Genomic DNA, 72,089 nt, shown 5'->3' on the forward strand with positions numbered 1-72,089 from the left:
TTAATGCTTCTCCTGTTTTGTATATATATGATTCATTGGTGATGGTTTCTGCAGTGTTGGATTCTGCCAAAGAAACTGCTGCCACATTAGTAATTGAATCAATGCAGTGCATCCAAATAATTTATGCTAATCTGTTACTTACAACTTACTTGATAAAACACAAAATGGAATCATGTACGTAATCCATATATTTAAATACACTTCTATATTCTGTATCAATGCAATCTGTGGTGGTAGTTAGTTTCTTCTGCATCTTGCAACCGAGACAGGGCGGCTAAATTAAGGAAAGATAAATATCATAGCTTGTGATGAAGGAAGCATGAACACTCATGTCATGTGTTTAAAATAACTCATGCTAATTTTTAAAACATGAATTCTCTCTTGGGATTTAACTTTTTATGTAATATTCTAGTGATTATACTTAGAAGAATGCTACCAACGCGTTCTCTTATACCTTCTTAGTTATTGATTAAAATTTATTAAAAACTATAAAAATACAAGAGAAAAACATTAAATTAGGAAAAGGAGTGTTCATGCTTCTTAGCTCGTGGCATGTAACACTCAGCTCTCCTGGTAATTTGAGATAGCACTAAAAATAAAATGATCTATAATATTTCATGTTCATAAAACAGATAAATAGGGACTGTTACTTCTTCATCTATGGAGGTACCAACAGTAAGTGGATTGAAGAATTCACAGCAGCTGTGGAAAAATTGAAAAAGAATGAAACTCTCAACCTAGAAGAAACCACAATTGAGTCCTATCCGTTAGGAAGGGACAGCCCCAAGATTGTTCCACGCTTCTGGATTACCGTAGACAATTTGCTAGCGAGCAGGAAACTGATGAGGAAGGGCGGTGAAGAAATGCAGGACTCTACAACAAAAGAGATACAGAGATTGTTGCTCCTTAAACAAGACAAAAATGGATGGGCAATTCTTAGTAAAGGGTCTCATGTGAAGCTTCTGGGTCATGGTGAGGCTATGCTTCGAACTGTCGCAGATTTTGAGGTTTGGAAAGAGAAATTGCACCAAGAAGTAAGCTTTGATGTAGCTTTCAAGGACTACTATGAGAAATGCAAGGTTAAAACTGTTCCAAACAAATGCGAACATAGGGAATTTGCTAATTATCCCACTGATATTCTAGCTCAGCTACCATGTCCAAATAAGTGTGGAAATATGGAAGTAGCTTCTGTTAAATACACGTGTTGCCATGGTCGTGAAACCAGTGACATTGTCTAAGACAAATGCTTGAAACAAGTGTCACATGCATTAGTCCTGTCTTGTATGAGACTTCAAATTTGGTTTCAATTTGTGAGTGTTTTTTTTTTTTTTTTTCCCTGTATAGGCATTTGTTTGCCGTTGATTGAGTAATAGATTAGTAAATATTGATTTTCATGCAACATGTCTGTACCTTGTATTATTGAGTGAACTGATTTGAATAAAATAGCTAGTTCTGCACTCCACTTGATTCAGCAGAATCATATACAATCATTCCCTGCACTGCAAGCTCTTGGTTCAGTTAAACATGATTGTAACTCAGTTCCTTTATACACTTAAATGGCTCATGCACTCATTCATTATAACAAAAATTTAAATATTGTTGAAACAATAATTCAAATTGAGCAATAATGTCCTGTCCTGTTTGATAAAAGTTTAGGGTGTTTCTGGTTTGATGTTTTGTTTTTACTTTTAGTTGATATTTTTTAAATTATAAAAATATTTCACCGGTTTATTTATTTATGTTTTAACATTTTGCGAAGGAAATGATAGAAACGGGATTTTGTTGTGAACACATATCTCAATTGCAATTTGAGTAACACAACAAATTAATCCCTAAAATTATAAAGATTTCATTTAGTATATGAAATTATGAAATGACTATCATTTTAATCCCTAACGTTATCAAATAAATAACAGTCATTTTAGTTTCAAAAATAACAAAAATTAGGAGTAAATGATCAACGGTAGTAGTTCAAGAAATAAAATGACATATTTGTAATTCAAGAACTAGTTATGGTAATTTCCCGACACTTACATTTCTTGCTGTAATTTGCTGAAAAATAAATACATCTCACAAACTGCATATTTGCCGCTTGATGGGGACGGAGGAGAAGAAAATGGGTAAAAGGAGAAAGTGATCCATAAAGCTTAACCAGACCCAAATATTGGACTGTGTATGTGAAGAAAAGAGAGAAATTAGAAAATGTTAAAGATGTGTTGATTTAGCAAAGTTAGTTGTGGTTTGACTCTGCATTGCTCTAGGACATTAGAAGACCTTTTCTTCTTCCATTTAGTTTCCATTTTTTGTTGTTGCAAATAATACAAACTTTCTTTTATTCTCTCTTAATATTGATGTTTTCGAGTATTTAACAAATTGGTCTAACTTGCTGAATTATTTTTCGACGGTGAATGTCACCACGAAAGAAGAAAGCAGCAATCACCAGAACACTTTCATAGGAAACAACAAAGTCTGTGGAGATGGAATCTATCATTGATTTCATTTTAAGGGAGTTGACGATTATGAGAGCTGTGATGGAGATGATGAGGCTTGATAATCAAAAAAGACTATGGAGGCACTACATAAAGAGATTGCAGAAAATTAGTCGAAATTATTTTCTTTACTCTTCAAAAACGCTAAAGAAACTGGAAAATAGCCGAAGAAGAAAGGTGAGAACTCGGAATCTTCCGATATTAAATAGAATAAGACGCCATAAAAGATAATTGCTAGTAGCAGTCGAGGTCTGAAGAAATTACGGGGTGAGGCACTAGACGAGTTCTGATAGTCGGTGAAGAAGGTCGAGTTGCCGATGAGGATCCTGTGAGATGGATAACCAGGGCTGAGATTTATTTCTATTTGCAAAAAACTAGCGATGCCATCTTATTTAACTTGGGAGCTAGGTGAGACATTAATCAAATTGGGCCACTATTTATTTTTGAGTTGTTACGAGGAGTCAACTTCTTCTATCATACTTAACTTATAAGAAAATTCATCAAACTTAATGTGTGAAATTTTAGAGTCTATTATTGTAATTGTATTTTCTTGTTACCCTTTTAACAATTTACATGTTTGTTTAATACTGTTGAAGAAGGAAATTCATCAAACTTAATGCGTGAAATTTTAGAGTCTATTATTGTAATTGTATTTTCTTGTTACCCTTTTAACAATTTACATGTTTGTTTAATACTGTTGAAGAAGGAAATTCATCAAACTTAATGTGTGAAATTTTAGAGCTTATTATTGTAATTGTATTTTCTTGTTACCCTTTTAACAATTTACATGTTTGTTTAATACTGTTGAAGAGTTTGAGTAAACGAAGTAGTTTATAAATTAAACGAAAGGTGATAAAAGCCAGAGATAAATATTTCTAGGTAAACAGATCATTGTATTAAAAAATGGTGAATTTACAAAGAAGACTTATGACATGAGTAACAGAAAAAACAAATACATCAAACAAAGGATCAGAATGACTACAAAAATAGTGAAGTATTATGCCAATTAAGTGACATCTTCCAGATAAACAGTGCTAGTCTCTCATGTAAATTGATCACCCATTAACAAAATTACCAAATAAAATTGCTCCAGTATGATATTTTGAACTCATCTCCTGTTCGATTCAACTTCAACCTCTCAAAATTGCCTTAGTTTAGTGTTCAAGTCCATCATATTACCCTAATTTGAAACACCTTTTTGCAACTAAAGTCTGCTTACCTTTCTTCTGAACTTCTTTTGTAGGTTTTTAGTCTAATGTAGAATTTATTTTACCTTAATTTTTGTCTGAACTACTTTTTTGAGTTTTTAACTCACTGGGTCGCTCTAACTTTTGCCTAGGTTGCCCTTTTGGGTTTTTAACCTAGTGAACTATGTTTTCTTTTCTTTTTTCTATTATTTTTTTAAGCATCATATTTTTTTGACAGTATCAGAATTGATAGGGTTTAGAAGATCTTCTCTATCCATGTTTGTGAAGATCAAAGCTCCTCTTGAGAAAGCTTTTTTCATCACGTAGGGTCCTTCATAATTTGGAAACCACTTGCCAGGATAATCTTTGTGCGTTGAAAATTTTTTTTTCAGCACCATGTCTTCCTCATTAAATTCTCGTGGACGAACCTTTTTGTTCTTCATCCTTCATTGGTATAGTTGCTCGTGACATAACGTATTCAACCGTTTTCTTTCAATGAGATTCAATTGATCCAAACGAGATTGAACCCATTCTGCCTCCTCCAATTTGGTCTCCACCATTACTCTTAAAGAGGGAATTTCAACCTCAATAGGAAGTACTACTTCCATTCTATATACCAAAGAGTATGAAGTTGCCTTTGTTGAGGTACGAACTGAAGTTTGATATCCATATAAGGCAAATGGCAGCATTTCATGTCAATCCTTGTATGTCACCACCATCTTTTGAATGATTTTCTTAGTATTTTTATTGGCTGCTTCAACCGCTCCATTCATCTTTGGGCGATAGGGGGAGGAGTTATGATGTCAAATCTTGAAATTGTCACACAATTCTTTTATCATTTTATTATTCAGATTAGTGCCATTATATGTTATCAACTTGCTTGGGAGGCCATACCAACAGATCAAATCCTTTTTAATGAATCTCACCACCACATTTCGGATCACACTAGCATGAGGCAACCTCAACCCATCTTGTGAAATAGTCAATAGCAACCAGAATGAAGCGATGACCATTAGAGGCTTTAGGTTTAATGGGTCCAATAACATCAATTCTCCACATTGAGAAAGGCCAGCGTAATGATAAGACATTTAGAGTTGTTGGGGGAACATTAATATTGTCAGCATATGTTTGGCATTAATGACATGTCTTCACATAACGAAAGCAATCGGCCTCTATTGTCAACTAATAATATTCAATCCTTAGAATCTTCTTTATCATGGCATGTTCATTGACATGAGTCCCAAATGAACCTTCATGAATCTCTTCTATAATCTTTTGTGCTTCTGAAGCATCCACAAATTTGATTAGATCCATATCATGATTCCTTTTGTAGAGCACATCTCCATTCAAAAAGAAACTCATTGCTAATCTCCTTAATGTCCTTTTGTCATTTTCAGTGGCACTATTACGGGTGGTGTCTTAAGTAACGTTTAATGTCATGATACCAAGGTTTACCATCAAATTCTTCTTTAATCATTTGACAATAGGTGGAATTATCAAATTGTTGCATCTTTATGAGTGGCATGTCTTCTTTTTGACTCACTACAAACATTGATGACAAAATGGCTAAAACATCAACCAACTGATTCTCCTCAAAAGGAATGTGTTGGAAAGTAATTTCATCAAAATATTTAACCAATTCTCTGATATAGGCTTGATAAGGGATCAATTTTGCATCTCGAGTCTCCCATTCACCTTTCAGCTGGTGGATGACCAAAGCTAAGTCACCATACACCTCAAGAATTTTGATCCTTGACTCTATAACTGCTTGAATTCCCATAGCATATGCTTCATATTAAGCTACATTATTCGTACAATCAAATGATAATCTAGCTGTTATCGAGATATATTACTTCTTTGGAGAAATCAATATAGCACCAATCCTGTGTTCAAGTGCATTAGAAGCACCATCAAACATTATGACCCATTCATCTTTCACTAAAGATTCTTTCTCATTAAACAACGCTACTATATTTTCATCAAGAAATTCATATTCTATTGACTAATAATCATTCACGGGTTGATGAGCTAAAAAATCTACAAGCGCTACCCTTGATTGCTTTCTAGGTAACATACACAATATCATATTCTGACAAGAGGACCTGTCACCGAGCAATCCTTCTAGTAAGGGCTAGTTTCTCCAAAATGTATTTAATTTGGTCCATTTTTTACACTAACTAAGTGTGTGACTCAACATATATTGCCTTAACCTATGACCTGTCCAAGCCAAGGCACAACAAGTTCACTCCAACAGAGAGTATCTAGTTTCATAATCAGTAAATTTCTTACTCAAGTAATAAATGGCGTGCTCTTTCTGACCAATTTATCATGCTGACCTAAAACACATCCTATGAATCCTTCTAACACTATCAAATACATAATGAGCAGTCTCCCTAACACTGACAGCACTGGTATTGGAGGATTTTCTAAATACCACTTTATCTTCTCAAAAGCTTCTTGATAATCATCATTCCATTCTATTGACTGATTTTTTCGTAACAACTTAAAAATTGGCTCATAAGTGGCAATTAATTGGCATATGAATCAAGCAATATAATTTAATCTCCTCAAAAATCTGCAAATATCTTTTTCAGTGCAAGGAGGCTTTACTGGGGACTGGTGTTAATTTTACATTGAACTTGTCAGTTACTCTGTTTTAGTATTCTATTTTTTATTTTTTTGCATTTTGTTCAGTTTCTACTGCAGAATTTGTGACTTCATGCTGCATTTTTCTTGCAATCAATTGGAATTTCTTTCTGTTTCTTGTTGCTTAACTTCTTTACTTCATTTTACTGCACTTAGACATTAGTTTTTTGCACAATTGTTATTTGCATTTTTTTGCATTTTTACTATTTCATTTAGCTTACTTCTTTTCATTTAGTTTCTAGTGCATGACCATATCAAATCCTGGAGACTTGTATCCACTTGATTCAGAGATTGATAGGACATTTCATAATAACATTAAATTACATAGACATAATTCTGAACATTTTGAGGAACCTTCATCTCTTTCATCTATCTACTCATCACCACATTCTTTAAATTCTGAATTGAACCAAATGGCTGACAATGAAAGAACATTAAAAGAACTGGCTGCACCTGACGTAACTTATCAAACTTTATGCATACAGTATTCTTACATTGATGCAACTTTTGTTCTTAAGACAAGACTAATACACTTGTTGCCTAGATTCCATGGTCTTGCAGGTGAAGATCCACACCAGCACCTCAAGGAATTCCACATAGTTTGTTCGACCATGAGGCCATAAGGTGTACCTAAAGAACATGTTAAATTGAAAGCCTTCCATTTTTCTCTCACGGATGCAGCCAAGGATTGGCTCTACTATCTCCCTCCCAGATTTATTACTAGCTAGGACAACTTGAAGAGGCTTTTCTTGGAGAAATTTTTTCCAGCATCAAGAGCTGCATCTATAAGGAAGGAAATTTGTGGGATAAGGCAGCTTGAAAGAGAGACCCTCTATGAATATTGGGAAAGATTCAAGAGGTTGTATGCCAGCTGCCCCCATCATCAAATTAGTGATCAATTGCTCATCCAATACTTTTATGAGGGACTGCACCCCATGGATAGGAGCATGATAGACATTGTAAGTGAAGGGGCATTAGTAGACAAGACTCCGATTGCAGCCCACAACTTGATTGAGAACATGGTTGTCAACTCACAACAATTTGCAACAAGGCAAAATTCTTGTGTTACCAGAAATGTGAGTGAAGTCCAAGTTGCTGAGTCTAGCAAAATAGAATACAAGCTTGATGAATTGGCATCCATGGTGAAGCAATTGACTTTCATGCAAAAGAGTGTTGTTGCATCTTCACATCCTCCACCACCCATTCCAGCCATGCTATGTGGCATTTGCTCAGCTACAGACCATTACACTAATAGTTGTCCTACACTGCAAGAGTCTGATACTCTAGAAGGTAATCCTCAGGTTTATGCTGCAAATATTTATACTAATAAATTTCCTTTTCCAAATTCGCAACAGCAGCCCAATTGGGATCTATCTTCTAATAGATATAACCCAGACTGGAGGAATCATTCAAATTTGAGATGGGGGAACAATTCTCAATAGCATAACCAGCAGCAAGGCACTCAATATCAAGCACATCATGCTGGCCCAAATAGATCCTATCAATCTCAACATCAACCACAACAAGCCCAGCACCATCACCAACCATCTTCTTCACAACCAAGTACATCCTAGAAAAATGAACCATCACTGGAGGAGCTCATGAAGCAATTGACCATGAACAACATTACTTTCCAGCAAAGAACCGAGGCTAGTATCAAGACTTTGGAGAACCAAATGGGACAGTTAGCCTCGTCTCTGAACCAGATGCAATCTCAAGGTTCAGGAAACCTCCCTGCACAAACTGTAGCAAATCCTAAAAATGTGAGTGCAATCACTTTGAGGTCTGGAAAAGTGATGTAAGAGCCCACAGTGTCCAGAGAGAAAGAAAATCCAAGTTGTGCTCCATCTAGAAGAGCTACGTCTTGAGGCCTATGAGAACTCCAGAATTTACAAGGAAAAAGACTAAACAATACCATGACAAGAAGATTTCAAGTAAAGAATTCTACGTTGGTCAAAAGGTCATCTTGTTCAATTCTCGCCTCAAACTTATGCCTAGAAAGCTCAAATCAAGGTGGCTTGGACCCTTCACTGTTACAAAAGTATTTTCCCATGGTGCAGTGGAAATCATAAGTGACTCCACTAGCATAAATTGTTCACAAGTCATTAATAAACCCTCGCCGTTTACATTACATCCAAATCCAAATATGATTTAAACTCCATAAAATTATGCATCTCAACGAGTAGCCAAAGGTAAAAATGCCATAAATACTTCGCTTACCAACAACATAGAAAGGGAACAAACATGAGAAAGTTTGTGCTAAAAGCTCCACATATGGCTAAAAAGACCAAGTTTACCACAACAAAAAAGGGCATGATCACATAAAAAGAGGCTTGTCCTAAACAGCCTCCATAGATAGAAGTTCTTAGCCTATAGATAACAAGATCATGCCTACTACATAAACTGTGTCCACAAGAAGCTACACATTGGAACTTGGCTTTATGTACATCATTGTCATCACTTAAGAGAGCCAAGGCAAGCTTAAAGGCCCTCAACAAAAGAACATTGTGTTGCGGACATTTTCCTGCAAGGAAGGCAACTGAGGGACAGGAACAGCACCAGCAGCACTCAATCCACCATGGCTTGAAGATGTTTCAGATTTGTCCTCAAATTTCATGAACTGCCCCAACTGAGTTGCGGCTAAGTGTGCATAGCATATTGGAGCAACTGCGAAGAGGAAGATAATTTGTAGCTAAGTTTCAATCATGAATACTCATTATGACATAACAATACCCATCTATCCAAATTAAACAAGTTTGAAAAATATTTTATTTTTATATTTTTTATTAATACATACACTTTTTCCCAATAAAAATTTAGATAGAGACTTTGATTTCAGAGAAGTTCTGTTTTCATTTTTTATTTTCTCTGATTACAGGACTGTCACCCTTCTTTCATTTTGTTTTCTGTTTCAAAAATTTGTATAAATAACAATGAAAATAACTTTCTTCTGTTCTCGTTTTCTATACAACTCTTTGACAATAGGAAATAAATGAAAACAAGGTAGCAGTTTAGCAATTAAATGTGAAAACAGAAAATTAACAAAAAAAAAAAAAACATTTTCTAAAACCAAACAGCCTTCGCCATTTTTAGTTGCTTAAAATTAAACAGACATTAACATTTTCCAGAGGAAAAAATGTACTGTAAGAATTTTACCAACAGAAATGGTAGTGTTGCTCCTCTGATACCTGTCATATCAAAGAATTATTTTATATTGATTAGATTGATCTAACCTGAAACCTTAAAACAAGTCTAACACAATTAAATAGGTCCAAAATTTCACTTACACATATGATAGTGAATGGACAAGCTCCTGCATCTCATCAGGAGTGAAACCAACCTCATCGAGCAGCACGTGGTAGTGTGTAGGCCGACTGGTACCCTGGGCACAATATTAAAAAGAGGAAGAAAAAAGAAAATGCTAATATAAGTTTACATAACCTTTCCCTCTCAAATAACTAGATCTACCTGCATTTGAGTTTGAGGTAATAGGTTAAAACAAATGCAATGAGGAATGTTAAAAAACAATCATTCATGTCTTTTAGGCCTTGTTTGGAAGTTCAGAAGGAGAGGGAAAGGATGGAAAGGGAAGGTTAACAAAAATCCCCCAATTTGAGGGAACTTAAAAACATGGGTTTAGTATGATTTTGTTAGAGATCGTCCCTTAAAGGTGTATAGGAGAAGGAAGGGATCAGTTGTAGGGGAGCAGAACCCAAGAGCCCAAGAGACAGTTGGATAGTTTTCAACTAAAAACCGTTACAACTTAGGACATTATAAATAGAAGAAATAAAGATAATCAGGGATCTTCTTTTTTGGTAAAAAATAACCTTGGGAGTAGACTGAGAACTACTCGAATAATTCTCAGAACATTAGTGCATGTATTCTGTTGTTCCAGAAATTCAATAATATTGCATTCTTTCTGTACCTAGTTCTATCAATTGGTATCCAGAGCAACATCCAGGTGCCGTGGGAATTGAATAATGGCGAATACAAGAATGGATAGTAGGATCGACGCCTTGGAGAAAACAATAATATCGCAAAGAGAAGGGGATTTACAAATGCAAGCTCAGAAATTTGAGACATTGGAGAAACGTTTAGAAGCACAAGATTTGCGATTTCAAAGATTGGAAAAAATGTTGAATACGCTATTGCAGCGTTCAGAACCTAAACAAGAAGAGGAAGGAATGTCGCGCTGTTCAAGATCGGAAGGTGAGCAAGGAAATAGCGTTGGCAGGACAAGTGCAAATTGGCGCACAATTGACGTTCCTCTATTTGTGGGTGAGGACGTGTACGGGTGGATCCAAAAAATAGAAAGGTATTTTCGAATTCGAGAAGTGGGTGCAGCAGATCGCATGAATGTAGTGGTTTTGGCACTAGAAAATGACGCTCTTAGTTGGTTCCATTGGTGGGAAGGGTGTAACCCTAACCCCGGATGGGATCAATTTCGTAACGCAGTAATGGAGCGATTTCAACCTACCACAGCTCCGAATCCGTTCGCAGCCTTATTGCGACTGAAACAAGAGGGATCGATTGCAGAATTTGTAAGTCAATTTGAGAGATATGCAGGAGCAATGACGGGTATGGATGAAAATTATTTGATGGAAGTTTTCTTGAATGGCTTGCGTGGGGATATCAGTGCAGAGGTGAAGTTATATGAGCCGCAATCGTTATCAGCAATCATCAAGAAAGCCATGTTGGTGGAAGAGAAGAACTCAGCATTGGGAAGAACAGGGTTCTTAAGGGGGAGTAAGACTGCAAATTCCTATCGAAGCTTGGAATCAGGAGGGTCATTTGCAACAGCTCAAGGGTCCAGGATTCAGGGCAGAGGCAATGAAGGGGCTGTGAGCAGTAGTGGTAGTAATAAAGGGGGAGAAGGACGAGTTAGAACAGGGGGATTCAAACGATTAACTGATGCTGAAATGCAAGAAAAGTTGAAGAAAGGGGAATGTTTCAAATGTGATGAAAAATTCGGGCCTAATCACATTTGTAAAAATAAACAATTTCAAATGATGATATTGGAGGAGGATCGAGGACTCCAAGAAGATGCTCCCAATGAGGATAACACTCTGGTTGATGAGCAAGATATTCAACTGTCCCTGCATAGCATAGTGGGGTTAACAACTAAGAGATCTCTGAAGATACGGGGCACAGTAAAAGAAAAACAGGTGGTAATTCTGATAGATTGTGGAGCTTCCCATAATTTTGTATCTACCCAATTAGTGCAGGAATTGAATTTAGTAGTCACTGAAACTTCTTCTTATTTCGTGGAAGTTGGAGATGGCCACAGAATTAAATGTCAAGGAGTATGTGAAGGATTGTTTCTCAAATTGGCGGATATGGAGATCAAACAGAAATTCTATGTGTTTGGCTTAGGAGGAGCGGATTTGGTGCTAGGGTTAGATTGGTTGGCCGGTTTAGGAGACATTAAAGCTAACTTTGAAGAACTTTCTATCAGGTTTAAGGTAGACGGTGAGGAAAAAATTTTGAAGGGAGATCCAACGTTATGCCTATCATCAGCATCTTCCAAGACTATGTTTCGATTATTGCAGCAAGAAGAAGAAGGGTTTTTGGTGGATTGTTTTTCACTGGAACAAACAATTCAGGATAGCAATGAGATTCCTATAGAAATGTTACAACTTTTACATCAATTTCCAACTATTTTTGAAACTCCAGTAGGTTTACCACCATCTAGAAGACAAGATCATGCTATTCATTTAAAGGAAGGATCTATGATTCCGAATATCAGACCTTATAAATATCCTCATTACCAAAAAACGGAGATTGAGAAGTTGGTAAATGAGATGTTGACAGCAGGGGTTATAAGGCCTAGTATTAGTCCTTATTCTAGTCCCATCATATTGGTACGGAAGAAGGATGGTAGTTGGAGATTTTGTGTGGATTATCGGGCCCTCAACAAGATAACTACTCCCAACAAATTTCCGATTCCTATTATTGAGGAATTATTAGATGAACTGGGTGGTGCTACTATTTTCACTAAGTTGGACTTAAAGTCGGGATATCATCAAATTCGAATGCGGGAAGAAGATATTGAAAAAACAGCTTTTAGGACTCATGAAGGCCATTATGAATTCCTTGTGATGCCATTCGGATTAACTAATGCTCCTTCCACATTTCAAGCTTTGATGAATGAGGTATTGAAGCCTTTTTTACGCAGATTTGTGTTGGTATTTTTTGATGATATTCTCATCTACAGCCCAAGTTTGGAATGCCATATCGATCACACTAGGCAAGTGTTACGCATACTACAGGAGCATTCTTTGAAGGTTAATAAGGAGAAGTGTTCTTTTGGCCAAACCAGCTTAGAGTATTTAGGACATGTGATTTCTGGACAGGGAGTGGCAGCAGATCCTAAGAAAATTGCCGCTATGCAGGAATGGCCAGTTCCTAAAGATGTGAAGGGGTTACGTGGATTTTTGGGGCTTACGGGTTATTATAGACGATTTGTGCAGGGATATGGTAGACGTGTTAAACCCTTAACCCAGCTGCTTCAAAAGGGTGGTTTTTCTTGGAATGCAGAAGCTCAGACTGCCTTCGACGACCTGAAACAAGCTCTTACTTCTTTACCTATATTGGCTGTTCCAGATTTTACCAAAACTTTTGTGGTGGAGACTGATGCCTCTAGTTGTGGTTTAGGAGCTGTCTTACTTCAAGAGGGTCATCCTCTTGCTTATTGGAGCAAGGCTTTATCTGCACGAAGCATACAAAAGTCAGTATATGAAAGAGAGTTAATGGCAGTAGTACAGGCTGTGCAGCGATGGAGACATTATTTGTTAGGAAGCCATTTCGTCATCCAATCGGATCAGCGGAGTTTAAAGTTTTTGACAGAGCAGCGACTTATGAGTGAAGAGCAATTTAAATGGGTTTCTAAGCTCATTGGTTATGATTTCGAAATCCAGTATAGGCCCGGCAAGGAAAACGCAGCAGCGGACGCCCTGTCTCGACAAACATATTTTGCTGCTGTGACTGTCTTACAATTTCAGGAGTTGGAGGATTGGGACGCAGAGATATTACAAGATGCAAAACTACAACAGCTTCGGCATGATTTGATAGTTGCTCCTAATTCGCACAAGGGGTATGAACTAAGAGGAGGAAGACTTTATTTTCAGGGCAGATTGGTGGTACCAAAAGGGTCAACAAAGATTCCACAACTTCTAGCTGATTTTCATGCGTCGGCAGTAAGTGGTCATTCGGGCTATTTTCGTACCTACAAAAGGTTGGCGGCAGTGGTTTATTGGGAAGGAATGCGCAAGGATATAAAGGATTTTGTGACAGCTTGTGATGTTTGTCAAAGGAATAAGTATGAGGCCTTATCTCCAGCAGGTTTACTTCAACCGTTACCTGTCCCTACACGGGTTTGGTCTGATATTTCAATGGATTTTATCGGCGGGTTACCAAAATCAAAAGGGAAAGACACTATTTTTGTGGTGGTTGATAGGCTTACTAAATTTTCTCATTTTTTTTCCCTTGGTCACCCTTATACAGCTCAGGATGTCGCTGTTGTCTTTATGACAGGAGTGGTGAAGCTGCATGGCTTTCCTAGCTCTATTGTGTCAGATAGGGACCAATTGTTCATGAGTAAGTTTTGGAAAGAGTTATTTAAAAGTGTTGGAACTCAGCTCCGATTTAGCACAGCTTACCATCCGCAATCGGATGGTCAAACGGAAGTGGTGAATAGGTGTATTGAAACTTACCTGAGATGTATGACAGGCCATAAACCAAAACAATGGCCAGATTTTCTCAGTTGGGCAGAATACTGGTTTAACACAAATTACAATGCTTCCACTAGAATGACACCTTTTAAAGCTTTATATGGCCAAGATCCTCCTATCTTGTGGAAGGGTACCACTGTTCCTTCGAGAGTGGAAGAGGTTAATCAAATGACTCAAGACAGAGATGAATTATTGAGTGAGTTACGAGCTAATTTGTTGAAAGCCCAAGATTATATGCGTTCTCAAGCCAATAAGCACAGACGGTTCCTTGAATTTCAGATTGGTGATTTTGTTTATCTGAAAATTCAACCATATAAGATGAAATCTTTGGCTACCAAGGTGAATCAGAAATTGAGCCCTCGTTATTATGGCCCTTTTAAGGTTTTGGATCGAATTGGTGTTGTGGCGTATAGATTGGAATTACCGGATGGGAGTAAGGTTCATCCTGTGTTTCACATTTCTCTCCTTAAAAAAGCGGTCACACCTCCAGCACAAGCCCATCCTCTTCCTACTATGCTTCAAGCGGATTATGAATTGATAACTCAACCTGAAGATGTTTTGGATGTTCGTTGCTTGAAGTCAGACTTGTGGGAAGTTTTAATCAAATGGCAGGGGCTTCCTGAATTTGAAAATAGCTAGGAAAGTTGGCAAAGCATTAAGGAGAATTTTTCTGTTACCCACCTTGAGGACAAGGTGCAAGTCCTAGGGGGGAGTATTGTTAGAGATCGTCCCTTGAAGGTGTATAGGAGAAGGAAGGGATCAGTTGTAGGGGAGCAGAACCCAAGAGCCCAAGAGACAGTTGGATAGTTTTCAACTAAAAACCGTTACAACTTAGGACATTATAAATAGAAGAAATAAAGATAATCAGGGATCTTCTTTTTTGGTAAAAAATAACCTTGGGAGTAGACTGAGAACTACTCGAATAATTCTCAGAACATTAGTGCATGTATTCTGTTGTTCCAGAAATTCAATAATATTGCATTCTTTCTGTACCTAGTTCTATCAGATTTATAGAAACACTTCTTATTTAAAAACTCTGAAACCTAGTTACCATCAAATAAGCTTTTCCCTTCCCTCCAAAAATTAACTCCCTAACAAAGCCTTAGATTCTATCTTAAAACCAATTGGCATCAGGTGAAGTAGTGCAACAGGAATATAAACTGCACCCCAGTAATTGAGACATGCAATGCGGGAATTTCCAAAATTCCCCGCCCACAAATGCTTGCCAGATTAAGCAATACACAAAAGAAACAAGAGAACAGAAATGGGCTATGGTCGATTCCATCTTAACCAAATTAAGTGAAATTGTCAATAGATATATAAACTGCACCCCCAACATTGAGGCAGGCAATGTGGAACTTTTCAACTGTCTCACACACCACCTAATTATATCAAAATCAAATGTAACAAGAATACAAAGGTCATTTTTGCAGGGGAACAACGATTAATAACTTCCAGTCCAGCATAAATAGAAAGTGAATCCAAGTAAGCTAGAAATCAACACACAACTCACATTCAGATAATAATGCAAACAAACCTTGGCAATGGAAGAATTTCTTTCCTAAAGGAAAAAAATAAAGGAGATGACCAAACTACCATGAGATTCAAGATACTTCCCTACAGTCACAAGATTTCCCTATTTTAAATAGAGATAAATATTCCCAACCATTATTCCATACTACATCTTTAAACAGATAAAAGTATTATCCCTCAGTATATCAGCAATAATAAACCAACTACCAATAATCTAAACCAAAAATGAAAAAAGATGCATAAATGAATGAATGTACATTTCAGACAGAGAGACTGAGGGAAATAAGCCCACAAGATAACCACACAAGCCACAATCATGCCACATCAAGACTAGAAGAATGTTATAAAAATACGGAAAAGTGGATACTCACTATCATTCCACCATGTGCGCATAGGTAGAAATCATAATTTCTGGGATGACAAATTTTATTGTCGACAACAGTTCCTGCAAAATAACGGGTTAATAAATAGGGAACACATTTTGTCCAATAAAAGATCTTAGTGGAAATTCCCAGAACACTTGCCAGGTGGGACATTTTCAGGAGAGCCAGATTGGAAGAATCTTGTGTGGTGGTTCTTCTGAGCAACAATTACCACAAATTTTGGGTTCCAATTTTCATCAAGAAATTTACATGCCTAAAAATTCATGAATATTAGTTCTTTGACTCAATTGATTAATATTTAAAGAACATATTTGATCATCTTCAGAACCTCAATGATTTGGTCAAGTTCAATATTCAAAACTTGATTGAACTGCGACTCACTAACACCATCCCTGTATTAGATACAACACAGAAAAAACGTTCAGTTTTATCAGAAAAGAGTAAGATTAAATCAATATATAGGCAAGCTTAGATAAAACACATATTTTATAGAAAAATAAGACAAGTTTAAACCTGATATACAAGATAATGTCATTTGAAGTAACCAAATACTTCTAGTCACGCTGAACAATTTCACATTAATTAAAAAAATCATAAACATCAAACATGATTTATAATAAAACTTAAAGCATTTTCAGCTGTAAGCCTGTAACAACGAAAATGCAAAAACAATAAATAATAGAAACCAAAAGCAATTTAAGTGTTTTCAAAGGAAACATACCTGAATATGATTATATTTTCTGGTTTTCTCCTCCCAGAAGTTACATAGAAATCAAGCAGAAGCTCCCTGCAGTTGATGAAACCCATTAGAATAGAAAGTCCTTATATACAGAGACCAAATTACAAAAAACTAAAACAAATGTCTGTACAACTAATACAACTACAAATAGACTGCTTAAAACATTTGTTTAATATAATTATTAAATTACAATCTATGAATTAAGTAACCTTATGATGCCTTCATCTTCCTTTTCAGAAACTTGCTTGAACAAATTATCTATCATTTCAACCTTAGCAGACTGGGTACGAACACATGCCCTATACTTTGATATCAGAGGCCAGTTTCTAGAGCTGACCACCTGCATGTGTATATTTAGGTATTAGGCATGCAGACTAACACTCAGAAAGCAATAAGACTTCATCCAGAAAAATAGACTCAGGACCAACATTCTCATTTGAGAAATTCTATTCATAGAAAGAACAGACAATTATCATTTACCGCAGCAATTGAAGGAATATCAGATTGCCCTGGTGAGCCATGTGACACATCCATGCCTAGAATGAGGGTGGGAGCTTTTGAAACAACAGGAAGAGAAGGAGAATGCTCAACACCTAACAATGAATTCAACCCACCAAGCTGCATGACAATAAATGAATTCAATGGAGGAAATGACATCCTTATGATAAATTAAACAAGTAAGAAAAATCAATTACAACAACCTAGCCTTATTCTAGTAAGTAGAGGGAAAGAGCATGAAGGTGTTCTTCTATTGTGATGACTACATAACAAAGATAAGATGTTTTACAGGTGGCACAGGCCTACATGGACAGTAGAATGCTGTACAATACAATATTACCTTGGCATTGATCTTCAACATAACATTGGTCAGGTACTGGTCATTGACCCTTATGGGACACATACACTGATTAATGATTCCAAAATCAGCAAGATTCTTCTTTTTCCATGGCCCTTGGATGTCAAAAAATAATTTTCATCTAGCAAACTTGAAAATTTCGAAGGCATAAAGACAAAAAATTATGTCAAAACCACTAACCATAAATATCACAGTTTTTCCGATCAGGAAGCAAACACAAAAAGAATTGAGGAGCCCCAGGAAGCCTAGACTGAATGGTCTCAAACATCTTCTCAACTCGGACCATAGGTGGGGCACGCCTAAACTGAGGATTCTCATCAAACACATCAAATGGTTGTTCTATTGACTGCAGATGTTGGAGAAGAAAAAATTTCAGTCAGTAGCCCTTTCAAACTTCACTAAATACGCAGTTATAGAACTTACAATTCCTTTCATATCTCCGATTCTAATCAGATCCCTCACAAGTCCTCGCACATCACAGCGTGCAGAAAAGTTAGCCACAGCCCATCTTTCTATCTTTGATGGCTCCACGAATTTCTGGAGAAGCATTTAAGTTATTGGAACCTATGTCAATATTGTTTTTAGGTGGACCATATTAAACTTTCACTGACAGAGGAACTGAATTATATACCTTGTTGTTAAAATTCCATCTCCCATTCCTCGGAGTGAAATCCTCACCATTGCCAAACTTCAACTATTTGAGAAGATTCAATGATCAATTTCAAACCATAAAATGCAATACTACTGATACTTACCATCTATTTGATTACAAGGGGAAAATGAGAAAGAAAATTTTGAAATTGAATTGAAGAGAAAATGAGAGAAAATTTTGAATTTTTGTTTCTAAAAGTGTAACTATTCTCATCTTTTCTCTTCAAACAAACAAAATAAAAAAAGCGTTGTTATTTATGTTTTCTTTCCTCTGACCCAAACAAACCATTGTGGTGATGTGCGCATATGCAAATTACCTTAACTTCACACAATTAAGCAAATTAGTGCATACTTGATTCATCTAATTTAAAAGATGAAGCAATAATCACTTATTTATGCTGACTTTGTAAGAAATCTTTTGAGAAATAAACAATTAATTATGAGGAAAAAAGCTATTCCCTTCCATGCAATAAACAATTAAAAGTCCCCATAAATTTATACTCTTATATATCAAATTAGACCCTAAATCCCTAATATTCAATGCATAAAACAAATCAAACTGTCATGTAATATAACAAACATCATCATGACTAAAAGAAGAGCAAATATATGACATGTTTATATTTCTACAAAGCTAAACAGCTTAAGGCCTGAGTAGCAAGGATGAAAGGAAGAGGTTCTGTACAAAGTGCAGCAGGAAAAGCTTGGTTTTGTGTATAGGAACTTCGCAAAAAAAAAAAAAAAAACCCATTAAAAGGACTAGAGAATAAGAACATACAACCTAACTCTTACTTTATATAGAGGCCCCTAATCAATATTTGAATAGATAGAGTATTAATTCAATGGAATAAACAGTTCAGAATTTGCTTAACGGTAAGCATAACAGCAAGGGATTTGCTTCAGGGCTGAGCATGCATAAACTTTTATGATTTTAAATTATGACCATCTACAACACCACATTATTAACAAAGAGATTAAGGACATATTTGGAAGAAATTATGAACAGCTTATAGACAACAAGTTATGACTCTCATAAGCTGTTTTCAGCTTAATTAAGAAGCTCCTTGGTATAACTTTCAAAAATAAGCTGTTTTCAGCTTATCCTAATAAATTTCATCATTGAATTTCAAACATAATTCATCATTTCAAAAAGAGCTTATTGAATAAGTGTGTAAATAACCAATTATCCAAGCGCATCCTAAAGCTAGACCTCACAATGGAGTCCTATTCATTTAAAGAAAACATGACTTTCTCAATGTAAAAGCATGTAAAACCATGTTTCAATCTAAGGTTACTAAAATAGGACATCTATCACTTATTTTCCAGAATGTCCAATGAGAAACAGAGAAATAATAATTTACTATGGCATTGCTAGCAAAAAAAAAGATGAAAACTACTTTATAAGTTAACTCTTAGCACCATAATACTAATAAGGGGAAAAAGTCATTTCTGACACAAGTGGAGTACCAAGTTTTAATTTATCAAACCTCAAGAAAGGTCAAGATCATTTGTTCTAAATGGAAATGTAAAACAATACAAAATATTATTAACAAGATTTGTGAGTTTGACGATAAATAAGTATATATATACCCTAGGTGCAGGCAAAACTCGACCCTCCACTTCAATAAAGCCAGTGCTTATAGAAATTCCACAATTTCGAAGCATAGGTTCAGAACCATAGTTGCTGCTTCTTAGTGCCTTCAGCAGAAATAAATAGTAAGATCCCTTATCCTTGACATATGAATTAAAATTATATCACCCAATTTAGCAAAACAACTTACATCAGACAAAACTTTCATCCTTTCTTGTGGCTTCTGCCTGGATTTCTCCACCAATGAAGCCCTTTGAAATGTGGACAGAGCTTTTGTATAACGTTGCAATGACACCAATTCACAAAGCTAAAAAAGCCACAAAAAAAGATTATATAACCAAACATGAAATATGTAGTGAAGATCAATCTGTACACATTATAGTTAAAAAATGAAGCAATGACAACCTTAAGAAAACCCTTCATTTACCTCAATGGGGAAATACGTTGGCCGTTTAGGCTTGCCAACATTGATGCATGGAAGGTCAGATGAGTATCGGAGATCTATCTTGCGAACATTAACAAAATAATCATAAACAGTGACTTCCTCACCACCATCTTCACCATCCCTGCCACCTTTACTCTTCAAAGTAAAACTGCAAAATACACGCATTCATCAGAAACCTCAACTCATCACACAATTAACAACTCTACAATTACAAAGCAGAACATACACATGGTTAAGAATTGGCCACTGTCAGCCCAATGGATTTAACAAAATCTAAAAAGAGAAAATAAGTACGTCTGCTCTCTGCATGGAAGTTCACTGAGTCCAGTAATTTTGAATTCTTGATTGGATGGTCTAGTTTTAATCCTCAGATTTTTTAGGGTCCTTTTGGCCTGTTTAAGAAAATGAAAAAAGAAAAAAAAAATCAGACTTCAGTATAACAAGATCAGTGAAGGAAAATGAGAAGATATTCAGAGAACTAGCTTACCTTAGCCCAGTCAAGTTGAAAAGGATCTCTCACATTTTGATTGGAAATCAAGAAGTCCACCACAGGCCCAGGTTGAATTATCATGGTAGTTGAGACATCTAAATAAATTTGGGATTGCCAGAATTAGAATTAGACAAAAAAGTATGACATGAGAAGATTGCATACAAGCAACAGATCATTTAACCTATGTTAAGAGACAGGCCACTCTGTGTGGTTCTAAAACTTGAATGGAATCCTCTGCAGCCTAGGACACCACCTCCAACATCAGCAAAATTCTTTGGATCATTGTGGAAGAAAGATTGGCGTACAAGTAGGCAGCCTCTGCAATAGACAATGTACAGTTAAAATATTGGGGCATTATAACATAGCATAATTGTATAGAGAGAAATATTAAAAAATTTATTCACAAACTAAGAAAAATAAAGCATTATTTACTTACTGCTTAGCAGCATGTTGCCTCAATATGATATCAAGCACTCTAATGGCTTCTTGAAAATTCTCCGTTTCCTGCCCCCGTAAGGCATTGGCAATGGCCTGCATTGGAATTTTTGCAGCAAAGCTCAACTCCACTTGGAAAGTCTTCGCACGGTAAGGACGCCGCATCCTCTTTTTGTCACCTTCATTGTCCTCATGACCATTAGGGCTGCAATTGTCATTATTCCTATATAAAAAAAGAAGTTATACTTCTGAAAACAATATTATGAAAGCCAATTATGAGGACCAAGACACCAACAATTTACTATTAATTTCTACCGGTTAGATGTGACATCTTCAAGAACAACTTCAAACTCAAGCTTGTTCCGAGGAAGTGAGCCAATGGTGAACAGACTTTTCTCCCCATCATATGCAAAGTCCTTGTCATTTAACTCAGAATGATATGTCTCTACAACCCTGTCCATTATCTTTCTTCCTACACCCTTGCCTTCTACAGGTCGTCCATCTTCATAAGAGAACGCCACCTGATTGTTAACCAAGCAAAGTAAAAGTCAAGCTTCAGTGAGTAACTTCAAACATAAATACAGTCACATAATAAGATAAATGAAGGACATACACTATAATGGAAGAAATGTCCATCATTGTTTGTGACATTAACTTTGAAGTGATTAGTTAGGAGTTGTATCTTCATTCCTTTTGATCCCAGACCACGTCTGGATGATGGAATGCGGGAAGCCTTTTTCTTAACAGGCTCAGCAGGGGCAGGGCACACCTCATCTGCTTTGAGGGGTACAACATCTGAGGGGACAACAGGAGGCGGTGGCGGCAATGGCCCCTCCTTTCCATTTCCATCTGGCTCAAATGAATCCATATTCTGTAGATAGAGAATTAGGGATACAAGGTGTAGTAGGAGAACAAATCATCCACACAAATAGTATGAATAATCTCAACATTTGAAGATGACAAAATTTTGAAGGCAATATATACTATATAGTCAACATACAGCTAAAAGTCAAATCACTACCACTGAAAATAACAAGGACTTAAAAATCCAATAACCAGAAAGTTAACAGTAATCATACAACTAACATAACAAGTGTCCACACAAAAACTAGGAATGAATTAAACTGAGTAAATGGTCAAATAATATTATAAAGTAAATCATAACATCATTAAGAGTGGCCTCAAAGGGCCAATATTCTGGGTAAACACGAATATCTTGGAAAGATATTAAATCAAAACAGGAAGGAGTTAAAATGGCTTCAGCATAATGTTGAGTGAATTACTAATTCCAAAAGAAAAAGGCTAACTTTGAAAATAAAAAATCACAAAATTTATTTGCAAAAATTGTGACTCAACTACACTAAAGGTTACTTAAATGCGCTGTGCGCATATGCAATGCATGTAAATCATAATCACCCCAGCAGTAAATGAAATACTCAAATGCTGTAACAGCTTTCTATATATTACAAAAATTAGAGAAAATACACATATTCAAGCTACCGAACCGTCAGTAAAAGCAGCATCCAGAAGTTTTAACCAAACCCAAAATAGGTGAAAAAGCCAAAACAAACCAACATTGTACAGAACAGTGTTTTCCATACATGAAAGAATTATAGAAAAGACAAAAACCTGAAATGCTGAATAACAACCTGAACAAGAAAAGACTAACCGAAAATTCTCTACAAAAAAACAAACTTTCCAGCAAAGAAGCTCCATTTCTGAAAAAAATTGTACCAAAAAGACAAAGCAGGAACCTTTCTACTTCATAATAAGCAGTAAAAAAAAGTAAGATCCATGTCAAGCACATGCACCACTTAAACAACCTCAAAAGCTCAAAAAGAAAAAAAAAGGTACCATTATAAAAATTTCATCTTCGAATTGAAAAAATGAAAATCATAAAGCACACCGAAGATTAAATCAAAGAAACTAATTTTCAGGGAACTAAAAAGGCCAAAAAATCATAAACTAGAACTTCAACTGCAATGCAGCATTACATCACCAGAAAAACCCACAAACTAAAAAAAATAAAAAACCAATTTTCATTACCACACACAAAATGATAAATTTTAAGTAATTGTGTCACCTTAAACTGAAATGGCCAAAGTAGAATTTGGCCAGAACAAACAGAACCCTAAATCCTCAAACAACAACAGAAAGTGAGTTTGTGGAGGTCCAAATTGTATTGTTTATGATCCTTGTTGTGGTTAAGCTGTGTCAAACACTCTCTTTTAAAACTCTGATGTCATTATCTCACACTAATAGTTTGTCAAATGCAGTAATTATCCCCTGCGTTTATGTTCGGTGTAGTGAATGCGGTATAGAGTGTGGACCGTTGATTTTGCACGCGGATTACATGGACGGTTAATATTGAATGAGGATGGTTGGGTGCAGTGGACTGGAAGGGCGAGTGAGTGGAGTAGAGCACGTCCCTGACAGTGCCTCGGTCTTGGCGCGTGTGCGGGCTGCTGTTTGCTTTGACAGTTTTAGCCGTAATAACTGCACAATTCCCACTCTAGTCCAACCGTCACAACATTCAATCACTCTGCAACAAGTGTCATTATTAAGCCCAAAAAGAGTGTCATAAATTAAAAAAATATTATTAAATAAAAATAATTTTAAATTCTCTTCTTATTTATTCTTTTACAAATTCTATCACAAAATAAATAAAATATTAATATATTTTTTTATTTTTATTATAATAAATCAACATTTTTTATTTAATATTTATTTTTTATTAATTTTAATAAATTATTTATTTATTTACAAAAATTAGTGCATGTAATATTGTATAAATCAATATTAATTTGAAATACATGCTTTATAAAAAAAACTATTTAATGAAAAGAAGTAATGCATTCACCTAAAGAGAAGAGTGAATGTTTACCATAAGGTAGAATGGTAATATTTGACATCACTAATCTTTATCTTTAAACTTGATATTATAAAAATTGTCATCTAAAAATTAATAGATATTATCAAAATAAAATTTTAATTTTAATTAAAAAATAATGTATGCAATAGAAAATAAAGTATAAAACAAATAATTAGAATATAGAATAAAATTAAGAAATTTAAAATCTGGTAAAATTTTATAAAACTTTTGTTATATTTTTATAAGTTAATATAATTTGTGTGAGAGAAATCAAAGATAAAAACTTTAAATTTCAGAAAATTTTAATAGGCTATTATAAGAAAGGATTTACTTAGTAAGAATGTTTCTTTAAATGCTTTTAACATAATTTAAAACACTAATTTATAATTTAAAAGGTACACTATAATAGTTATTATAAATATTATTATTAAATATTCATTTGAATTAATATATATTTTTTATCGTTAACAATTTTTTTCTTTTGTCTTATCATGAGCAATGAATCTTGACCAAAAGGTAAAATGGTAATATTGAAGAATTGCAATTAGTTTCAATTTAATAGAACTTTTTATTTTTTTTATAATTTATTCATTTTTTTCATTTTTTATTTTATTTTTATCTAATTACTTAACTTTATTTATTCATTTTCAGTTTGTGGAGATAAAAAAATATAGAAAGAAATAATCTTTTAATATTGTGACAGATAAAAAATAAAATTAAAAAAGTATAAGATTTTAGTGATCTCATTTTATAAAATGCTTTATATTTTTTATAAAATATTTTTTCTATTTTTTATTTATCTTTTATAAATAAATTGTAGGTGAAAACTTAAATTAATTTCAATTTATTTATTATGTACAAATTAACCTTATTACTTACATTTTTTAATTAACTTAAAAAGAGATCACGGAAAATAAAAAATAAAACAATAAACAAGAATAAATAAATAACTTACTCTTTTCAATTGGTTCAAAATGCATGATTAACTATGTTTAATTTGTACAAGTTTGTACAAAATGGATAAATCATAAAAATTTAACAAGAATAAATATCAATAATAAAGTTGAGTATAATGTTATTAAATAAAAATAAAAGTGTCATATGCGTAATTATTGTTAAATATCTAATGTACCAAAATGTAGTAAATAAATTCTTAATAAAATTTTATTATTTCAATTGCTTAAAATTTGTTTTAAGGATTAATATTGATAAAATTATTAAAAAATTATTTTTATTCTTATTTATTTGTCTTGAGGGAAAAAAATTACACAAAGTGAACAGTTTAATATTTTATAATTAACTGTTAAACTTATTAAGTTACCTTTTATGAATAATAAATATTAATAAACTAAAAATATTGTTCATCAAAAAAACATAATAAATACATAATTTTTTAAAATTCCTAATGTAATATAATATTTTTTTATACAAAAATAATATTTTTAATTTTTTATGCTAAATATTTTTAATTTTTTAGTCATTACTATAAAGCATCAGTAATAAAACCCTTTATTAATAGATTTTCTTTTGTAATTCAGTACAAATTTTCATAAAAGTTACTATTTTTAATTCTTTAGTTGCTATTTTGAAGTACCAATCAACAAAAACATTTATTAATAGATTTTTTTTATTATTGAAATACTCTTAATATAAATGTCTTATATAAAAGAAAGTCATTAATTGAAAAATAATGTTTATTATTGTTATGAACTTTTATATTAATTAAAATAAAAATATTTTTATTCTTTTTTAGACATATAAATAAAAATAGAAGTAATAATATTTAATATTATTAATATATTGAATTCTCTAATTTTGAATAAAATTTATTATATATAATTTTTATTACATTGTCTTAATTATAAATATTTTTTATTTGATACAATCATGTTCAAGCTGTTTATTTATTTTAAATTTTGATAAAATTTATTTTAAAATAGCCATCTTATTTTCTTTTTTTCTTATTTTAAATATTTATTTAAGAAATTTATAAATTTTTTTACTGTATTTATAAATCTTTAAGGAAAATACAAAATGAAGTGAAATTAATATAATTTTTTTTTTTGAAAAAATTAAAGTGACCTAGTATTCACACCTAGTGGATAAAATATGTAAATACTATTACTTATATAACAATAAGTAGTTATTAAGAAAAAAACATTTTTTCCTTTCCTTACTTCCTATCTGCAAACTATTAGAACTATGAAATTGATTTCTAACTCAGAGTATTTTATAAAATGTTGATGTATAAAAAATTATTAACACTTGAATGAATTTTATAATAAAAAAATAGTATTTTTATCCTTTATATTTTAGGCAAGTTTCAATTTTATTTTTCAACTTTTTAAATATTTTTTATCTTTTAAAAATATTTTAAATAAATCTTTTTGTATCTGAACATAAATTTATCAAAAATAACTTGAAAATTGGCAATTCTTGTTATTATTTTTTTCTTGCATATACTAAAGAATTTATTAAAATTCATGGAATAAACAACCTACATTGCTAAATGACTCTATAAGCACCCCAAGGCAAAATTTTAAACTATCTTAAACACAGTTAGAAAGTTGATGTTTTAGACTTTGATTTTAAATACCCGAGTTAAATCTATAATCAATTAATAGATGTTGCTAACTCTAAAGATACTTGTATATTAAAAGAATAGAATTAATAGTATTCTTATTACATATGTTGATGAACAAATATTAATATTAATTCTTATAAATAAATAAATAAATAATATTATTTAAACAAATCATATAAATAACAATATTATTAACAACAACTATGTCATATAAAACTATAAGAAAATAACTATATCTTACAAATGTAACAAAAATACAATATTACATGAAACAAAAATTAAAATGTATATTATCAAAACAAACTTATAAACATTAAATTTGTTGAAAGAAAAAGTAATTATTTAAAAGAATATATTCTTGAAAAAAAATATTAAAATGTATTATTAATATCTTTTGTATTTTATTTATATTTTAATTATTTGGGATATTACTTTCACTTTTTAGAATAAAAGCTACAGTTCATGTATTTTGTGTGTCCAATGCTTATCTTAGGTATATGCCAATTAATTTACCATTTTTATTAGCATCTTATAATTATATACACTTCCAGTTAAGAAATTTTAAAATCTGAATGAATCTTGCGCACTTGGCATGACCAATCCTTATATAATAAATCAATGTCATAAAGATTCTCATCAAAAGTGGTAAATATTATTAAAATATAATTTTAATTAAAAAATAACATAACAAAATACTTAGAAAAGTATTTAAATTTGACTTATTTTTATATTCTTTAAATAATAAAATTTTAACTATTAAAAAAACATTTTTTTAATATCTAAGAAATTATTCAGAATGCATGCTCGATTTTAAATTAGTCTAAAATATATTTATCACTTTAAGTAATTAAAATAATAAGTTAACGTTTAATGTCACTTTTATTTATTTATTATTATTTTTATCTTAAAAAATTATGTAAAATGTTTATATTATATTATATATATATATATATATATATATATATATATAAAAGACACATTATAAAAGTGAAATATGAATAAAATATATTTTTATATATTATTATTACTAAATAAAAGTTATCATTTTATGTCATTCGAATATGAACATGTAGATTTTCCTAAAAGAAATAAAGAAGCCAAAAAATACTAAAGTAATTGACAGATAAATATTTTTAGTAATGATATTTTTATTAAGAAAATCTAAAATTATGTATTATTTATGATTTTATTATGTTATTTATTCTACTTATTACCTTTTTCTCCTAAATTAGGATCCGATTCCTTTAAATTAAAGAATTTTTTATTTTATTTTATTTTTTAAAATTATTATTATTATTATTGTAGATCATTAATAAAACGTGATAATTTTTATATGAAAAAACCAATTATAAATTATTATTTTAATAATTTATAATTGGTATTATTAATTTATATATTTATTTATTTAATTACATATTTACTTATTTTAATTATTAAAAAAAGTGAAAATACATTTTTTTTTAAAAATGAGTTGCTTATTTATATAAAACCTGTATAATTTATTTTTTTTAATTTATGTTTCAAGCATGTGTCAATTATCATTATTTTATATATTAATTTATTACATTTTCACTTATTTAACGACGACTTATTATGTTCTAAATTTTTTTTATCATGATTATGATAATTGTGTCTCACTAAATAAGAATTAAAATGATATAAATAAATAAATAAATAATTTTTTTCAAATTTTTTTAAAATTGAGTAACAACTTAATATTAAAAGAAATTGCATATATAACATATAACATTTTAGAGTTGGATTTAACAGCCACGACATATTTTTTTTTTTTAATACAATTATATTAGTTTTATCTTATAAATTGTATGCACATTTCGTGTTATTTATTTAAAAGGTAAATAAATAACCAACTTAATTTTATATTAGTCTTTTAATTAATTTTATATTTATTTATTTGGATGATTATTTAAGTAAAATTTATATTAACCTACTTAATTTTACCCCTTTTTAAACTTTTATTCAGTTACGTGTCGATTAGTTTATCACTCTTATTGCTTGTATATGAAGTATTTAGTACATCAGCACAATAGTTTGTTTTTTTTTACTGTGTAAACGGTATACAAAAGTCCAGAAAATAATTAATGACAAAGACTTAATACTAAGTAGAAGACACTTTAGTGAATAATGATGATTGGTAAACAATATTTTAGATTTGTAAAATTAAATGAAAAACATTTAAAATATGTTTAATTTTCTTTTTAAAATAAATTTTCTGTTTTTAAAAATAAAATATACTATAAATTTATAGTATATTTTATTTTAAAAACAAAAAACTATTTTAAAAAAAAAGAAAGAAATCAAACATGCTCTCTTACACGTGGACTTTTTTATTCTCCTTCATTTTTTTTCTTTCTGATTGAAGCCTTCTTAAAGGCTTAACTATTAGTGTATCGATCATGCAATTGAGCCATGGAGGAAATGAATGAATCTTCTATTTGGTAGAAATAAGTCCGATCATGAAGAGGAAGCGGAAGAAAAGCCATGTAAATGGAGTCAAGAGAGAGTGGAAAAGGAGTTCGATAATATATTTATTTATAAATATTTTTTAACATTTAATAAGTTATTATCCTTCAACTTTAAAACACCATTTTTCAAAATTTAATTACTTGTTCACCTTACTTTACTGTATAATTATCATAATTATAATAAAAAGAGTTAAAAAAAAGTTATTACTTTCAAGTCCAACCTTAAAAAGTTACATATAAATGCAGTAGCGCTCCATGGGTAAGTGGTGGGCAATTTTATTTGTGTAGGAAAAAAATTAATTAAAAAAATTAAAATAGTATATTTTTTAAATAATTTTCTAAAAAAGATAAAATTAACAGTAAAAATTTTGTAAAACTCTTTTAAAAAAGGAACCATTGCATAGGGAGGTGACAAGTCTTTTTTAATAGACCAAAGAGGCATCATTTAAGAGGAGTGTATGCCACTAGTTGCAAGTGAGTGGTTTCATTGAATAGGTGTTACTATTAGAGAGGTAGCTGTCACGTTCCTTTTTTGTAATTTACCCATATATAAAATTTTTGTATGTTAGAAGGATCCAATACTTATTTTATAATAATCATCGAAATAAAAACTCATTATTTCAATAACAAAAAAGAACTTTAGGGCGTTATCACAAAATCCTAAACGTATACATATATAATGGTTCTGTAATGTTATTGACATAAGAGTTGCTCAATATATAGAGCTCAAAATATAAGTTATAAATAAAATTACATGTCTAAAAAAAAATCTTGTAATGGTATAGACTACGACTCTTCCAAAAAGGTATGTTAAACTTTAGATGTCTTTCGGCCACACTGTCCAACATGCAGAATAAATGCATCATCTGTCACATCTGCACACGTACCACTGTATGGTCATTGCAGCACACATACCAATACAAACAAAAATACAAGGGTAAGCTTATATAAACAACAATCATAATTATAAAGTATGAAAATATTAGAATTATTTATACAACTTTTGTAATTCACAACAAACAACACAACAATCTCAATCAATTGATGCAGCATGTTCAGCTCATTCTCAGCCCATCTAATGCAGATGCAACAATTCAGTTCTAGCTAGTTTCATAGCCTAAGTAATGCAGAGGAACTATTTTTTAGTCTTAGAACGATCTATCCCAATATCTAGATCCAGATACAACACAACTCAGTATATCTATTGTTACATGTCTAACCACTTAAACATGTAACTCAACTCTAGAATGATGAAATAAACATGATGCAATACAGCTTATTCTCAGCCTCAGCAATATAACCATATATATATATACACACACTCAGTTTCAGCAATACAACTTTATATATTTTCACAATAAAACTAAGCTAGATCATAGCATTTAATTAAATATTTCAGCATATATTAACATAAGAATCTTTTGAGTCTTCCAATATCAATAGGTTGATTGTTCCGCTCTTATATCTTTCAAAAGGAAAAAAGATCTCTGAGAGCCTTTCTTAGATCCGAAAGAGAGTACTCGAGTTCTCCCAATAACTAAAAAGTGTATCATGCGTGAATCTAATTGGGGTTCACGGTGGTGGAGGAACTCGATAGGAAAAAAGAGGGATTCCAGTTGTAAGATATTTAATGAAACCGTCGTTGGAATTGAGATCTCATTTAAAGAGAAAGATATCAAATATCTGGAGTTTCTTTTTGTTTATTATATGGATGACCCAATCCACAAGGACCATGATTGGGAATTGTTAGATCGTCTTTCTCCGAGGAAGAGGCGAAACATAATCAACTTGAATTCGAGACATAGCACATATATCACAGCATTTCGGCACATCATATTCTACCATAGCATTCCAAACATTCATCAAGCAATAGAGAAATCCACTCAGTCATACATACTCTGAGTTCTAACCTAAAGTTTGTTCATACAATAACTTATTCTCAGTTAAAACAAAATTATATATATCAATATCTTGACACCTATTGAATGAATAAGGTTAGCTCAGATAAGCTTCCCTTACCTGAAATGGGTTTTTTAGTTTTGAATCTTTGTGATACCTAATGAGAAAACAAGGTCCAAGGGTCTCAGATCTCCTTAATATCACAAAATAGAAGACTCTTGAGGAAGAAAATCAAGAAAAAGGAGTAGAATAGGAGAACTAAGTCCTAGAAACTCACCTAGATTTGTACTTAATGGATGTTTCCACTTGAATAGGGAAGGAGTTTGACTTCAAGAAGCTTTTCTCTAAAGGAAGAAGGTGAAAGAATAGAGAGAAAATGAAAGGGGAAGGTTGTCTATTGAGAAATGAATGTTTCTTTGCGCTGGAGTTCCTTAAATACACCCAAGATCCGTGCGCTCTCGCTTGATCTAGCCAACTCTCGCTTGAGCGAGCCCTGCTTTTACCTGGGCTAGCAAACTAGATAGAGGAACCTCTCAGATTTCTGCTATTCTTCCTTGAGCGAGAGATATCTTACCTGAGCGGACTACATCTCGCCTGAGCGAGCAGTTTTCTCGCTTGAGCAAGATTAGGTCCAGAGAACTACCCATTTTTCTTAGGACTCCTTGCTTGAGCGAGGTCACTCCTTGCCTGAGCAAAATTCCTTCTCGCTTAGGCAAGAGGACATTTGGGTAGGTCTTATTGTATCTCGCTTGAGTGACAACATCCCAAAATGTCCAATTCAGCATGACTCAGTCTTGCTTGAGCGAGAAACACCTTACTTGAGCGAGACACCTTGCACCCAGCACTCCTAAATAAGGCAATACATATTCTTGCTAAGCTCCTTAGGTTATTATATACATAATACACTTAATGACTGATCACAACCCGCCATGCTAATCATATTCAACAAAAATCATCACACTACATTACAAATATTTAGCTCTTTATTTAGCAATTATATGACTTTCATATTCATATTCCAGCACATGAAAATCCATATTGTTCAAGCACACATAACACAAAAATGTCATAGTTCAATGATTACAACCTCGTCCTTAAAGGAAAATAAGTCTACATATAACACAGGCTTGACAGTAGCCAAGTGTTAGTCTACATATAACACAAAGACGCCATTCATGGGTCGCTTGCGACTACCAAAATTTTGCCTAAAAAATTTATATATTTATTTATTTGAAAATTTGAATTTAACTTTTACAAAACCTAAAAAAGTAATAATTTTGCTTTAAGAAAAATAAAATCTAGTCTCAACTGGGGAAAGCTCATATTTGGCTTCAAAAACAAGAAAATGAAACATTGCAAACATTGTTGTAATATTGACCCAAAATAGTTAATCAACAAATTAGTCTAAGGCGTGTAGAATACTGTCCTTAATGATTATTTCGGTGTAGTTGAAAATCTTTTAGGATACAGTAGACTCTTCTTAGATAAAGACCAAGGCTAGCAAGAACTAGTAAGATATAATTTTGCAACCTAGAAAAATAAAGTAATAAAAAGCAAAAAGGTCATTTTTTTTTGTTTACTATTTTTCCAAAATATATAAAGGACTTTAACGACCATATAACTACCCATGTAAACCCTACGTGAAACTATTCACACACATGTAAATATGAGTAATAATAACAATTAAATTAGAATAATAAAATGAAAATAATAATTAATAAATTCTTTTGAAATGTAATTGTATTATTTTCAATAATCTCCTGCATGTTTCAAAAGAATGTAACGTAATAAAATAAATACATTTAAAATTGGGTTACACCATAAATCTAAATTCTAGTATGATGTCTTCTAGACGATGAACCAAACTTAGATAAATAAGACCTTAACTAATAATTGGTGAAATAAAACTGATAGACGATGTTGAGTTGCTATCAAAACAACTAAGTTTTGCTAAAGAATTTGCAGTATAGAGCTTAACCTAAGTCGATTCACAGAGACACATCTTCAGTTAAATTCAATTTTAGGTTTTTTTTATAAAAAGAATGAAAGTAAGGTTTTGGGGTTTGAAAACTGCGAATTAATTAAATTAAATTACAAAAAAATTAAAATTGAGTAAAAAAAAATTAAGAAATATCAATCCATATAATACGAATGCGTGTAACTCTGATTATCACAGTATCTAAATATTTTAATCTAAGTTTGAATGTTTACCTAATTCAATTATTAATTCAATTGAATAACCTAATTGAACTAGATCACATTTAACCTGAATCGAATTAATTATCAAATTAGAATATCAATCGAATCCTAATTTAAATTCTAACCACAAAAAATTTAATCACGATCGCAATATACAAATTTGATATTAGAGAAGAAAGGGAACAAGCTCAAAGCAATTTGGCTCAGCACTCAAATCGGAGGTACAATGTTTGGATTCTGTAGATTGAACAGAAGGTTTAGCCTTTCATTGATGCACTTAACCCACACGAGAATGAGAAGAGAACAAGAGAATTCAAGAGAAAGTAAAAACAAGGATTTTTATTTCGGCCAAATCTCAGAAACTCAAAGTGTCTAATCATAATCTCTCCTTTAGAACCTTATTAGTCTATTTATAGGTTTTGATTAGGGTAAATTAAGTGGCCAAAATTTGGGCCTCAATAATATATAAAAGTCCAAATACAATTATTAAATAACAACAGTCCAAATGCAATCCCGCAGTAATATTCAGAAAATCTGCCTCAACTTCAAAAAATAAAATAAAAATAAAAAACAACATCAAGTCCAGATCCATGTATTCATTTTAAAGTCTTGGATGTGTAGAATCCAATGCAACTAGAATCAGTCAAAAATGATATATGTAGACAAAGTTGTAATAGCCCGACAACTTATTCGAAATTGATGACTGCCCCTACAAACCTACACAAGACTTTTTAGCTTGCTTTGTCCTCACTTACACACTTCCTGGAACTTCCCAAAAGGTCACCCATTCCATAATTTCCTCAAGTTAAGCATGCTTAACTTTGGAATTCTTAAGTGATAAGCCTAAAAAGTAAATGCATTTTGTTGGTATAGGTAGTCCTAATCAATTCCTTTAAGCTATCCTCAACTATATACACAATCTCTAGATCCCTCTTATTTCGGTGTAAGTTTGATTCATTCATGTGTCCCTTACCACTAGAAGTTTGCCAGGAGCCGCTCCTTGTCTGTGCCACGTTGCACGGGTGATCACTCTCCGCCCTCGTCTAGTGCCTGGATGTCACAAAAGTTATGGCAAAAAGAGTAGTCAGAGGTTGGCGAAAAGAGTAGTCAGAGGTTAGAATTGTAACACCTTATATTTCTTTCCTCAATACATGATAAATTTTCATAAAAATTAATATGGTAAAGTAAATTTTCCTTCAAAACTTTCTAATAAGGAAAAGACATTGAAATGATATAAGGTTCATAGAGTAAAATTTCATTAATTCATAAGTACTTTAGGAAAACAAAGATTCTAAAGTTTTCATCAACAATAAAGAGGAATAGTAGTTTTACAACATTTTCAAAAGAACGCTATAGAACTGAAAATATTCATTACATAACTCAAAATAACTAAGTCCTATAGCAATTCTCATCCATCCATGCACTGTGAGCCTGGTACTATTCGTCCTGGTTTCCTGAAAAATGTTGTGTAAGGGTGAGTCTCTACCCTACCACTCATACATAACATATACATTCTTCACAAAACACATCTTATCACGATTAACGAAAACATCATGGCATTACATATCACAAGGTTATATAAAGTATATTCTCATCTCAACGCGCATTACATTACACAGATTCACAATTTCTTTTACTTTTATCCGCGCTTACCGCGCCCTGTGGCCACAGTTATCCGATGCCTCTATCTCGAGGTCTTACACATTCATGTAAATAGTCGCCGGATGGCCCAATGCAATACGGATACAACGCATGCAATAGACGGCCCCTTAGCAAAGGTAATGGTCAGGAGTCAAGTCGAGAAATGAGTGTGTGGCCATGTGGTGCATTCGAACTCAATATTCCGTGCACAATCCCGAATGTCACTCACCACCCTGCATTTCCCCAAGATATCCCATATCGTCTCCATCTTCCACTTCCCCAGTGTATCTCTGTAACTATTTACATCATATCTTTTTCCATCTCATACTCTTTTGAGCATATTCACATGTTCACATATGCCATTTATCATGTTTACACATATTTTCATTATATTTCCACATACTTTTCATCATATACATCAAACTATGGCACATTCACAATACACATCATTTTTACATAAAACACAATATATTCAAACATGAAACATCCATCTCTTCGTATATTTTATATCACAAAATCATATCAACCATCCTCAATATACCTTATCATGCCCTATTTGAACATAATATCCCAATTTCACTATGTACTCATCATAAAATCACATAAACAACTAATTATTCTCACTTTTCACCGATTATTTCTCATAAAACAGGGATTATTTCACATATAATTACATACATGACAAGATCTATGAGAATACAAGTAATAAACATAACGAAATGATAAAGTAGAGCCCCCCCTTACCTCAAAACAGAGCTTTTACAAGGATTTAACCGAAGGTTTAACTCTAGAATGGAGGTTTTCCTAAGAACATCATGAACATCTATAAGAAGAAGAAAAAGAGAAACAAACGGTAAATCTAACTTCAAACTTAGAAAAACTTACTTGTAATCCTTTAGATCGAACGTAGAATCACAGATCTGAAGAAAAATCTAAGTTTAGGAGGTTTAGTATGGGAGAAAATGGCGAGATATGACTTTAGAACCTTTGAGAACCTTGGATAGGAGTGAAGAAATTAAAATTTCGTCTGCAACCCCCTTCTTATAGAAAATTTTCGAAGTTACTGTTCACCGCCGGAATTTACTGTTCATTGCCGGAAACACTGTTCACCGCCTTACTGTTCATGCCGGAAACACTGTTCGCGGTAACTGTTCACGCCGGAAACATTGTGCACACGTACTGTACACGGATTGTACGCGTACTGTACGCGGATGTGACGTTAGCCATGACGTCATGCTGATGTCATTGATGACGTCATCGTCACTGTACAAAGGCAGTTTCACTGTTCATACGCGGTTTACTGTTCATAGGCAGTTACTGTTCATCGACACTGTTCATAGGCGATTTTACTGTTCACTTTTTTTTTTTTTTTTTTTTTTTATAATAAATTCTATCCAAATCTATTCCAATTATACTTTAACAAACCTCATTTTATTTAAATCAAAATATAGGATGTTACAAGAATAACCAAAAATATGAATGAAAGCATTTATTTGTAATAAGCTTAATTTATTCAAATAAGTAAAAAATGATAAAAACTCTAAAAATAAAGCATATCAAAAGTGTTTATTAATTAAAATAAAACTATAAATGTAAACCTAAAATATGTTACATCAAAAACTTATATGAACCAATATATTTTTTTGTGTAAATTAGAGTCCTACTTGATTACATTTACACCCAACATTTATCTTATTGTTAACACTATGTTGTGCTTTTCGGCTATGCTTGTGCCTAGATGTTCATGAGTGCTCTAAAGACTAAGCTATCATCTTATATGAGCAGCCACACTCCATACTCATATAGGTGATTCTATCATATCTATATTGCACTTTATACACAACTCATAAGTGATATAAAATTCATTAAAAGCTTCTGTTTATTCTCACATTAATATAGTCTAGTACTTCTCATATTTCTCACACCATAGGAAAGGATAAACAATGTACTAGCAAGACTAATGAGTGACTTGTTATTACCCATATGAACCTTTTCATGGGATCTCTACTCATAAGATTGGGTTACCATCAATGTTAGATATCAAATTGGCTTAAGTCTCATTCCCCTCGATGTGGTATTTATTAAATTATTTCCCAAAGGCTTGGTCAGAGGATCTGCCAAGTTAAATTTTCACTTCACATAGTCAATGGATATAGTTTCATCCTTTAACAATTGTTTTATTATCACGTGTTTCAACTTAATGTGTTTGTTCTTACCATAAAAGATTTTATTATTTGCAATAAATATTGCCACTTTCTTATCACAATGTACTAGACACAAAAAGAGTTAGTTTTATTCTCAATGGAATATTAAATTTCTTAACCACTCGGCCTTAGTGTCAGATTTCTCCAAAGTTATAAACTTTAATTATATGGTAGATTTTGCAATTATTTTTTATTTGGTTAACCTCCAAGTCACTACACCACCACCAAAGGTGAAGACAAAACCACTAGTGGATTTAATATTATCTAAATCTATGATCTAATTAGCATCATTGTATCCTTTTAATACAACTGGAAATCTACTATAAGTAAGAATATAGTCCATGATACCTCTCAAATATTTTAATAACCTAGTCAAAATTTGTATTTGTTTTCAAAGGATTGTCACTTCTCTTCCTGTGTTTGCATTGAGTAGTACTGTGAAATGTTTTGCCACAAACAAAACAATTTCCACCACCAATTTTAAAAGTGAGATTATTCATTTTTAGGGCATAAGGTTTATTGTAATGAGAGCTTTGTTTGAGTTTATTGTCGTACCTTTCGTATTGGCTTGTATCATGTTTGCCCTTGATGCTAATGCTTTTGCCCTTACAGTCTTGAGCTCCTTTCTGTTTACGTCCTCAATGATAATATGATAAGTTCAGCTACAGACAACTGTTTGTTGCTACTTATAATCCTTCCAAGATTTTGGTAATTTTTCAATTAGTAGTCCAGTGACAAAATTCTCAAGCAGCGTGATAATCTCAACTTTCATGTCTTACAATAGCTTGTGGTATTCATTGATATGAGTCTTGACGTCTTCTTCATTATTCATCTCGCACTTATAGAAGTGTCTGATAACAAACTTCTCCCTTCTGACATCCTCAGCAATAAATTTGAGAATCAGAGACTCCCAAATTTTGTTGGTTTCCTTATGAACTGTTATGACCCATTTCTAGAAAGGATCCATGACATACTAATCAATTTACTCCTGTATAAAATTTTCTATATTTTGAAAGGGAATAAGACTTAACAAAACATGGAAACTCGTACTTCAATAATAAAATAAGGCCCTATGATAAAATTTGAATATATATATATATATATATATATATATATATATATATTCATCCATTCACAATATTTACACCAGAGTTGCTCAAAGTGAAGCTCAAAACACAAATCATAATCAAAATTACATTTCCTGATAAGAGTAGCTAAATAGCCTAGGTCCACCACTAAGACCTAAATTAACATAAAAATAAAGCTACAATCTTTCCAAAAAGTAATGATAACTCCAAAATTCCTCAACTAGGCCTTACAACATGACAAGTAGACGCATTTCCTATAACATCTGCTTACGTATCACCGTACAGTCATTGCAACATACACACCAACACAAACAAATGTAAGGGTGAGCTTATATAATCAACTGTCATAATCATAGAGTATGAAAATATATAAGAAATATCTACACAACTTTCATAATTCTCAACAAGCAACACAACAATCTCAGCTAATTGATGCAATATGTTCAACCTATTCCCAGCCCATTTAATACAAATATAGCAATTCAATTCCAACTAGTTTCATAACTCAATTATTCCAGAGGAATTGTTTCCAGTCCAGAAGCGACCCATATCGGTATCTAGATCCAGACACAACACAGTTCAACATTTTGATCATTACATGTCTAATCACCTAAACATGTAACTCAGCTCTACAATAATGAAAATCAACATGATGCAACACAACTATATATCTCTGTTTAGACAGTTTCATCACTTCAAACTTTTATCATAACTATATTCAGCATAAAATATCAACATTTATCAACTAATTTTGGCACATATCTTACAACATTTCAAACATAAATAATTTCACAAAATAGTAGAGGATCACATCACACAAATTGGCTCATTACCTCTATTAACCACAGTCAATCCACTCAGCCATACTTACTTTGGGTTATACCTTACGATTTATTCGTTCACTAACTTATTCTCAGCTAAAATGAAATTATACATGTAGCTATCTCAACATCTAGTAGATGAATAAGGCCATCTAAAGTAAGCTCCCTTTACTTGGAATGGGTTTCCTTAGATCAAAATCTTTGCGAGTTCCAACTAGAGAAACAAAGCTAAAGGTTCTTAAATCTCCCTAGCATCATGAAATAAAGACTCTTAAGAAGACAAATCAAGGAAGAAAGGGTAGAATAGGGGAACTAAGTCCTAAGAACACACCTAGATCCGCACTAAATGGAGGTTCCCACTTGGATTAGGAAGAATTTCAACCTTGAGAAGGTTTTCTCTGAGGGATGATGGTGAGAGAATAGAGAGAAAGATTGTCTAGTGAGAAATGAAAGTTTTTCTACGTTGAGGTTCATTAAATACCCCTCCAGATCTGCTCGCTCTTGCTTGAACGAGCCTTGCTCTTGGCCAGGTAAGGATGAGCTCGCCTGGGCAAGAAAACCAGACAGTGAAACCACTTAAATTTATGCTATTCTTGCTCAGGCGAGAGGTATCTTGCCTGAGTGAGTTGCATCTCGCCGAAGCGAGAATGGGTGCAGAGAGCTTCCCATTTTTCCTATGCCTTCTCAACTGAGCAAGTTCATCTAGCTTGAGTGAGGTTGCTCCTTACCTGAGCGAGATTCCTTCTTGCCTGGGCGAGAGGACAGTTGGAGTGGTCTTATCTTATCTCTCTTGAGTGAGACTGGTCTCACTTGAGCGAGATCGCTCCAGAATGCTCAAATCAGCATAAACTAATCTTGCTTGAGCAAGGCACATCTCACTTGAGTAAGAAACCTTGCACTAAAGAAAGTTTTATAAATCCCCTGCTATATCCTTATATTTTCACACACGTAAACACTTAATGATTGAGCACAAATCCTTACTGCTAATTATATCAAACACAACAACCACTCAACATTACAATCGCATAACTCTTAATTAGTGACTATACAACTCACACATACATAAATCCAAGCCACTTCACACCATTATCAACATACAACGTCACATTCAAAATACAAGGGCATCATGGTTAAATGATTACAACATCATCTTTAAAGGAAAATATGCATATATACAACACAGGTCTGACAATTCTCCCCTCGAAAATAATATTTTGTCCTAAAAAATTTACTCATCAGAGAAAAGATGAAGGTATTGCTCTCTCATTTGATCCTTCAACTCCCACGTCGCATCACCAGTAACTGGATCTCAAACAACTTTCACTAGTCAGATTGTTTGCCTCTAAGCTCATTAACTATAGTGTCTTCAATGCGTGTGGTTAGAATTTCTATCGACAAATCATCTTATATCTATACAGCATTCTGCTTGATTACATGAGATGGATTTGGGATGTACTTCCTCAGCTGTGATATATGAAAGACATTATGCAGCCTTACTAACTGAGGTGGTAACGCTAACTCGTAGGCTACTGGTCCTCTACAGTGTAATATCTGGTATGGTCTTATATACTTTGATGTTAGCTTCTTCACTTTCAAGGCTCATTCAACACCTGTTGTTTGCGACACTCTTAATAAAACATGATCACCCACCTCAAACTCTAAAGGTCTCTGACCTTAATCAACATACAATTTCTGAGGACTCTGAGTCACCCTCAATCTTCTCTGAATAAGCTCAACTTGCTTTGTATTTCTTTGAAGCATCTCGATCCAATCTTTAAATGAACTCCATCTTGAAACCAACAGACAGGAGTCCGGCATCTCCTGCCATACAAGGCCTCAACAGGTGTCATGCCTATACTCGAATGGTAGCTATTATTGTAGGTAAATTCTACTAGAGGAAGCATATCCTCCCAATCACCCCTCAAATCAATAACATAAGCTCGCAGCAAGTCCTTTAAAGTTTGAATGATTTGCTCAGATTGACCATCAATTTAAGGGTGGTATGTTGAGCTCGGTGATGAATCCATAATTTTACTAGTATTTTAATGTAGTTTTAACTCAATTGATAAGGAAAATATGTTAGAAAAAGCATAAAAATGCATAAAAATAGTGTGATTGAAGTTTTTCTTCAAATACGTAGTTATTTTAGCATTTGTGAATTTTCTGTGTAGAAATTAAGAATTTTATCATGTTTTTGTAGGAAAAATCTGAGCAAAGTGCATGAAGATGGAAGAGCAATGGAATGATAGAGGAAAAGTAGCAATTCTGGACTCAAAGAACAAGATTAATAAGCTGGGCGTGATAACTATTGTTAGTGAAAGTGATTGTTTCAGAGCTTATATAAGAAGTAGAGTCTGGGTGTGGTCACTCTTACCAGCGAAAGTGAGTGTTCCAGAGAGTTTATCAGAAGAACACAATGTGCGTGACCACTCTCGCTGGCGAAAGTGAGCATTTTAGAGGACTTCAATCTCAGCAAACTTGTGAGTGACCACTCTCACTGGCGAAAGTGAGCATTCCAGGAAGCTTCACACATAGCGAGTGGCGCGTGGTTACTCTTGCTGGCGAAAGTGGATGTTCCAGAGAGAAGTGTATCAGGACAAATTGTGCATGGCCACTTATATTCATGAAAGTGAACATGCGCACTACTCGACCTCCTGCGCTGCTACCCTTATCAGCAGAGAGAGGATTGGGGATGAATGTCGAGCTCCAAGAAGAGGAATCGGATTAGAGATTGTTGAAGATGCTGCTTCTGCGTTCTTCCTCTTCTTCTCCTTCTTTCTCTTTCTTTGTTGTAATGCTTGCTTAATTCTTTGTAGTTAGGAGTTTATGGATCTTGAATTGATGTATTGATTCGATTCTTAGCTTTGAACTTTGAGTTCTTGGATTAATTGAGTGGTTAATTTTGTTGTTAACGTGATCTTTGAATAGAAATTCAATTGATTAAAATAAGAGGAACTTTTACCAATGGGAATTGGATTTGCTTCTTCGATCTGAATTAACTACCAGAATTAGGTGATTCTTAGGGATAAGTGAACTTAATTCTGCAATCCTATGATTCTAATTCTTAATGCAACTTGAAAGGGATTAGGGTGATTTAGTTGATCGTCAGGGTCAATGAGTTAAGGGATTAACCTTTGACTATTAATAAGTGAAACTGATTGTCAATTAACCAATTGCTTGAATGTTCAGAGACATAGTTGAATTGATATTGATATTCTGGTGAAATAAATTTCTAACTATCCTTCATTCATATCTCATCTCAACACAAAAATTCATACTCTGTTTTACTGCAAGTTTAATACTTTATATTGTCTAGTTTATTACTTTCACATGTTACAAACTTTCCAAACTTTTATGGCTCAACTAGTTATTGCTCTGTGAAGTGGTAATTGAATTCCTAATTCCCTGTGGAGACAATACTTGGATGTTAAATTTACTCATTACTTGCTACAATTCCTAGTGCACTTGCTATTGGTTAGAAATTGTACAACACTCAGCCTTAACTGGGTACCTATAGCTTCTTGGAAGCTTTGCCAAAATTGGGAAGTGAAATGAGGATCCCTATCAGAGATGATACTAGAAGGTATTCCATGCAGTTTGATGATCTCTCTGACATATAGTCCAGCAAGTTTCTCCATTGCATAAGTCATATTAATCAGCAAGAAGTGCATACACTTTGTTAGCCAATCAACTATGACCCAAACAACATCATAATTCCTAAGAGTCCTAGGCAAATGGGATACAAAGTCCATGGTTTCACTATCTTATTTCCACTTAGGAATCTCCATGATTTACAACTTTCACGGCAGACTACGATGTTCTGCCATTGTCTTCCAGCAAGTCAAACAGGCCTTGATAAATCTAGCTATCACACCTCTCATTCTTGGCTACCAAAACATTTACTTTAGATCCTGATACATTTTTGTCACCCTAGGATGAAGGTTAAAGCTGCCCTTATGACTTTCTTCCAGAATATTTCTCCACAACTCAACACCTTTTGGAATACAAACTTGATCTTGGTATCGAAGGATGCTGTCAGTACCTCTAGTGAAGCCCACGGCTCGATCTGTGCCCAAAAGGAACACGATCCGGCATAGTCTGGGATCCCATAACTATTTATCTATAATTTCTTGCAGAAATTCACTAGTTACCACAATCTTGTCACAACTGATCTTCCCAGGCACTAAAACCATGTGTAAGTTCAAGTCCTGAAATTGCTCTACTAAATGAGACTCACTAACTCTTAGGGAGAAAGCCTAAACTACACTCCTACTCAAAGCGTCAACTACCAAATTTGCCTTACTAGGATATTACTTGAGTTGAACTCATAATCTTTGAGAAATTTCATCTAGCGCCTTTGTCTCATATTTAACTCCTTTCATGCAATGTATATTTTATACTTTATAATTTGGTGTAAAATTCAAATTTCGTGTATAATGGGCTTTATTATAACTAATTACTGAAATCTTCTTCAATTTGAGTAATTTGTAATTAATATAAATGGTATGACAAAAATTTTAAATACTGTATTAAACATAATCAAAATTCATAAGTTAAAAGACTATACATGCATTCCATAGATCGAGTACAAGAATTTACAAATCATTTGTCAAAATATATGAAAACTTAAAATAATATTTATATCACATAAACTAATATAAGTCCCAGAGCAGTCTCAAATCATAAACCAATATTGGAGATCAATCCTATTCATTAACCCCGTTCCAGCTCTCTATCTCAGCCAGATCCTCGGAGCCTATATCATCATCTGAACCCAGATAACTATCGCCTAAATCAGCTCTAACCTCTGTCCCAGTAATGTACTCGAAGGTCCATCTGGTGGGTCTTCTGAGATGGTCATGGTCATGATAGGTAAAAAAGTAAGTGAGGGCTGCAAAAGTTCTAAGTGTACCTCTATACATAAAGTTTGGTGTATTCTACTCCTAGAAAAGTCAAAAAGGATACTACAAAAGAAATCCATCTCTATCATAACAAAAACCCTAGGTTCATCTTCTACAAGTACAACAAATTTAAAATAACATACTCTTTGGTATTCATTAAATACATAATTTAACTTAAGATGTACTGAACGACCTACTAATCTAATTCTTCTCTGGGGTTCTGTCATCCTAATTTCCTAACATTTTTAATAAGGACGAGCATCTATTCTATCCTTTATAAACATTTAACATAAAATCAAAATTCTAACATAAATATAACACATTCAATTTCAGGAATTCATATTCACATCACACATAACATTCAACAATTTACTATCCATTTTCCTTTCTCTTATTCCAACACGCACTCTTAGTGTGTAACATCCTTATTTTATTTAAAACAATAATAGTAGAATTTTAAAATTAAATGGAAAATGAGATAACTTTTTAGTTACCAGTCAAATATAACAGTAAAATTATCATATATTCCGTTCATTTTACTGAATTGTACAAAACTTTAAATAACGAATCAATAATGATTAAACAAAACCTGAAGAAGAAACATTAAAATACATGAACATACATTGTTCTCATAATATACATAATGTTAACGTTTACAAAATATTCATTAAAATACAATAAAATACATTAGGACTTCATTTCCAACATTTACAAAATACAAGACATAATGAGTCCTAATGAGCAGCCTATCCATCACGTGACAAAAAAGATACTAGTCATCCTCATGCTATCCCTCTATCATCGCAACATCTTCGAAATCAAGGTCGTCATCCGATCTGAGATATACGTCCCCAAGGTCTGCTGTAACCTGGGTACCAGTAATCCGCTCAAACGTCCAATGAGATGGTCTTCCAAGATAATCATGGTCACGGTACGTGAACAGATACGTTAAAGCTGCTGGGGTCCTCACGGTGCTAGGAAAGATATATTCACATAAGGTATGATGGATTCTACTTACAAGGAAATCAAAATGGATACTATATGCTAATTCCATTTTCATCATAATAATGTCACTAGGTACATCACTTTCATATACAATAATCCTAAAGAAATAAAGTCGCTGGTACTCATTAAATACATAATTTAACCTATTATTTACAGAACTATCTACTAATCTAATCCTCTTGAAGGGTGCTGTCATCCTGATTTCTTGAAATGGTTATGTAATGATGAGTCTCTTTTTTCATTACTAAGCATACAATCACAATAATTCAATAATACAGATAAAGCAATCATACAAGTATCATACAACAAGATTATTAATACCCTAATTTATTCTACTTAAGTTCATTACTACTAACACTTTCCTTTTCTCATTTCACTGCCCTTGGGATCCCTTGAGGTCTTCCTTAGCATAGATAGTCGCTGGATAGCCACAGCTACACAGATACAACGTGTGTCGACCCGGCTCCTTTTAGCAAAAGCATGGTCAAGAGTGTTAGTCAGGAAACGAGTGTGAGGCCTATAATGCTCCTACTCTCATTTGTTTTGCATAATTCAAGAGGAGCATCCACCACCATCATTTCCCCAAGACTTATCAGTCGTCTCCATCTTCCATACTCCCAGTGTACCTCTGAACTATCCATACTCATCCTTATCATATTTCATTCTCATTTCATTTCTCTTTCTATATTTCCCATCTCATCTCTATATTTCTCACTATCTATTTATTAACATATTATTCATGCTTTTATCTCTTTCTTTTACTCTAGTTCATTATTATATCACAAATGAAATAATCATTGTCAAGAGTTAGTTTCCTCAGACTCAGTCCACCATGTACATGCATATATAGTTAAAATAAAAATCATACACATCATCAAACTTTACAAAATATTAAAACATAACAAAAACATGTTTTTATCCAACATATACTTAAAATCATACATTTCATCACAACATCTTCATGAATATAAGCATACCACTTCCTTAGTAACAAAATAGAGCTCTCCTTACCTTGAAATGAAGGTTTAGTAAAGGGTTTTTGAGGGATCTTGCTCAAAAGGCTGAGTTCTTCCTAAATATCACAAGAGTTTCTATTTAAAGGAGGAAGAACAAGAAAATAACCAAGGAAATGGAGAACCAAGCATTAAAAACTTACCAAAGAACAAGGCAAGTGATCTTCCAAGCTTTGATCGGAGAAAAGTTGAGGTTTTTCAAGGATTTGCTGAGAAAATGAGGAGAGAAGTCAGAGAGAACATAGAAGGTCGTAACTTGGATTATAATCCAAGTTCTCAACTTGAAAACCTTTAAATGCCCCTCAACTCACGACATTCTCGTTACAGCGAGCCAATTCTCGCTACAATGAGTGGTTCTCGCTACAGTGAGATCTTTTCTTGCTACAGCGAAAAAACTAGACAAAATTGCACTTTGCTGTCTGTCATTCTAGCTATAGTGAGAGCTTCTCGCTACAGTGAGAGAGCATCAGAATGTCTAGTTCTGGACACTGATTTCTCGCTACAGCGAAAAATCTTGAAACTTAAACATATAAAACTCTCCTAATTTCAAGCAACATGCATTAACAACTCATACCAAATACAAAAATAATAAATAATAAAAATAGGGGAGTTACATAGTGCACTGTGATCACAGAAATTGATGCCTCTAGCACTTCTTGAGGTCTTACTCAACTAGGTAAATAGTCGTCAGTTAGCCCATGCACACGGATACAACATGTACAATAATCGGGCCCATTAGCAAAGGCATAGTCAGGAGTCTAGTCAAGAAATGAGTGTGAGGCCATGTGATGCATTCACTCTCATAAAGAGTGTGTACACATACGCAAATGTCATTCACCACCCTACGTTTCTCCCAGATTTTCATCGTCTCCAGACTCTATACCCCCAGTGTATCTCTATAACTAATCATACTAAATTCAATCCATATCCAACTTTAAAAGTCATTCTCAGATTCCTTCTTTTGTCATTCATAAGATCGTGCTTAGTAAAACACTTCTAGATTAATTCCATTTCAGTCCATTCCACTCATACACTTATTGATATAGTCATAACTGTTAACTCCTTTATGATCAATATCATTTTACCTAAACATATTTCACAAAATCTCATAATATTCCACACTGAACAATCATCATATAATACATATGAACATGTACCAACCACTTAAGCCAAACAACCAAATAGTCCAAACCATCAACCAAACATCGTTTCATCCATTATTCACAAAAAAGATATCTCAACCGCATATTCTCATACAATATTCACATAACAGTGCTCTATGAGTACAAACTAAATATTGTACTACAACGATAAAATAGAGCTTTCCTTACCTCGAAAACAAATTTATGGAGAGATGTTGAAAAGGATCAAAGTTTACGGATAAAGTTCTCCTAAGTATCAAGAGATATCCATAAGAACAAAAACATGAAAAACGATCCGAGAAAACAAAGTCTTATTTGAAGAAATTTACGTGAAGTCGTTTAGATTCAATGTCCAAACTCGACTTTGAAGAGAAATTGGAATTCCTGAGGCTTTTATTTGGGTGAAAGGAAGAGAGAGTTCAGAGAAAACATGAGAGAGAGAGACGTGAGTTCAAAAACAAATGAAATTTCCATGTTGGAAATCTCTTAAATACTCGTCAGCCCTACGCGTTCTCGCTTCAGTGATGATATCTCGCTTGAATGAGGTATGCAGACAGTGGTCTCGCACACTCTTTTCTAATATGCTCGCTTGAGCGAGCTCTATCTCACCTGAGCAAGATGACGTCCGGAGAGCTACCATCTTACTGGGTGAGGTGACAATTGGGCCGAATTTATCTCATCTCGCTTGAGCAAGAATCATCTCACTTGAGTGAGATAGCTCTGCAACTTTGTATTTCTGCATGCTCAATCTCGCCTCGGCGAGATTTACCTTGCCTGAGTGAGATCTCCTGCGCCAAAGTTCCTTTAAAATTCTCCATTTCTATTCTAAATGCATTCTAATACGACTTAACATTAATCAAAACATAATTTACCAAAAAATGAAAAGAGGATGTTACACTTTCAGATCTTCAAGGAAAAGACTATTGCAACTAACTCAAGATTATGTGTAGGATAGTTTTTCTCATGAGTTCATATCTAGTGTGACGCATACTCTACCACTCTCTTGTCTTGCATTAGTACACATCTCAAACCTTGATGCGAAGCATTAAAATACACCTCAAAAGTTTAGTTGGTATCAGGGAGAATCAATACCAAAGAGGATGTCAACCTCTGCTTCAACTCATTGAAGCTCTGTTCACAGTCTTCCATCCATATGAAGGGTTGATCTTGGCAAGTTAACCTCGTTAAAGCAAAAGTAATCTTTGCAAATCCTTCTATAAACCTCCAAAAATAGCCCCCCCAAGCTCATAAAATTAAGAACTTTTGTGATTGTCTTTGATCTTTCCCATTGTAACACTGACTCTACCTTCAAAGGGTCAACTGCAATCCATTCGGTTGAGATCACATAACCAAGGAACCTTCACTTTTTCAAGCCAAAATTTACACTTAGACAATTTTACATATAACTGTTTTTCCTTTAAATTCGTAGAATAATCCTCAAATGTTCAATATGCTCCTTTGTTGAATTGGAATAAATGAGTATGTCATCAATAAAGACTACCACAAATCAATCTAGAAATGGTCTAAAGATACGGTTCATGTAGTCCATGAAAACTGTTGGGGCGTTGGTGACTCCAAAAGGCATCTCCACATACTCATAATGGTCATACCAAGGGCAAAAGGCTGTCTTTGGAATGTCATCATTCTTAACCCGAATCTGATGATACCCAGACTTCAGATCAATCTTGGAGAACAAACACCTTAGCACCTCTTAACTGATCCATTAGATCATTAATTTGCGGCAATGGGTATTTATTCTTAATGGTCAACTTGTTTAGCCGACGATAATTAACACAAAGTCTAGAACTTTTGTCTTTCTTTTTCACTAGAAGAACTGGTGCACTTGAAAGTGATACACTTGGCCTAATCATCTGTTTTTGTACTAGATCTTCAACTTGATCATTAAGTTTCATCATCTCTCTCGGCGTCATCTAATAAGGTGCTACTGATACTGGCTCCGGGAACTAAGTATATACCACACCCTATCTCCCTAGGTGGAGGTATCCCAAGAACATCATCCAGAAATATCTCAGAGAATTCTCGCACCATTGGTATTGACTGAAGCTCTTGCTCCCACTCTACATTTGTAACAGCCAAAAGAATGAAGCATGAAGCTCCCTCACTAAGAGATGTTTCTAGCTGGCAGGTGGAAATTAATTCCGCAAAACCTTGCTACTCAGGAAAGATCAAGCATCATCATGTGCAATCAATCAAAACGTGATTGACAGTCAACCAATCTATGTCTAGGATTATGTCCAAGCCCGTCATGGGCATACTTATAAGATTCACCTTGTACCACCTTTCCTCAACTACTATAGGACACCCGACACAAATGGTCAAAGTCAACACCAAACTTAAGGTGGGTGTCGATACTACCAAGTCACACCTCAAATCACTCACAGACAATCCTAGGTTTTTCACACATGTATCCGCAATGAAGGAGTGCGTGGCTCCAAAATTAAAGAGTATGGAAAGAGAGGTACCTGCCACTACCTTTGTCCCATGAACAAGGTATGTAGCCTAAGTCGCCTCTGTCCTAGAGGTAGTGAAAACACGTGCCTTAGCTCTAGGTCTTTCTATTTATGGAGCTTTGATTGCTCTGGGTCGTACTACATCTAAGGCACTTGCCGAAGATGATGCTACTCCACTCCGTAAACTAGGACAATCCTTAACAAGGTGTCTCGACTGTTGACAAGAATAGCAAACTCTGTTATCAGCTTGAGGGCATTGGTTCAGATAGTGTGGTCCTCCACACTTGAAGCATCTCATTGTGGGAGGTGCTAAAGATCTAAAAATAGGTGCACATGCTCCTCTTGACTGGAGGGTGGAAGTGGCATTCCCCAGTGACCTAGAAATTCATGATGTTGCTCTCATAGGCTGGAAAGGTCGTGACTGCTGCTGGTGATATGATCTGTTATAAGGATTTTTCTTGGCACCCTTATTTCCTCCAAAACTATTACTTTGCTTGCTAGATTGAGCCTTTCATACTCCTCCAATATCCTCCTAATTAAGACTTTCTATAACAATGGCCTAGTCTACCAAATCAGCAAACTCGGTGATTCTAAATGGAATCAAGGTTCGCTTGATATCCGTTCTTAATCCATCAGAAAATCTTTGACATCTTCACTCCTCAGAAGTCAGGTGGGAATAAAACTAATAAAGCCTTTCAAATTGAATAGCGTATTCATATACAGATAAGTTCCCTTGCACCAAACTTAGAAACTCTCTCTCTTGTAGCATGGACATAGGGAGGAAAAAACATTCCTTGAAAATTCCTCTTAAATACCTCTAATGTAATGGCCTCTCTTCGAGTTTCCAACATAGATCAGGCTCCTTGCCACCACATCTCAGCATCACCCATCAACATATACCCAATATACATCACTTTTCGCTCTTCAGTACATCCTATAGTGAGAAATATTTTCTCAATCTCTCAGATTCAGAGCTCAGCTGCATCTGGTCCATCAACTCCAGTGAACTGAGAGGGGGTTACTCTTCTTAAACTCAGCTAACCCTTGGTATTTAGGTGGTGGTGCTACTATGGCTGTTGCCTGAGCTATAGCAGCTGCTTGACTTGCAATATGCAGTTGCTGAACCACCTCCAAACTCTGCCTCATGGCTGCCGCTATATACTTCATAGCGTGAGCCATATGGTTCACATAAGGTTGAAGAGGGTTCAATGCAGGTCTTCTTAAGGGTCTTACTGTTACGTTTCGGATACAACAGTATATGCTCACGTAAATTTACTAACTAGAAAGTATACTGATAGTTGTAGGAAGTAATAAAATTTGAAATTCAATATGAGTCCTAAGTATCGTCTACAAGGATCTTGTTCTCAATTACCACTTCACAATTTGACAATTAGTTGAGCCAAATAGTTAATTAGAATGATTTGCAACATGTAAAAGTAAAACATAACAACAATATGAAGCAATGAAAGTGCTATAAAATAGAGTTGCAAAATTTGTGTTGGGATAAGATATGAATGGATGATAGTTCAAAATTTATTTCACCAAAATATCAATATTAACTCAATTATGCCTCTAGACATTCAAGCATTTAATTGATTGACAATCAGTTTCACATACTATTAGTCAAAGTTTAATTGCTTAACTTATTGACTCTAACATGTAACTAAATCACCCTAATTCCTTAGGCAAAATTTAATTCAATGTTGCATTACGAATTAGAACCTTAAGATTGAAAAACTAAGATCACTTATCCCTAAGAAATCAATAATTTTGGTAATCAATTCAGATCTGAGAAACAAATCCAATTTCCATTGGTAAAGGCTCCTCTTTTATTAATCAACTGAACTTCCATTCAAATATTTACTTTAGTAACAGAATTAACTACTCAATCCAATCAAACACTCAAAGTTCAAAGTAAAAAAAACAAATCAATACATCCATTTCAGATCCATAAATCCCTAACAAAGAGGTTTAGAACAACATTACAATGAGAGAAGGGAAAGCAAGAGAAGAAGAGAACAAGGAGCAGAAGAACATATTCTAAGACCCAATCTTCACCCTGATTCCTCTAGAAATGAAGCTTGAAAGTTGCTCCCAATCCCTCTTTCTAGCTCTCCTTGGAAGTTAAAATAATTGGAAATGAGAAAATGACAAAAGATCCCAATTCTGAACTCTCAACTGCTATTTATAATTTTTTTCCGTTTCTTTCCACGTTAACACTTTTATCACTGAGAGTAGTAACGTAGAAGGCCTTCTACAAGCTTCTAAGGCTGAAGTAAGAACTTTAATCGTTCAAAGTTGACAGTTGAAAGTAGTTTCCCAAATTCTGTTATTGCGTGTAAATACTCTCAGTAGCAAGAGTTGCTACGTGCATGTGTTCTATGTGAATTTGCCTTGCGCGTGGCTACTTTCAATAGTCAAAGTGGCTACTGCACGTTGGTACTTTCGCTGCCCAAAGTTGTTATGTGCAAGTTTGTTATGTGTTTTGACTTGCGCATAGCTACTTTTAGCACCAAGAGTTGTTACGCGCAAGTTCTTTGTGTGAATTATTCTTTGTTGCTAGAGTGGTAACTTTCAACACTTAGAGTTGTTACGCAATTGATCTTCATGATCTTCTTCTTCAAAGTGTTAACTCTATGCACCCAAAGTTGCTACGCCCAACACATGTTACTTGATTCTTAATCTTTTAAGCTCAATTCCTCTACTTTCTTCACTTCAATCTTTAACTTAAAAGTCTCCAGCTCAAGCTTTTGCACAAAATTAAGTCTTTTTAAGCAGAATTATCCAGAATTGCAATAAAATCTAAAATTCTAAACTATTTACATAATTCTTGTAAAAAGCGCTACACGTAGCCACTTTTACCTACAATAATGATAACTCTAGAGAGGAATGACAGGACTGGGAGGCTGCGCGTAGCTACTATCACTTATGATAGTAGTTACTATGGACAATGCCCACCTCACTATTAATAGATTTTTGGAAATTAGGGTTGCAGAGCTTTTTACACTTTTTTTGCCATTTTTGGAACACTTGCATAGCTTAGGTCAGTCTTGGGTGACAGCCAAAGGTCCAACCTAGGGTTTGATTTCCATTTTCTTTTTAATTCTCTTTAATTTTTACATTAATGTTATTGATTTATCTTCACTTTCACTTTGTAATTGTAAGACCCATCCTCATAGAGGGCTAAACCCTTTGTAATCTTTAGTGATTTCATTTATATTCTTGAATTCCTGGGTCTTGAATGTTAATATAACTCCTTTTCTTCCATGAATTTCTTCTTCCTAATCTCTTGAATTGAATTAATGGTTAAATGAGGGGGACATTTCTTAATTAACCCTAATTCATTTTAATGAGATTCTAAATTTGAATTGCTTAATTCTGGGTTTATTTCTAAGGTTGCGTAATCTTGGGAAGAGATATTGGAGTCCATTGATTGCTTAATTCGTATAGAAATATAAGGTTAATTTTCGCTTATTAAATTAACCTAATTTTGGGAGGAGAGGAAAAGTATTAAATCTTGAGAGGAATAAGGATAAAGTCTATATGAATGAACTAGGGGTTACCACTTTTTATTGATTGAACTTTACAATTTTGTTTCTTACTCTTTATATTGAATATGGAATTATACAAACCCTACCATTTAATTGCTTTCAAAGTTACTGTTTGTGACATGTTTGATGCATATTCCCAACCAAAGTCATCAGAGACAACCTAGGCTTACATCCTAGACTACATAAATTTTTTCTGCATATTTTGATGAGGATTGGCGACAAATCTTTATGCAACCTGAGCGATCATCAAATTGGTGTCGTTGCCGGGGACTTTGGTATTAATTTTTGCATTGAATCGATTAAACACTCTGTTTTAGTGTTCTATTTTTGAATTTTCTACTTTGTGAATACATTAGCATTGATAGAGCTTCCTAATAGATAGGTACATATTCCTGCTATTTTTTTGCAACTTTTGGGTATTACTTTTTGCGTTTTTAGTTTCACTATTCTGCATCCTTTCTACAAAATCTTTTAAATATATGCTGCATTTTTCTCTATAATTGTTTTGTAGTTTCTTTCTATTTCTTGTTGCTTGACACTGTTGTTTTATTTTACTGCACTTAGACATCATTTTTCTGCATAATTGTTATCTGCATATTCTGCATTTTTGTTACTTCATTTAGCTTATTTCTTTTCACTTCTCATAGTTAATTCCTAATGCATGACCAGATTAAATCCTGGAGACTTGTATCCATTTGATCCAAAAATTGATAGGACTTTCTATAGTAACATTAGGATACATAGGCATAATTCTGAAAATTTAGAGGAAACATTATTCTCCTTTATCCATCTATTCTTCACCACATTCTTTATATTCTGAAACTGAAAAAATGGCTGATAATGAAAGGACATTAAAGAAACTAGCTGCACCTGATGTGACTTATCAAAATTTGTGCATACAGTATCCTGATATAGATGCTCTTTTTGTTCTTAAAACCAGACTGATACACCTATTGCCTAGGTTTTGTGGTCTACAGGTGAAGATATGACTATGAGGTCACAAGGTGTACCTGAAGAGCATGTCAAGTTGAAAGCCTTCTCATTCTCTCTGATGGATACAGCCAAGGATTGGCTTTATTATCTTCCACCAGGATCCATAACCAGTTGGGACAATTTGAAGAGACCATTCCTAGACAAATTCTTTCCAGCTTCAAAAGATGCATCTATAAGGAAAGAAATTTATGGGATAAGACAACTTGAGAAAGATACACTCTACGAATATTGGGAAAGATTTAAGAGATTGTGTGCTAGCTGCCCCCACCACCAAATCAGTGATCAATTGCTTATCCAATACTTCTATGAAGGATTGCATCCCATGGATAGAAGCATAATAGACGTTGCAAGTGGAGGAGCATTGGTGGACAAGACATCGGTTGCAGCCCGCAATTTGATTGAAAATATGACTGCTAACTGCTAACAATTTACTACAAGACAGAATTCTTGTATGACCAGAAGTGTAAGTGAAATCCAAACTGCTGAACCTAATAAGCTGGAACACAAGATTGATGAGTTAGCATCCATGGTAAAGCAATTGGCTTCCATGTAGAAGAGTGCCACTGCACCTCCTTCACCATTCATTCTACCTATGCTATGTGGAATTTGTTCAGCTACAGACCATTATACCGATAGTTGCCCCACATTGCAAGAGTCTGACACCTTAGAAGGTAATCCCCAAGTCTATGCGGCAAATATTCATACTAATAAGTTTCCTTTTCAACACTCGCAGCAACAACCCAATTGGGATCTATCTTCAAATAAGTATAATTCAGGTTTGGGAAACCATCCAATGCAAATCATATACAATAATTCCAGTTCCACCCCAAACAATATACATGCTCATCTTCGCATTTACGCATTTGTACAGGTCTATATCATCACACACACATATATATATATCAAATACACAAACACATGAAAATCCACATAAATATTTATATCAATAATCAAACAATATTACAAAAATTGAGGCGTATTGTGATGCTTCACATCAGGGATTAAGGTGTGTGTTAATGCAAAATAAGAGGGTGGTAGGTTATGCGGCTCGCTAATTATAAACTTATGAACGAAATTACCCACCCAACCCATGACCTTGAGTTAGTTGTTGTAGTCTTTACTCTGAAGGTGTGGCGGCACTATCTTTATGGAGCTCAATTTGATGTGTATAGTAATCATAAGAGCCTGAAGTATTTGTTTGATCAGTGAGGGTTAAATATGAGGCAGGGCGTTGGATGGAATTCCTTAAGGATTATGATTTTCAGCTCTAATACCATCCAGGAAAAGCTAATGTGGTGGTTGATGCATTAAGTAGGAATGTGGTTCAAGCATTCTCCTTAAGAGTTAGTGAAACTCTTTTGGTAGAACAATTCTGAGACCTGAACTTACATGTGAACTTATCATCTAAAAAGATTAGTTGTGGCCGAATTGTGGTAACTAATAGTTTCTTGCAGGAAATTAAAGACAAACAGCTATGGGATCCTATGTTATGTCAGATTATATTTCTCTGAGGGACAAATAAGACAAAGGGTTTTAGTAGAGGTGCTGATAGTATTCTTACATGCCAAGGTCGAGTTTGTGTCCCTAGAGATGCTGAATTAAAGAGAGCAATTCTAGAAGGACACAAGGGTAGTCTTAACATTCATCCTGGTGTTACTAAGATGCATCAAGATTTAAAGCAGATGTTTTGGTGGCCAGACATGAAGCAAGAGATAGCTGACTTTGTTAAAGCTTGTTTGACTTGTCAAAAGGCAAAGGCAGAGCACTGGAGTCTTCCAAGAGAGTTGCAGACTATGGAAATTCTGGAATGGGAGTGGGACCATGTGACTATGGATTTTGTGTCCCATCTACCTAGAACAATTAAGAATCATGATGCTGTGTGGGTCATAGTTGATAGGCTACCAAAAGTGCGCATTTCTTGCTGATCAACATAACCTATAGCTTGGAAAAGTTAGCAGAATTGTACATTAGAGAGATTGTCAGGTTGCATGGAATACCTTCTAGTATTATCTCTAATAGGGATCCTTGATTCACTTCTCAATTTTGGCAGAGTTTCTAGGAAGCTATGGGCACACAGTTGAGGTTTAGTTCTGCATATCATCCATAGACAGATGGTCAATCTAAGCATACTATTCAGACCTTAGAAGACTTGTTGTGGACTTGTATTGTGGAGTAGAGGGGTAATTGGGAGGATATACTTCCTTTGGTAGAATTCGCTTATAATAATAGCTACCATTCAAGTATAGACATGACACCATTTGAGGCTCTATATGGCAGAAGGTGTAGAAGCCCTATCTGTTGGTTCCAAGATGGAGTATATTTGATGGTTGGGCTTGAAATGCTACAGGAGAAAGTTGAAATTATCAGAGAAAAGCTAAGAGCTACTTAGAGTTGACAGAAATCTTATGCTGATCGACGTAGAAGACCCTTAGAATTTGAGGTTAGTGATCATGTATTCCTGAGAGTGTCACGCACTCAGGTGTGGGGCGAGCATTAAAGGCAAAGAAGTTAACGCCTAAGTTCATTGGACCATATCAAATATTACATCGCAGAGGATCCATAGCCTATGAATTAGCGTTACCACCTCAGTTATCAAGATTGCATAATGTTTTTCATGTGTTGCAGCTGGGGAAATATGTTCCTAATCTGTCTCATGTAGTCAAGCCTGATGTTGTGAAGATATGAGATGATTTGTCAGTGGAGATCCCAGGTGCAAGTATCAAAGACACTAAAGTTAAGGAGGTTATAGGCAAGTCTATTCGATTAGTAAAGGTTGTTTGGGACCCAGTCACTAGTGATGCCACATGGGAATTAGAGGAAAGAATGAGAGTTGTACCCTTATCTTTTCTCTGAGGGATGAAATTTTTTAGGATGGAAATTTATTTTTAGGGAGAATTGTCAGGTCTATAATTTATTATTGAGTAATCTATAATATTTTGTACTTGTTAAATGTTAATAAAAGGATTATTTGGTATTGAAATAGATTTAGATGAAGTTTGAAACTAATTTTAAAAAAAAAGTAAACAGTGTTGGTGAACAGTTCAAAATGCATGAATAGTGGTAGTGTGACTAGTAATTCTGGCATGAACAGTAAGGCAGTGTAAACAATGACTCCGGTGTGAACAATGCCAAAAAAAATTTCTAAAAATAGGGGGTTTTGCATAAAATTTTCACTTCTTCACACTTTTCAAAGGTTCCAAGGTCATATACCACCATTTTCTCTCATACTAAACTCTTATAAAATTAGATTTCTCTCCAGATCTGTGATTCTACATCCGTTCTAAAGTAAGTTTCTCTAAGTTTGAAGTTAGTTTCATTGTTCGTTTCTCCTTTCCTTATCTTTCTCATAGAAGTTTATGGTGTTCTTAGGAAAGACTTCGTTCTAAAGTCAAATCTTAGGTGAATCTTGCATTAAAATTAGTAATATTCGGTAGATCTGGTGTGAATCACCATTTTAAGGTAAGGGGAGCTTACTTTAGCTTATGAACTATATTTTGAACAGTTTGATATGCTATTGAAAGGTTTGAGTTGGTTTTGTTGGATCTCTTTGATAAAATCTGAGATATAAAGGATTTGATAAATGCTTTCTATACTTGGTCCTACATTGTAATTCATGAATGATAATTGAGACTTTTGAACTATTCATTGAGAGAATTTACTATTATTAAGTTCATTTTATTCATATTTCGAGAAAAAGGATCAAGAAGTGAAAGCTTACAAGATGTTAGGAATTGAAGAAAGAAAGGAAGCAGAGATATACACGGGCAGGTACACGCTCGTGTATATGAGCGTGTATCTCATTGGATGCATAAATCAAGCATACATTCAAGCCAGAGATATACACGGGGCAAGTACATGCCCGTGTAAACGTGTATATCACTGGTCGCGTCAATTGAAAGGCATCACCTAAACCAGAGATGTACACGGTCAAAGTACATGACCGTGTATATGAGCGTATACTTCCTAGAAGAGTTGTGAAGGCCAATTAATAGAGACCAGAGATGTACACGGTCAAAGTACATGACCGTGTACATGGGCGTGTACTTTTCAGAAAAGCTTTGAAGGGCGATTGTTGGAAATCAGAGATGTACACGGCCAAAGTACAGGGCGATGTACTTGAGTGTGTACTTTTGATGTGCGTCAGAATTCAAATTATGTGAGAAGATAAACCCTTGGACGACTGATATAAAAGGGAACTTGACACAGAAACCTGAGGGAGGCAGTTCTGGGGAAAGATGAAGTCGGTGACAGCTGGAGAATGGAATCAAGTTCTTTAATTCATCTCTTTTGTAATTTTAGTTTCAAGATGTTTAGGTTCTAATTTTCCTTTGAGTATCTAGACATAATGAATCTTATGTGACCAAACCTTCTGGAATTCTTCTTAATGCTATTTCATGTTTTCTTCTTTTGGGTTTAATTGAGTAGTATCAATTGTTTTCCATCTTGCTTTCTTGTTTGAATTTGAGTAAAATTCCTACATGAAATTAACATTGCTCAATTAAAAGGACTTGAAAGTATTTCTAGAGATAGAAAGACGTAAGTTTTCTGTATTAGGAATAACCCTAATTATGAAATTCATAATGAACTTAATGCAACCTAGGGGTATTAATTAAGGAAGAGATTCTGATTGATAAACCGAGGGTTATGAATCATTATCCTTGAGAGAGGTATTGGTTTAATTCAGAATTTCCTACAACGATAAGGGTTTAGAACTAAGTAGTTGAAGAAGAAGTTCAGTTATTTGGACACTTAGGAGGATTTACAGTCTAGATACTCGCCTATTTCCCTTGAATTCCTTTAGTCATACTTTTCTATATTTTATTATCATAAGAAATTTGTTCCTTTTAATTTATTATTCTTCTATTTTTAGCAATTTTATCAACAAAATTTAACTCTCAAATTCATTAACAATTGCGCAGTTAAGAAAGTAATTCTTAATAACAGTCCCTGTGGATATGACACTTAGTACTCTATTTTTCATAATATTACTCTGACAACGGGTATACTTGCCCAGTAATCGATTTTTATACACCAAGGTTTTGGCGCCGTTGCCGGGGACTTATTAATTAGGATTCCCTTGATTACGTATGTACTAATTTTCTTTATTTCTTTAGTCTTGAATTAAATTTTCTATTTTGCTTTCATTCTTTTTAGGACCTGATTTTTCTGGTGTATGACCAGAACCCATTCTGCTGCACTGTTTGAAGAACTATTTGAATTTGACCCAGAGATTGAAAGAACTTTGCGAAAAATTCGAAAAGAGAGGCAACTGCTAGTACAAAGGGAAAACGCACAAACCCACATGTAAGGAATGACAAACAATGAAGAGTAACCAAAGACCATGTCTGATTATGCTCGTCCATCATTAATTGGGACAGAATCCAGGGCCGTTCTTGACCTTTTTGGGACCCTAGGCGAAATAGGAAATTAGGGCCCTTTAAAAAAATTATAAAATGTAATAAACAAAATAAAAGCATATATTAATAATTTTATTAAAATAATACATTTTTTTAAGTGGCTATAATTTTTTCTAATAAAATTATAAAAGAAATATTTTTTCATTCAAATAACTCTTATATTATAATTAACTACAAAAACACAAAAAATATAAAAAATGAGTTCTTTGAGCATTCTGAGATGCAAAATCATTAATGATAACATTAACATTAATGTTTTCTAAAAATTCTTTATCAATTGATAAAATTGTGAGACCATTTAACGGTTCTTGTAACATTGATGACCTTAGGTAGGTTTTCTAAAAAATTTCTTTCAATTGATGATATAGTCATCGAGACTGTAAAAAAAATTCTATAAGTAATTAAAACATTTAGATAACAATCTGTAGATTTTACAAACTTAATAACTGTTTTATTTTTTGGAGAAAACTAAAATTCTCCATGAGCTTTAATGTTAAGAATAGTAAAATTTTGGAATTAAATGAAGTTTTGAGTTTACAAAAGTCAATGAGTCGATTACGTTTATAGCAACTGAGGTGCAAGGAATTGAAAGGTCTTTTTTATTTTTTTATTTTTTTCAACTGCAAACTGTAAGAGCTGAAAGTTTTTTAAAGTGAAAGTAGGACACGATTTTTTTTTGGGCCCTCTTTTAAGCTTGTGCCCTAGGCAATCACACCTCTAAACTACCCTCAGAACCGGGCCTGATAGAATCTAGCATTGTCCGTCCGGATGTGCAGGGGAATTTTGAAACAAAGCCCAATGTTATTCAGATGGTTCAGCAATTTGTTCAATTTGATGGGTTGCAAGATGAAGACCCCAACGCTCACAACACTAATTTCCTGGAGATCTGTGATACATTCAAGATAAATGGAGCTACTGATGATGCAATCTGCTTGAGGCTATTTCCATTCTCTCGCAGGAGCAGAGCAAAATAGTGGTTGAACTCTCTCCCACGTGGATCTATCACTTCATGGGAAGCCATGGCAGAAAAATTCTTAGCAAAGTATTTCCCCCTGCAAAGACTGCTAAGATGAGGAATGATATCTCCTCCTTTTACCAATTGGAGTAAGAGACCTTATATTATACATGGGAGAGGTTTAAGGAATCATTAAGGAAGTGCCCACATCATGGGATTCCTGATTGGCTTCAAGTGCAAACCTTCTACAATGGATTGAATCCAGCCACAAGACAAATGATAGATGCTGCAGTTAGGGGCACGTTGAATAGCAAGACACCAAGGGCTGCACAAGAACTGTTTGAAGAAATGGCAATGAACAGCTATCAATGGAGCTCCACTTGATCCAAACCTGCAAAATCTACTTGAATTTATAGTCTTGATGCAGTAACATCCTTGGCAATGCAAGTTGAAGACTTAGGGAAGAAGATTGATGGTTTATCTGTTAACCATCCAGTTGTTTTGGTGATGAGATGTGATATTTACGGAGGAGGCCACCCTAATCATGAATGCCAAGCTACTCAAGAAGAGCATGCCAATGTAATAGGAAATAGACCACCTTACCAAAATTATAATGGCATGAATCATTCGGGGCTGGAGGAATCATGCTAATCCACCATGGAACAACAACCAACAGCCAATGTGGAACAACACACTCCCAGGATTTTAACAAACTTCACATCCACCACCGCCCCCAGCTGAAAAGAAGTCAAACCTTGAGGAGTTGATGACTAAATTCATTCAAACTTCAGAATCTCGGTTCCAATCCACCGAGACAGCACTAAGAAATCAACAAGCCTCTATCCATAATCTAGAGAATCAGTTGGGTCAAATCTTTAGACTCCTCTCAGAAAGACCCCAAGGGAGCTTGCCTAGTAATACTGAGACTAATCCTAAGGAACAGGTCAAGGCAGTAACATTAAGGAGTGACAAAACATTACAAGAGAAGGGGAAGCAAGAAGTAGAAAAAGCTGCAGTTGAAGAGGCGGATACAGGTCAAGAGGAGACTGTGGAAAAGCCCCCTGTAGTGAAAGAATTCATACCTCTACTCCCCTATCCAGCAAGATTGAAGAAGGACAAGGATGATGAACAATTTGGTAAATTTCTGTCCTTATTTCATCAACTTCATATCAATTTACCGTTTGTTTATACTTTGACACAGATGCCCAAATATGCAAAGTTTCTGAAGGATCTACTGTCCAACAAGAAGAAGCTGGAGGAGTTGGCCACGGTAACTCTAAATGAAGAATGCTCAGCAATCCTACAAAACAAGATGCCCAAAAAATTGAAGGATCCAGGGAGTTTTATTCTTCCTTGTCTCATTGGTAGATTGATAGTTGATAAGGCTTTGGCTGATTTAGGTGCTAGCATTAATTTGATGCCATATTCTATTTTTAAGAAATTAGGTTTGGGAGAACCTAGGCCAACTAGGATGAGTATTCAATTAGCTGATAGGTCAATTAAATATCCTAGGGGTATCATTGAAGACATGCTTGTAAAAGTAGACAAATTTATTTTTCCTGTTGATTTTGTGATTCTTGATATGGATGAAGACACTGAAGTCTCCTTGATCTTAGGTCGTTCCTTTTTAGCTACTGTGAAAGCCATAATTGATGTAGTGATATAAAGTTAATTTTGAGAGCGGGGGATGAAAAAGTCACTTTCAAAATTCCTGAAGTAATGAAAAAGTCCTTAAAACAAGATGACTTTTGTTTCTTCCTTAATGTAACTAATGACTTTGTTTCTGACTGTGCACGGGAATTCTTGATGTCAGACCCATTGGAAAGGAGTTTAGTTTAGGAAGAAGGAAAAGATGACATGAGCATGCTAACTCGAGAACAGTGATGTCATTTAGAATCCATTGGGCCCTTATTGAGAAAGAGGAACTTTGAAGTTCTAGAGTGGAATTTAGAGAAGCAACCCAACCCATCCACTGATGAACCACTAGATGTAAAATTGAAAATCCTACCCGAACATATGAAGTATGCCTTTTTGGAAGATGGTTGTAAGTTACCGATTATCATTGCTTCAGATTTAACACAAGAACAAAAAGCTCAGCTGCTGAATGTACTTCGGGAACACAAGAAAGCAATAGCATGGAAGATCTCTGACATAAGAGGGATTAGCCCTTCTTTTTGCACTCACAAGATTTTGATAGAGTCTGATTTTAAGGCTGTCGTGCAACCACAAAGAAGGCTAAACTCAAACATGAAGGAAGTGGTGAAAGCGGAAGTGCTTATGTTACTCGATGTCAGAATGATATATCCCATCTTGGATAGTCCTTGGGTGAGCCCGGTGCAAGTTGTTCCAAAGAAAGGGGGAATGACTGTAGTGCCCAATGAGAAGAATGAGTTGGTGCCTACTAGGACTGTTACTGGATGGAGGGTTTGTATTGACTACTAGAAACTGAATGATGCAACAAAGAAAGACCACTTCTCTCTCCCATTCATTGACCAAATGCTGGAACATCTTTCGGGCCATATGTTTTACTATTTCTTGGATGGGCTCTCAGGATACTTCCAAATTCCAATAGCACCACTGGATGCAACAAAGAAAGACCACTTCTCTCTCCCATTCATTTACCATTTGCTTAACGCCGGATGCTGTTCGGATTATGCAATGCATCGGCAACTTTTCAGCGGTGTATGATGGCCATTTTTTATGAGATGGTAGAAGATATAATGGAGATATTCATAGATGACTTCTCAGTCTTCGGTGACTCATTCTCTCACTGCCTAAAGAATTTGTCAAGAGTTCTTCAAAGATGTGAAGAAACTAATTTAGTGCTTAATTGGGAGAAGTGCTATTTTATGGTGCAAGAGGGCATCGTACTTGGTCATAAGATTTCCTACAAGGGAATTCAGGTGGATAAGGCAAAAATTGACACAATCAAAAAGTTACCGCTCGTTACTTCTGTCAAGGCAGTTTAGAACTTCTTAGGCCATGTGGAATTCTACAGGAGATTTATCAAGGATTTCTCCAAGATCACCAAACCTTTGACCATAGTTTTGGAAAAGGAAAATTCCTTTGCTTTTTATGAGAAGTGTTCGATTGCTTTTGAGTTACTAAAAGGAAAACTGACCCAAGCTCCTATCTTGTGTGGTCCGGATTGGAACTATCCATTTGAGTTGATGTGCAATGTAAGCGACTATGCTGTGGGAGCTATACTTGACAAGAGAAAAGACAAGCATTTTCAGCCCATTTATTATGCTAGCAAGACCCTAACAAGTGCTCAAGAGAATTACACTACAATAGAGAAAGAACTATTGGCTGTGGTATTTGCATTTGATAAATTTTGCCAATATTTAGTTATGTCTAAAGTGATAGTGTATACGGATCATTCTGCATTATGTTATTTGCTAACCAAAAGTGACGCAAAGCCTAGCTAATGAGATGGGTCTTGTTACTGCAGGAATTCGACTTGGAAATTTGTTACTGCAGGAATTCGACTTGGAAATTAAGGATAAAAAAGGTTCAGAAAATTTGGCTGCTGATCACTTGTCAAGGTTGGAGAATCCCAGTATGGAGGAATTAGATGAAAAGAGCATTAATGACAAATTTCCAAAAGAATACTTGTACAATGTGGTAACTGCTTCTGATTTTTATTTACCATGGTTTGCGGATTTTGCTAACTATTTGGTTGCTAAGGTTTTACCACAAGAGTTTTCAAGCCAACAAAAGAAGAAATTCTTTTCCGATTTGAAATACTACTTTTGGGAGGACCCATATTTGTTTCGAATTTGTGCAGAGCAGGTTATTATGAGGTGTGTGTCACACTCTGAAGGGTGGAAAATTCTAGGACATTGTCATACTGACCCTGCTGGAGGACATCATTCTAGGAGTAGGATGGCTAAAAAGGTGCTAGAATTTGGATTTTACTGGCCTTCTATCTTTAAAGATGCTCACAGGTATGTTGAGTTGTGTGACAATTACCAGAGGTCAGGTAATATCTCTCAAAAAAATGAAATGCCCAAGAATTACATCCTAACTTGTGAAATTTTTTATGTTTGGGGGATAGATTTTATGGGACCCTTTCCTAGTTCAAAAGGGAATAAATACATTTTAGTGGCTATTGATTATTTGTCCAAATGGGTAGAGGCACAAGCTTTACCTAACAATGATGCAAGAGTAGTCACTAGGTTCCTTAAAAAGTTGTTTTCATGATTTAGCACACCGAGAGCTTTAATTAGTGACAGGGGTACACATTTTTGCAATACACAACTGATAAGTTTGTAACTTGGCTATATTTTACAGCCATATATTTATATCTAACCCTTACTTGATTGAGATTTTAGACAAATTTATATATTATTTGTGCAGTTTGGTAGAAAAGAGGCGGAAGTGAGTTTTTGTGCATTTTGGGCCCAAATGGATGTGGTTAAAAGCTTCACAGAAATAAGCACGCCTAGCACAACACGGGGGTGCTTCGACGTAATGCATAGCCATGCTGATTATGTGCACGACCATGCTTATTTGCGGAACTTCAATCTTAGCAATTTTAAAAGGAGTTCAAATTCTATAAATAGGGGGGAGAGGATCGTCAGAGCATCTTTTTGGACACCAGCTTACACACAACCTTAGTCTTTCAAGTTTCAATCATTTTTTGCCTCTCTTGCACGGATTCTCAGCAAACTCTTGGCAGAAACTTGCTTCAAGTGACCATACTTAAAGACTGAAGATTCATCTCATTTCTAGTTTGCTATATCTCTTCATTATGGATATGTTATTGATTGTTTTAGCTCTTTCTTTCTACATGAGTAACTAAATCTATAGCTAGGGCTATGGGGATTATTGTTTATGATTTTATGAGATTTTGATGTTTGAATCTTAATTCGAATTTTGTTCTGTGATTAGAATTTATCCTATCGCTTCTCACTCTTAACCCTAATTAGTTATATCGTTAGGCGATTGTACCTCGATTAATTAATAGATCTATAGGATAAAACAAGATGAAAGATTAGGTAGACCAAACCAATCTTCCTCTTCTAATCGTTATTGAATTAACAAATTCATAGGTTCCTTAGGCTTTCTTTAAATTGATAACTTGCATGACCATTGGGGATATTAACTTAGAGAAAAGAATATTAATATTGCATGACCAGTGAATATTAATAGTATTCATATGAATGATTAGTAATCACAAGGAGTTTGGGTTTAGATCTAAAACAACAAAATAACATAAAGGATTGAATGAGAACACTCATACGCCCTAGGTTTTTGTCTGATAAGTGTAATCAAGACGTGCTTTGTGTACCTTGCTCTTAGTTTTATAATTGATTTTATAAATTCTTGTTTTTAATTAATCTCGTATCTTTGAAGCTTAAACAATTAAATTAGGAAATTCTTAGTAATTGGAAATTAATCCTTGTGAGACGATATTTCGGGAACTTAATTTAAGAACCCTGTATTACTTCTCGATAGGTACAATTGCCCTCTAAACAAGTTTTTGGCACCGTTGCCGTTGCCGATGAGCACCCATAAAATTTATTCACAATGGGTAGAGTATTTATCCGCTACATAGGTACAGGTATGAGTATGGGTATCTAAGTACCCACCCCGCCCCCATACTTGTTAGGAACAACAAAAGAATAAAGAGAAAAAGAGAGAGAGAGAGAGAGAGAGAGAGAGAGAACACAAGAATTTAAAGAATTTAATGTGGTTCGGCGCATAGTATATGTACCTACGTCCACGACTACACTAGGAAAATATTTTATTCACTGGATGATTCTTAAAAGTTTTACAGGGCATTACTTATATAATAATAGTAAAACAAAAGTTGCTCAAGAGTAGACAATGTGGGACTAAATAAGACTACACAATATCAACAATTCTCCCACTTGGAGTCTAATTAGGTCCTTGTAAATAATGAGCTCACGTGCCCTTAACCTAGTGTAGCGCCTTCATCATCAGTTATTCTCGAAGGCCAGTTGAGGCAATGCAAAGCCTCAACTTATTAGTTGTGACAGTCTTGGTCAACATATCAACTAATTTTTTTGATCTTGAGATCTTCAACAAAGACAAGTCTCCAGCACTTATTAGGTCTCTAATAAAATGGTACTTCATATTAATATGCTTGCATCTATAATGAAAAATTGGATTTTTAGCATGACATATAGCACTTTGACTCTCACTGAATAATGAAGATTCTTCCTGTTCTTTTTCCAATTCTTTGAGAAAATTCTTTAGTCATAGCATTTTCTTTGCTGCTTCTGTTTTACTATTACTATATAAGTAATGCTCTATAAAACTTTAAGAATCATCCAGTGAATAAAATATTTCCCTAGTATAGTCATGGACGTAGGTACATATATTGTGTGCTAAACCATGTTAAATTCTTGTGTTTTATCTCTCTCGTTTCTCTTTCTTCTTTAGTTGCTCCTAACGACTGGTATCAAGAGCCAATATCTTAGTATGCTTCGTGGTTGCAGCATTGTCTGATCTTCCACATAAAAAAAGATTTAGTTTTTTCCACGGGGCCTTAAAGAAAGTAGTGGGGCTTTCCTTAGCTTAGAGGAAGCAATAGGAGCAACGACATTAGAATAAGGAAAAGTGAAGATTAAAAAATTTGACAACAGAGACTTCGGATTTTGGAAGACACAGATAAAAGACTATTTGTATCAGAAGAAGTTCTATCAACCGTTAAAAGAGAGATTAGAAAACACAAGAATTTAACGTGGTTTGGCACACAGTATATGTACCTATGTCCACAGCTACACTAGGAAAATATTTTATTCACTAGATGATTCTTAAAGTTTTACAAGGTATTACTTATATAGTAATAGTAAAATAGAAGTCGTTCAAGAGTAGACAATGTGGGACTAAATAAGACTACATAATCTCAATAATACCCGCATATATATATATATATATATATATATTATTTTAATTAAATTTGTTATTTTTCTTACAATTTCATATTCAAATGTTAAAAAAAATAATTTATGTATCTACTTTTTGTTGTCGTTTCTGCCTCATTAGAACCTAACAACTATGAAATGTTATTTATTAGAGTTATTTGTTAATACCGCCACAAGTGATCCAACATGAAGGGTCATCCATTGTACAGATCTATTTCGTTGTCTCTTTGATATTGCCAATTGATCGAATCTCACATAATCGCCAAAAAATAACTTGTGTGTTTAGTTTCACTTATTATTTCTATGAATTTTAGTTTAGAAAATTATTGTATTAAGATACATTTAGCACTTGTGATCTTTGAATATTTATTTATTTTATCTATGTTTGTACCTTGTTTGGCAACTAATTATTGAATTTTTTTATTATTATATTACTTATGTGAAGTTATATAAACATATTTTTTTATAAATATTTTTTTCTTCAAACAAGCACGTTTAGTGGGTACAAGATGGGTGTGGGTATGTAAGGGTAAGGAGATTAATGCTCATACCCACGCAGGTATGAGACTGGGTATGGGTATATGTAATAATGATAGTCCAAAATTTTGTATTCCTTCCACTCAACTAATCTTTCACTTATTGTTGTAGTGTTCTAAACTAAGAAGAGATAAGAAAAACAACAAAAGCTTTGTCTCGGGAAAAAAATATCTTGCAGTTTGGTTCTACAAGAAGGTGTAGCTTCGAGTCTAAACAAGAATGGAGGATGAAGATTAAATTCACAGTATAATTTCTCTCTTTTTATCTTTGATTTTTCTTTAGTATTCTTCTTCTCCAAAACACTTATTCTTGATTTTTTTTCTCTTTTTTCACATCTTTTACTCTAAATCGTTGCTCTTTTTTTTGAAAACTCCTTGCTCCTTCTCTCAATGTCACCTTCTCTCTGTATCTCTCTTTTATCTATTTATATTAGCCCTCTTTTGCTTTTAAGGTTTAACAAAATGTCAAATCTTTGAGTTTTTTTTCCCTCTTCTCCAGTATAAAAATTGTTTCTTAGTATTGAGTATCAACTTGCATTGTGCAGGACTTTCGTTTCTAGGAGCAAAGCTTATTTTTCAAAAAAATTCATTTTTTTGGTTAAACAACCTTATTATTTTTATTTCTAATTTTTTTATATTTGAAGGCAATCTCCTGGGTGACAAAAATTGGTCCTCATACTGAATTTATGGCTACCTTTACTTCTCTCCTTCCCTTTTTAAGCCTGCACGCTGGTGGCATTTGATTTCCTTGAGCTGTGAATTAATTGTTGTTGTTTTGAGTATTTTGGACGACGTTAAATAGAAGAAAAAAGAAAAAAAAAATATAAGTAAGATAATTCCATGTTATATGTAAAATTCTAATTTTGATTAAAAAAATATCTTAGAAATTGCACTTATGTGAGAAAGTGATAATTTACGTATTGTTAAATTGATTAAAATATTTTATAAATATAATTAACTTCAAATTAATAATAGATAATTTTTACTTTAAGGAATTAAATCCATTTTTCTCTAACTTAAACACATTATTTATTACAAAAAATTAAAGTAAAAAAATATTACTAATATATTTTTAATATATTTTTTTATTGGTTAAAATTTAGTAAAAATTATAAAATTATAATTAGACTTTTCAAACTAAAATTAAACTACTTAATGTTATGTTTCTCAGTCAATTTCAATAAATAATAGATGTTGTATTAAAAATTGTATATGAAAGAATATATTACTAACAATCTTCAAATAAAAAAAAATATAATAACGGATGATTTTTATAAGAAAAATGTTAACACTTTTAGCATTTTTAATTTTTAGTTAAATTAAGAATAATACTCATATAATTTTTATAATTTTTAATAAATTTTAATTAATAATTAAAGATATGTTAATAAAAGTATCTTAATGTGCAGATAGCATTTCTCTTTTCATGTTTACATCCAGTGTATTATTAACAACGAGAAGTATTTGGCCAAATAATCATATCATTACCAAAATTAACAAGATAAGTAATTAAAGCATTTGTAGAATGATCAAGTATGGTCTCTTAATACCAAAATATATGAAGAAATTATATATAAACAAGAATAATAACAATAAATTTAAAATGATTTAATTTTTAAAATAATAAATAAACTAAACTATACATTTAATGCCAACGATAGTTAGAGATAATTTACGTATCATAATAACAAAATTAAATGGGACAGAGTTAGGATAAGTTGCAGGACAACATTGGACAAGTCTAACTAACTTTCACCCTTAAATGCGTACCCTCAAGTGAAATCTTAGATTCTCCAAATAAAAATAAAAATTTCCCGTATAATATTCAAGTAAATTTTATGATGAGAGCTGCATCTAAATATGGAAGTTTTACTAATAAGAACTACAAGGTTCTAAAATTGCTGGTAATGTATATAACTGGTCCTTATGAAATTACATGAATTAATCTAATCCTTTTATTGATTTTTTGTTCGATTAATTATCTATATAATGGCTTATATAATTTATATTATAGCTCTAATTAATGATTTAACGTGATGGTAGTTAAATATAAAATATAGATTCATTAGAATATAATTGAAAATATATTATGATAAAACCTTTCCCTCCTTCATGTAAAAATAAAAAAGTGGTTCTCAAATAGAGAGTATAATATTCTCTAGTATACGAACTAAGATGATTTTATAGTGAAAGAATTTTTTCTCAATGATAGGAGAGAAGAGCTAAAAGAAAAGGGAAGAGTTAGATAAATATCAATGGCTCAATATCATCAAAAGAAGATAAACAATAAATTTAGTTTAGTGTTCTCTAAACCTTTAATTGTATGAAAACTATATATTTTTATGAGAATTACAAAATTCAATATTACTAAGAATAATAATTTTATAATAGTTATGTCAAAATAAAAATTACATGATGGATGAAAAATTAACATTTACATACACAATATTTAGGAGTGCTCTTTTATTAAAATTATTTTAATTTTATTTACAAAAGAATTGTTCTTAAATCATTGTAAAAATATAATGGGAAGTTATTTTTTTTATATAAAAAAAAAAACATTTACTAAACTAAACGTGCAAACTCACAGCATGTGTTTTGTCAACTTTGTTATAATATGGAGTACTATTTTTCATCTAAACTCACAGCATGTAAAATACGGTAAGATAAATACGTGAATACCTTTGTTATTGGAGATTCAAGTTGAAATTTATCACTCTGTGGTGAATAATCTCTTTTGCATACCGAAATTATATTACGCGTGGATGTTAACTACGATTTAACTACGCTATAAATGTGTGTGCACTCTAATACCAAGAAAAAAAACAAGGCTATAAAGAAGGCGTGTTGATACTGCACTGTGGAGGGGCAGAGTGATTACTGCATGTAATAAGATTTTTTGTAACAGGTGGTTTAAGAATATGATTAAAGAGTTAATAAATAATAAATTTTTTTAGCAGAAATTACATTAAAATGTATTGAAAATTATGAAAGAATTTTTATTTTTGACTTCTTAATCAGTCCCCTAAATTCACTTGTTAGTATTTTCCAATAAATAATGGTTACTCTCATTCTTGATAGATTCAATTTACTGGGCTGTCATGTAAAAGATGATGAGTTCAGTTATTCTGTTTTACAAAGTCACAGTCAACCATATTGATAGAGATGAATTCTACTTACTGTTCCACTCCCAAAAATAATAACCAAAAAATAGCTCAAGTGGTGAAGTTCATTTATTGGAAGAGATCTCATTTGAGCAACAAAGCCGGTGCCAATAGCCATTGATCTCTAAATTAACATACTCCCACCAACTAACTATAATGGTTACTAAATTAACCTACAACGTCATACTATTAACTAGAAAAAGTACTTGTTGATGAGTCACTTAAAGTACCACAATCCTAAGCAAGCCAAACCATTATATATAACAAATCTTGAGACTACAGCAACTCAAGCCTTCATCTAGATATTTCTCAACTCAACTTTTATTGCCATACCTTGGTGATTGGTGTGGCAAGGTGTTTTCACCATGAGGAAGAGTTCTACTTTTCAAAAGGGTCTTGTGTTGAGCTACAAGGTGCCCTTGTTGCTTCTTCTATGCTTTTGTTTTGCCAATTCTGCTGCTGTAACTGCTAATGAAGACTCTACAGGTTGGTGGTCTCATCCTTCATGCACGTGGAAAGTTTTCTTTTTTCGTTATGCAAAATAAGTACCCCAGCTAGGTAGTAATAGCAACATTACATGATTTACATCAGCCTGAGCCACAACACTACATTGAGACCCTGCAACTTAATACAATTGTTACATACATGTATAAATTATAATCTATATTTTTATTTTGCAGGAATAGGGATGAACACTGAAGGCAATCCATTGGATAGAAAGTTAACAAGGGTAGAAGATCACAGTGGTGAAGCAAAATTTAAAGCATTTTTTCCACCAAAATTTCCAGTTGATAAGAGTCCTATACCAAATTCATTTCCAATAGAGAATAAGCCCTTGCCAGTTCCAGTGCTTAACCCTGTCCCAAAGGTGGTTCCAATTTTCAAACCAATACCTAAGCCGTTTCCTGTGCCTTTACCTATTCCAGTTTTCAAGAAACCTATTCCAAATTGGATTCCAATTGTTAAGCCTATACCAAAGCCAATTCCTATCCCAGTGTTTAAGAAGCCAGTTCCAATTGTTAAGCCAATGCCAAAGCCAGTTCCAATTGTTAAACCAATGCCAAAGCCAGCTCCAA

General features: G+C 33.7%; 5 protein-coding genes and 1 non-coding gene across 7 annotated transcripts in view; 4 read left to right on the forward strand and 2 right to left on the reverse strand.

The window, feature by feature from the left end:
• The window catches only part of LOC113858073 (protein SIEVE ELEMENT OCCLUSION B-like), a 4,363-nt gene extending 3,045 nt beyond the window's left edge, over nucleotides 1-1,318 (forward strand). Inside the window, exon 7 of the mRNA XM_027490524.1 lies at nucleotides 633-1,318. Within this exon, the coding sequence (XP_027346325.1) occupies nucleotides 633-1,238 (606 nt within the window). The 3' untranslated portion in view covers nucleotides 1,239-1,318. The remainder of the gene's footprint in view (nucleotides 1-632) is intronic.
• Nucleotides 1,319-8,457: 7,139 nt separating this feature from the next.
• Nucleotides 8,458-23,458, reverse strand: LOC113858340 (protein argonaute 4-like). Of its 2 annotated transcripts, none has more exons than XM_027490943.1 (23): nucleotides 23,259-23,458; nucleotides 21,789-22,046; nucleotides 21,491-21,696; nucleotides 21,177-21,398; nucleotides 20,922-21,058; nucleotides 20,738-20,835; nucleotides 20,545-20,642; nucleotides 20,233-20,398; nucleotides 19,996-20,112; nucleotides 19,805-19,912; nucleotides 18,195-18,257; nucleotides 17,987-18,100; nucleotides 17,744-17,909; nucleotides 17,546-17,658; nucleotides 17,188-17,325; nucleotides 16,917-17,047; nucleotides 16,690-16,755; nucleotides 16,297-16,360; nucleotides 16,110-16,221; nucleotides 15,957-16,030; nucleotides 9,610-9,704; nucleotides 9,479-9,510; nucleotides 8,458-8,989 (listed from the first exon to the last, which is right to left on the reverse strand). In XM_027490943.1, the coding sequence occupies exons 2-23, from the start codon at nucleotides 22,041-22,043 to the stop codon at nucleotides 8,814-8,816; spliced, it is 2,751 nt and encodes a 916-aa protein (XP_027346744.1). In that variant the 5' UTR covers nucleotides 22,044-22,046; nucleotides 23,259-23,458; the 3' UTR covers nucleotides 8,458-8,813. The 2 variants fall into 2 exon arrangements, with proteins under 2 accessions (XP_027346744.1, XP_027346753.1); XM_027490952.1 differs by having other exon boundaries at nucleotides 8,573-8,989; nucleotides 21,789-21,914; nucleotides 23,259-23,377.
• Nucleotides 23,459-60,528: 37,070 nt separating this feature from the next.
• On the reverse strand, nucleotides 60,529-60,635 carry LOC113861692. Its single transcript, XR_003504302.1, has one exon. It is a non-coding gene; the product is annotated as a small nucleolar RNA R71 (small nucleolar RNA).
• A 548-nt stretch (nucleotides 60,636-61,183) lies between these two features.
• Nucleotides 61,184-62,083, forward strand: LOC113855018. Its single transcript, XM_027486440.1, has one exon. It carries the CDS (start codon nucleotides 61,184-61,186, stop codon nucleotides 62,081-62,083), a length of 900 nt encoding a protein of 299 aa, XP_027342241.1.
• Nucleotides 62,084-62,433: 350 nt separating this feature from the next.
• LOC113855024 lies at nucleotides 62,434-63,386 on the forward strand. Its single transcript, XM_027486454.1, has 2 exons — nucleotides 62,434-62,841; nucleotides 63,096-63,386. Exons 1-2 carry the CDS (start codon nucleotides 62,434-62,436, stop codon nucleotides 63,384-63,386), a joined length of 699 nt encoding a protein of 232 aa, XP_027342255.1.
• Nucleotides 63,387-71,338: 7,952 nt separating this feature from the next.
• LOC113857943 (proline-rich extensin-like protein EPR1) overlaps nucleotides 71,339-72,089 on the forward strand; it is a 1,880-nt gene continuing 1,129 nt past the window's right edge. Inside the window, exon 1 of the mRNA XM_027490285.1 lies at nucleotides 71,339-72,089. This exon is cut by the window's right edge and continues 1,129 nt beyond it. Within this exon, the coding sequence (XP_027346086.1) occupies nucleotides 71,591-72,089 (499 nt within the window). The 5' untranslated portion in view covers nucleotides 71,339-71,590.

Source organism: Abrus precatorius, unplaced genomic scaffold, assembly GCF_003935025.1.
Source record: "Abrus precatorius isolate BTA unplaced genomic scaffold, Abrus_2018 Scaffold1, whole genome shotgun sequence".
Classification (NCBI taxonomy): domain Eukaryota; kingdom Viridiplantae; phylum Streptophyta; class Magnoliopsida; order Fabales; family Fabaceae; genus Abrus; species Abrus precatorius.

Coding starts and splice junctions, on each gene's coding strand:
- LOC113858340 (XM_027490943.1), bottom strand. CDS start 22,043: ATGGATTCATTTGAGCCAGATGGAAATGGAAAGGAGGGGCCATTGCCG. Junction 21,697..21,788: donor GACATTTCTTCCATTATAGT/GTATGTCCTTCA, acceptor GTTAACAATCAG/GTGGCGTTCTCTTATGAAGA. Junction 19,913..19,995: donor GGATGAAAGTTTTGTCTGAT/GTAAGTTGTTTT, acceptor TTTCTGCTGAAG/GCACTAAGAAGCAGCAACTA.
- LOC113855024 (XM_027486454.1), top strand. CDS start 62,434: ATGAAGTATGCCTTTTTGGAAGATGGTTGTAAGTTACCGATTATCATT. Junction 62,842..63,095: donor GGACTGTTACTGGATGGAGG/GTTTGTATTGAC, acceptor GCAACTTTTCAG/CGGTGTATGATGGCCATTTT.
- LOC113855018 (XM_027486440.1), top strand. CDS start 61,184: ATGACTAAATTCATTCAAACTTCAGAATCTCGGTTCCAATCCACCGAG.